The following is a 72,089-nucleotide window of genomic DNA, read 5'->3' as shown; positions in this document are numbered from 1 at the left end:
TGATGGTCGTGTAGTAACTGTTCCTGAACCTGGTGGTGTGAGTGAAGTTACCACACTGGTTCAGGAGCCTGATGGTTGTCGTGTAGTAACTGTTCCTGAACCTGGTGGTGTGAGTGAAGTTATCCACACCGGTTCAGGAGTCTGATGGTCGTGTAGTAACTGTTCCTGAACCTGGTGGTGTGGGTGAAGTTACCCACACCGGTTCAGGAGTCTGATGGTCGTGTAGTAACTGTTCCTGAACCTGGTGGTGTGAGTGAAGTTACCCACACCGGGTCAGGAGACTGATGGTCGTGTAGTAACTGTTCCTGAACCTGGTGGTGTGAGTGAAGTTACCCACACCGGTTCAGGAGACTGATGGTCGTGCAGTAACTGTTCCTGAACCTGGTGGTGTGAGTGAAGTTATCCACACCGGTTCGGGAGACTGATGGTCGTGTAGTAACTGTTCCTGAACCTGGTGGTGTTGGTGAAGTTACCCACACCGGTTCAGGAGTCTGATGGTTGTCGTGTAGTAACTGTTCCTGAACCTGGTGGTGTGGGTGAAGTTATCCACACCGGTTCAGGAGACTGATGGTTGTCGTGTAGTAACTGTTCCTGAACCTGGTGGTGTGAGTGAAGTTACCACACTGGTTCAGGAGCCTGATGGTTGTCGTGTAGTAACTGTTCCTGAACCTGGTGGTGTGAGTGAAGTTACCCACACCGGTTCAGGAGACTGATGGTTATCGTGTAGTAACTGTTCCTGAACCTGGTGGTGTGGGTGAAGTTATCCACACCGGTTCAGGAGTCTGATGGTCGTGTAGTAACTGTTCCTGAACCTGGTGGTGTGAGTGAAGTTATCCACACCGGTTCGGGAGACTGATGGTCGTGTAGTAACTGTTCCTGAACCTGGTGGTGTGGGTGAAGTTATCCACACCGGTTCAGGAGCCTGATGGTCGTGTAGTAACTGTTCCTGAACCTGGTGGTGTGAGTGAAGTTATCCACACCGGTTCAGGAGACTGATGGTCGTGTAGTAACTGTTCCTGAACCTGGTGGTGTGGGTGAAGTTATCCACACCGGTTCAGGAGCCTGATGGTCGTGTAGTAACTGTTCCTGAACCTGGTGGTGTGAGTGAAGTTATCCACACCGGTTCAGGAGACTGATGGTCGTGTAGTAACTGTTCCTGAACCTGGTGGTGTGAGTGAAGTTACCACACTGGTTCAGGAGCCTGATGGTTGTCGTGTAGTAACTGTTCCTGAACCTGGTGGTGTGAGTGAAGTTATCCACACCGGTTCAGGAGTCTGATGGTCGTGTAGTAACTGTTCCTGAACCTGGTGGTGTGGGTGAAGTTACCCACACCGGTTCAGGAGTCTGATGGTCGTGTAGTAACTGTTCCTGAACCTGGTGGTGTGAGTGAAGTTACCCACACCGGGTCAGGAGACTGATGGTCGTGTAGTAACTGTTCCTGAACCTGGTGGTGTGAGTGAAGTTACCCACACCGGTTCAGGAGACTGATGGTCGTGCAGTAACTGTTCCTGAACCTGGTGGTGTGAGTGAAGTTATCCACACCGGTTCGGGAGACTGATGGTCGTGTAGTAACTGTTCCTGAACCTGGTGGTGTTGGTGAAGTTACCCACACCGGTTCAGGAGTCTGATGGTTGTCGTGTAGTAACTGTTCCTGAACCTGGTGGTGTGGGTGAAGTTATCCACACCGGTTCAGGAGACTGATGGTCGTGTAGTAACTGTTCCTGAACCTGGTGGTGTGAGTGAAGTTATCCACACCGGTTCAGGAGACTGATGGTTGTCGTGTAGTAACTGTTCCTGAACCTGGTGGTGTGTGTGAAGTTATCCACACCGGTTCAGGAGACTGATGGTTGTCGTGTAGTAACTGTTCCTGAACCTGGTGGTGTGGGTGAAGTTACCCACACCGGTTCAGGAGACTGATGGTTGTGTAGTAACTGTTCCTGATCCTGGTGGTGTGGGTGAAGTTACCCACACCGGTTCAGGAGTCTGATGGTTGTCGTGTAGTAACTGTTCCTGAACCTGGTGGTGTGAGTGAAGTTATCCACACCGGTTCAGGAGTCTGATGGTCGTGTAGTAACTGTTCCTGAACCTGGTGGTGTGGGGCTAATTCTCCCGTACCTCCTGCGCGATGTCTGGATGATGGAGTTCCTTGATGATGACGCTGCTTTCCTCTGAGGTCGCTCAATGTCGGGAAGGGCTTTTGCCTGTGACAGACTGGGCTGAATCTAGCTCGTTTTGTGGGCTTTTCCATTCTAGGGCGTTGGTGTTTCCACTCTGGGCTGCGATGCAGCCAGTCAGGAGACTCTCCACCTTGCGTCGTCTGTAGATGGTCAAATTCAAGACGGCATGGTGGATCTGTGCAGACGTGTCTTTGACAAGGAAGGTCATCGCTTGGACCCTGTTGTTTGCACACAACCGGCACTTTGACCTATAAGCAACTTGTCCATCGAAATTTATATATTTTGTCCAGAGATACAGGCAGATCTGTCCCTCCTGACCCTTTTGTGCTGCTGTGCCCAGCAACCCCTGACGACCGTGTGAACTGTCAGAGGCTCCTTCCCAGGGCTGTAGTGGCCAGCACGAAAGGGCGCAGTTTTAAGGTGCTTGGAAGTAGGTACAGAGGAGATGTCAGGGGTAAGTTTTTTTATGCAGAGAGCGATGAGTGCGTGGAATGGGCTGCCGGTGACGGTGGTGCAGGCGGATACGATAGGGTCTTTTAAGAGACTCCTGGATAGGTACATGTAGCTCAGTAAAATACAGTGCTATGGGTAAATCTAGGTAATTTCTGAAGTAAGTACAATGTTCGGCACAGCATTGTGGGCCAAAGGGCCTGTATTGTGCTGTAGGTTTCTCCCAATCTGTCCAAGTCCACCTGCAGACACCCTGCTTCCTGATCACTACCTGCCCCTCAACCAATCGTTGTATCACCTGAGGATGTGGAATCCATAGAAAGGACGCAGAGGAGATTTACGAGGATGTTGCCTGGATTGGGGAGCATGCCTTATGAGAACAGGTTGAGTGAACTCGGCCTTTTCTCCTTGGAGCGAACGGTGGATGAGAGGTGACCTGACAGAGGTGTATCAGATGATAAGAGGCATTGATCGTGTGTGTTGTAGCGTGGATGAAATCACTGGAGAGACAGAGTTACTGGCAGATACAAAGCAGCTTCTTTATTCGAAACAACAATGTACAGCAGGCATCATACAGACGGAGATGCTTTCGGTAGAAAGGTCTGCTAGCCCAATGTGGGCTCGATATTTATATGCTAAACACAAAGGCAATCGCTATTTACAAAGTTACAGACAGTGTTTCCTTTTGAAACTGCATACAAAACATCACACCTTCTGACTTCATCCTTTCCTCCCGACGCCAACATGTCTGGGCTGGTATCCACAGCCTTTAGTTAAATCCACAATACATTTATTTGGTATTTTACGTGCTAACATAGAGGAAAATTCATATTTATAAAGTATAGATAATACTGTCTTTGAAACTACCTGTAAACTTGACACTTCCATCCGCAGCGTCTGGCTAGTATCCCGATATTCACAGCATTTAGGAAATGCATTGTTGTGAACTCAATCCACAGTACTTCGTCAAACAGAAGACTGGTGGCCAAAGTCATTTAAGTGTAAATGAATCATCTACCCAAAAACTCACCCTAACAGTGTGGATAGTCGGAGGCTTTTTCCCAGGGTTGAAATGGCTGGCGTGAGAGGGCACAGTTTTAAGGTGCTTGGAAGCAGGTACAGAGGGGATGTCAGGGGTAAGTTTTTTTACACAGAGAGTGGTGAGTGCGTGGAATGGGCGGCCGGCAACGATGGTGGAGGTGGATACGATAGGGTCTTTCAAGAGACTCTGGACAGGTACATGGAACTTAGAAAAATAGAAGACTTTGGGTGACCCTGAGTAATTTCTAAAGTACACGTTCAGCAGAGCTTTGTGGGCCAAAGGGCCTGTATTGTGCTGTAGAATTTCCATGTTTCTAACCCTGATTTAACCCCCTAACCACGGGACAGCTTACAATGACCAATTAACCCACCCGGTGGGTCTTTGGCCTCTGGGAGAAAACTGTATCACCCGGGGCAAACCCACACATCCCACGGGGAGGAGGTACAGAGATTCTTTACAGGGGAGGCCGGGATTGAGCTCTGAGTTCCAACGCCCCGGGCTGCAACAGCATCGCGCTAGCCCCTACGCTAAGAAATCAAGACCGTTCACCGACGAGCTATCGATTGAAAAGACCAGTTCACCATGACTCAACGGTCATTTGCCGCAGCTTGGCGGTCACTAAACGCATCGGGCTTCTGGAAGGTTCTTATCATCTTGAGCCAATGTAGGGTGTCGGGCCAGGAGGTGCCAGCATTTTGTCTTACAGGTCGTTCGTCACGGAGCTTCTCGCCAGTACAAAAATCCTTTCCTGACTCAGTATGTGCCGAGGATCCCGGAAAAAGCTGCAGAAACCTAGCGCGTCTGTACGCTGCTAACTACTTCATAGGCAATGTAAGGCAGTGTCGACGATAATCAATACATTCAAATATATGTTCCGAATTTGATGAAGTGAATTACTGAAAGGAACATGAGAGCTTTGGGTGTCAAGGTGGAGATACGTCTCTACCAAAGGAGGTGTGAGGTGCTCCTTCCCACGGCTGGCCTGCAGGTCACCCTTGGGCAATGTGTAGCACCTGATTAGCTTCCCCGATCAGGGTCACGTGAAGCCGTGGGAGCAGGTGGTGGATGGTCGTACGAGCAGATCAGAAGTCCTGGTTATTTGACCACTGACGATGCCAGGCAGGCAGTCTTTGAAGAGCATTGATAATGGGCTGGGGTCACCCCATCTTGTAAAGACACACTCTGCCCCGGACGAAAGCAACAGCACAAACCACTTCTGCAGAAAAATTTGCCAAGAACAATCATGGCCACGGAAAGACCGTGATCGCCCGTGTCATATGACATGGTGCACGATGATGACGTCACACGGCGCGGCGCATAATGATGACGACGCGAGTGGTGGGAGGAGGGGCGAAGGTGACGGGAGAGTTTATGAGAGTTTATGAGTTTATAAGGGGGGAATCTGCAGCACACACACTGTGTAGCCCAGATACAGTTTCGGTCTCAGCCTGAAACACCTCCGCTTTGAGATGGCGCAACATTATGGGCCACAGGGCCAGGGGCGTCAAAACTTTGAAACAACTTCTATAGGTGCGAGGTGGAGAGTGCATTGACTGGATGCATCAGGGCCTGCTGTGAAAAGCTTGAACAGAAACTCTCACCAGAAAAGTTGTGGCTGCGGCCCAGTCCATCAGGAACAAAGCCCTCTGCACTGCAGCACGACACAGGAACTAGTCTCCCCTCCATGGACTCTGTCTATACTTCTCACTGCCTTGGTAAAGCAGCAATTATAATCAAAGAAAAAGCCCAAAAGCACGTACCAACAGGCACAAGGACAGCTTCTAACCTACTGTTACCCACCTCCCATACGATAAAATAGAGTTCTTGCCCTCACAGTCTAGATTAAATTAGATTAGATTATGAGGACACGCAGTCCTCTTTTATTGTCATTTAGTAATGCATGCAATAAGAAATGATACAATATTCCTCTGGTGTGATATCACTGAAACACAGGACAGACCAAGACTAAAAACTAACAAAAACCACATAATTATAACGTATAGTTACAACAGTGCAACAATACCATAACTTGATGAAGAACAGGCCATGGGCATGGTAGAAAAAGTTCAAAGTCTCTCGAAAGTCCCACATCTCACGCAGACGGGAGAAGGAAGAAAACTCTCCCTGCCATGCCCGACCACAGTCCGACTCTGAGTCGTCTGAAAACTTCGAGCCTCCGACCAGCCCTCCGACACCGAGCACCGAGCACCATCTCTGCCGAGCGCTTCGACCCCAGCCTCGGTCGCCAGCAGCAGGCAAAGCCGAGGATTTTGGGGCCTTCCCTTCGGAGAGTCTCGATCGCACAGTAGCAGCGGCAGCGAACCGGGCATTTCAGAAATTTCTCCACATGTTCCTCCATGCTTCTCACGGCTGTCTCCATCAAATCAGAATTGTGCACAGCCCTTATCTTAACAAATAGCATATCATTTCACCGGAGAGGCTACGTGCGCTGCATTGTGCTGCCATCTTCTCCTGGCTCTAATCTTGCAACTTACCATTTCCTTACATTGTGCTTTTTCAGAAACGTTTACACTGCAGTCTGCACTGTTATTGTGCCAGCTCAGTGCACCGTGTAACACTCTGATCTTTATGAACAGTACACAAGGCCAGCTTTTTGTTGCACCTCAGTCGGTTACAACAGGTACACATAATGTCAGAGAATATACATCCTGAAGTTCTCTTTCTTCACAAGCATCCTTGAAACAGAGCAGTGCCCCAAAGAATTAATGACAGTTAAACGTAAGAATCTCAAAACTCCCACCAACTCCCCCTCCCACACATAAGCAGCAGAAAAGAAATGATTCCCCCCACACCCAACAGCAAAAAATCACGGGCACCCCCCCAGCGAGCATTCGAGCGTGCAGCAAAGCATCAATGAAGACACGGACTTGCAGTACCCCAAAGACTACTCGTTCACCCGGTATTCGACATACCACAGGCTCCCTCTCTCCCGAATAAGGGAGAAATCGGTATCCTTGTTTCACAGCGAGAGGGAGACACAACAAACAAGTTCCTGATTTACGATGTTAAAAGTCTGCTGCATTGATTTTTCTGAGCGCTGTGCCCAGGGAGATCAGACCTCTGGACACACAGCCCACGGCAGCAAAAGTGAAGCTCTTGATCTTTCGTGTCCTCCCGCGATGCCCCAGTGAGGGGAACCGGCCTTTAATCAGCCCGTATCCAGAGCTACAAAGATCTGGCAAGCTGAAGGCACACGCAGCATCCTGCACACGTCCTTGGGTTCTCGGTACGCTGGAAATAACAAAACCAATTCCTATACCAACGGTCCACCGAGCACCCGGAAGAATTTATGAACAGTACACAACAACAGCATTTTCCTGCATCAACTTCAAAAGAATGATTCATAAGGAGAGATGTGTCATTGGCTTCCTGTGATTACACTAGAGAGGGGCAGAGAGTTACTGATGGTCTGATTGATAAGAGATCAGACAGACTGAGGCTGGCTCCCTGTGATTACACTAGAGAGGGGCAGAGAGTTACTGATGGTCTGATTGATAAGGAAGAATCTGACAGACTGTCACTGGCTCCCTGAGATTACACTTAGAAAGGGACAGAGAGTTACCGACGGGCCTGATTGATAAGGAGAGATCTGACAGACTGAGACCGGTTTCCTGTGATTACACTAGAGAGGGACAGAGAGTTACTGATGGGTCTGATTGATAAGAGATCTGACAGACTGTCACTGGCTCCCTGTGATTACACTAGAGAGGGGCAGAGAGTTACTGACGGTCTGATTGATGAGAGACCTGACAGTCTATCACTGGCTCCCTGTGATTACACTAGAGAGGGGCAGAGAGTTACTGATGGGTCTGATTGATGAGAGATTGGACAGACTGTCCTGTGTCATGTTTGTTGTTGTGTGCTGGGGCAGCAGGCTGAGGGTAGCAGACACCAACAGAATCAACAAACTCATCCGTAAGGCCAGTGATGTTGTGGGGATGGAACTGGACTCTCTGACGCTGGTGTCTGAAAACAGGATGCTGTCCAAGTTGCATGCCATCTTGGACAATGTCTCCTATCCACTACATAATGTACTGGGTGGGCACAGGAGTACATTCAGCCAGAGATTCATTCCACCGAGATGCAGCACAGAGCGTCATAGGAAGTCATTTCTGCTTGTGGCCATCAAACTTTACAACTCCTCCCTTGGAGGGTCAGACACCCTGAGCCAATAGGCAGGTCCTGGACTTATTTCATAATTTACTGGCATAATTTACATATTACTATTTAACTATTTATGGTTCTATTACTATTTATTACTTATGGAGCAACTGTAATGAAAACCAATTTCCCCCGGGATTAATAAAGTATGACTATGACTATGACGATGTGATTAATCTAGAGAGGGAACAGAGAGTTACTGATGGTCTGATTGGTAAGGAGACATCGGACAGATTGAAATTGGCTCCCTGTGATTATACGAGAGAGGCTTCTCCGTGGATTGTCACCTTGTCGCGGTGGGGAGGCTTGTGTGGTCCTGAGATCCCGAGAGTGATGCTGTCTGGAGCTATGCTCCTGGTAGGGTCACCCATGGCGGTAAGGTCGAGGGTGAGGTCCCTGACAAAGAACAATCCAACCAAGACCTCAACGGTGGAACAGGTGGACAAAGTTACTTCGAACTCAACGGCTGTGAAGGCGGATGAAGGCTGCAACAAATCCATCAGCTCCAATCGTCGTGGTTTCCATGCTATTGGAATCAGTTGGTTGATTTGTGAAGTATCGTGTGCTTCTTGGAGTACGACATCAAGTACAGGTGTCCCCCCCCTTTTCGAACGTTCGCTTTACGAAACCTCACTGTTACGAAAGACCTACATTAGTTCCCTGTTTTCGCTTTCAGAAGGTGTTTTCACTGTTACAAAGAAAGGCAGCGTGCGATAAAAGGCAGCGTGAGCCCCGAGCAGCCGTTCTGCCCCAGATTCGGAACGACATTACTTAAACACGTTGCATTGAGCAGCCGTTAGCAAGATGAGTTCTAAGGTGTCGGAAAAGCCTGAAAGAGTAAGGGTGTTACACTTAGCGTAAAACTAGACATAATTAAGCATTTCAATCATGGTGAACGAAGCAAGGACAAAATGAGTTTGACTTGTGGAAGCTGACGAAGATGATGTTGAAGAGGTTTTGGCATCCCATGACCAAGAACTGATAGATGAAGAGCTGATGCAATCGGAAGAGGAAAGGATAACAATCAAAACCGAATGCAGAAAGTGAAGCAACTGCGTGAGATTTTCGTTGCAATGATAAAGTACGACTTTAATTTTGAAAGGGTACGTAGGTTTAGGGGATATTTGCAGGATGGTTTGAGTGCTTGCAAACAACTGTATGATAGAAAAATGCGCGAGGCTCAGCAGTCAAGCAAGCCTTCCGCATCAGCCACAGCAGACGACGAACCTCGACCTTCGACATCGGGGCGGGCAGTCATAGGAGAAGATGAGCTGCCTGTCCTGGTCAACGATGAAATGACACCCCCGTGTCCCATCACCCCAACCCCCAGGCCCCGGACAGATACTGTACTGATTCGCGAAGAACGCAGCGGTAGCCAGGAGGCACTCAGCACATCTTTAAGAAAAAAGCCAAAATAAACATGCTAATTAATTAGCTGCCACCTAGCACATAATTGTCGGCCCAGATCAGAGGCAATGCAATCGGCAATCGCCTTTGATCTGCACCAACATTTACGTGCCGGGTAGCACCTAATTAATTAGCATGTTTATTTCGGCTTTTTTCTTAAAGATGTGCTGGGTGCCTCCCAGCTACCGCTGCATTCTTCGTGGCAATGTATCGGGTCGGCGGCCTGGAGGGTGCGGGCCACTGTACCACCCAGCCTGCAACAACTCAGTCTAACACACCATCATCAGTGTGCTCGGCGCTGTTTTTCCAATTCCGGTAAGTGATACTACACTGTACATACATTATTTCTACTTTATATAGGCTGTGTATTTTTACGTGTTATTTGGTAGATTTGGCAGCTTCATAGTTTAAAGATTACTGGAGAGCGTGTTTATGCCAACAGTGCTTGCGTGAGATTTTCTGCCGAGAGCCCTTGCGTGAGATTTTCGCTACGGAGATCTGTGCAGGCAATCGTTGTAGAGAAGTATTTCTACTTTATATAGGCTGTGTATTTATCATATCATTCCTGCTTTTACTATATGTTACTGTTATTTTTGGTTTTATGTGTTATTTGGCATGATTTGGTAGGTTATTTTTGGGTCTGCGAACGCTCACAAAATTTTCCCATATAAATAAATGGTAATTGCTTCTTTGCTTTACGACATTTCGGCTTACGAACCATTTCATAGGAACCACTTCTTCAGAACGGAGACCATCATCCTCGACCTCGAGGGATAGTAACGATGACGAGAGAGGGACAGAGAGTTACTGACGGTCTGATTGATAAGAGATCTGACAGAGTGTCACTGGCTCCCTGTGATTACACTAGAGAGGGGCAGAGAGTTACTGACGGTCTGATTGATAAGAGATCTGGCATACTGACACTGGCTCCCTGTGATTACACTAGAGAGGGGCAGAGAGTTCCTGACGGTCTGATTGATAAGGAGAGATCGGACAGACTGAGACAGGCTCCGTGTGATTACACTAGAGAGGGGCAGAGAGTTACTGACAGTCTGATTGATAAAGAGAGATCAACAGACTGAGACTTGGCTTCCCAGGAGGTGAATAGGCTGCTGGGTGACATGTTTGAGGCTTTTTTCTTCATGAAGTGTAGAGACCTGGTGAGCTGTCACTGCCTTTTCCCCAGGCTGAAGACAGAAAGCAAAACCTCAGGTGAAATCGGAGAGATTGGAAGCAGACCTGAAAGATTCAGAGTTGTTTGCTTTGAGTTGTGGGTGTGTGGAATGAGCTGCCAGAGGTGCATCTTTTGAAAGACAATTGGATCAAAGTACAAACGTAGTTTAGGCCAGGGTTTCCCAAACTGGGGTCCATGGAGGTCTTACTTAATGGTATTGGTCCATGGCACGAAAAAGGTTGGGAGTCCCTCTTTCAAACACAGACAAATGGGTTTGGCTCAGGAAGACACCTTGATCTGCACGACAATGTTAGGCCGAAGGGCCTTTATCCACTTGGTATAACTCTGTCAGGTACAGAGTCAGAATCAGATTTGATATCACTGGCATCTGTCGTGAAATGTATTGTCTTGTGGCAGCAGTACACTGCGCTGATCATATAATGACATTATATATATCATTATGTATTTGTCGTATGACATCATTATGTGTTGTGTCATATGACATCATCGTTATGTATTGTGTCATATGACATCATCGTTATGCGTTGTCATATGACATCATCATTATGCGTTGTGTCATGACATCATCGTTATGCGTTGTGTCATATGACATCATCGTTATGCGTTGTGTCATATGACATCATCATGCGTTGTGTCATATGACATCATCGTTATGCGTTGTGCCACATGACTTTGTGGATCATGGTCTTTCCATGACCGTGATTGTTCCTGGCAATTTTTTTACAGAAGTGTTTGGCCATCGTCGTCGTCTGGGCAGTGTCTGTCTTTACAAGACGGGGTGATCCCCAGCCCATTATTAATCCCCTTCAGAGACTGTCTGACTGGAGTCAGTGGTCGCATCACCAGGACTTGTTGGTCTGCACCGGCTGCTCGTAGGACCATCCACCACCTGCTCCCACGGCTTCACCTGACCCAGATCAGGGGGGTAAGCAGGTGCTGCACCTTGCCCGAGGGTGACCTGCAGGCTGGTGGAGGGAAGGAGCACCCTACACCTCTTTGGTAGAGACGCATCTCCACCTTGACACCCAAACATTACGCTACTTAATAATAAAGACTATCAATCGCAAAAAGAAATAGAGAAATAAAATAAAATATTAATTATATTCCTCTATGACTCCTGTGATTCCCCAAAGTAAAGTTGAAAGATTAGCTTTATTCGTCACACGTACATCAAAAAATAATCATAATGCGCAATTTGCGTCAATTTGAGGCGTGCTGGGGGCCGCCACGTTTCCGCCGCCAGCACAGCATGCCCACAACTCGCTGACCCTAACCCGTACGTCTCTGGACCGTGGGAGCAGAGCGAAGCAGCCCCACGCAGTCACAGGGAGAACATAGAGGCTCCTTGCAGGCAGCGGTGAGGAATCGAACCCCCAGTTCGCGATCGCTCGCACGGTAAGGCGTTGTGCTCACCGCTACGCCACCGTGAGACGGCGAGGGCTCCAGCTTCCCTGAGCACGTCGGTGCGAGCCGGCACCAAGTGGCACCGCAAATTAAATCGCAAACCCCCACGGCAGTAATGGAATGCAGGCACATAAAAGACGTTTAAGTGTTCATGACAAGCACCATTGCTCTGTTTGAGCCACTGCTTTGACAAGTTAAATTAATTTCATCACGCTCCTATCAGCCAACGATCTCCATATTTTCAATTTGAGCAACAATTGTCCCATTTCTGGTTTACTGGGCATCAAAGGGAAGTTATCACCCCTCTTGTGGAATATATATTGGGTGAGTAATATCTTTACGCTTTGCACTCTAGTATATAAACAAGGATGTCATGTTTGTACAGGATTTGATGATTATATTTATTAAAAGAATTAATTATGTTCCTAACTTAGCCTTTCAGCAGCTTCTGTTTACCTCGTGAAATGAAACTGGCTTTACAGATTAAACAAGCTCTCTCTGAAAATTTAATGTGATTCTCCTATTTTTCACCACTGTTTTCAATTTTTAATTCTGTTTAACAAATCCTCTGAGAATGAAAAGCTCAGAGGTGTCAAATTTTCCGGATGATGTTAATGAAGGATCATACAAGGGCAAGGTATGGGCCAGGGGGCGGGGGGAGGTGCGTGGGGGGATTACTCAGCAGGTCAGGCAGCATCCGTGAAGAGAGAAACAGAGTTAGTATTCATCCATCCATCCTGATTAAAAGCAGGTCCAGTTTATAGTTTTGTAAAAGCGGGAGAGTCTTAAAGCAGAAGAGAGAGTTAGAGAGGAGGAGAAGTTTGGGAAGGGAATACCGTGTTTAAGGCCCAACATAGCCAGAGAGTACCACAGCATATTAACAGATCCTTTGGCCCATCTAGTCCGTGCTGGCCTTGTCTTCTGCCTAGTCCCATCTACCAGCATGCAGAGGGTCATAAAACGTAGAACACCCAACTTTTCAGCACAGTACGGGCCCTTCAGCCGACGATGTCATGCCAGACTTTAAACCAGCTCTAAGACCAACCTAACCCTTCCCTCCCACGTAGCTTTCCATTTTCCTGTCATCGCTGTGCCTCTCGAAGAGACCCTTCAATGCCTCTGATATAACTGACTCTACCATCACCAACCCTAACCTGGCAGCACGTTCCACATTCCATGTTGAAAAAAAGCCTCCCAAATCTCCCTTATACTTTCATCCAAACACCATAAAATTATGCATCCTGATGTTAGCCATTTCCACTCTTACCATTGCGCCCTATCACCTTGTACACCTGTTCTGCAGGGATCTGTTCTGGGAACTCTCCTCTTTGTGATTTTTATAAATGACCTGGATGAGGAAATGGAGGGATGGGTTAGTAAATTTGCTGATGACACGAAGGTTGGGGGTGTTGTGGACAGTGTGGAGGGCTGTCAGAGGTTTCAGCAGGACGTTGATAGGATGCAAAACTGGACTGAGAAGTGGCAGATGGAGTTCAACCCAGATAAGAGTAAGGTGGTTCATTTTGGTAGGTCAAATTTTTTTTTTAGATTATGAGGACACACAGTCCTCTTTTAATGTCATTTAGTAATGCATGTATTAAGAAATGATACGATGTTCCTCCAGTATGATATCACAGAAACACAAGACAGACCAAGGCTGAAAAACTGACAACAACCACATAATTATAACATATAGTTACAACAGTGCAAAGCAATGCCGTAATTTGATAAAGAACAGACCATGGGCACGGTAAAAAGAGTCTCAAAGTCTCTCAAAAGTCCCATCATCTCACGCAGATGGTTGAAGGAAGAGAAACTCTCTCCCTGCCATGAACCTCCAGCGCCGCAAACTTGCCGATGCAGCATCCTGGAAGCACCCGACCACAGTCCGACTCTGATTCCGTCCGAAAACTTCGAGCCTCCAACCAGCCCTCCTACACCGAGCCCCGAGCACCATCTCTGCCGAGCGCTTCGATCCCGACCCCGGCAACAGGCAACAGGCAAACCCGAGGATTTGGGGCCTTCCCCTCCAGAGATTCTCGATCGCACAGTAGCAGCGGCAGCGAAGCGGGCATTTCAGAAGTTTCACCAGATGTTCCTCCGTGCTTCTCTCATCTGTCTCCATCAAATCAGGATTATGCACGGCATACTACTTAACAAATACAGATATCATTCCGGAGCGGCCGCGCGCGCTGCGTCGCGCTGCCATCTTCTCCCCCCTCCCTTTGAAGACAGAATATAGTATTAATTGTAAGGCTCTTGGCAGTGTGGAGGACCAGAGGGATCTTGGGGTCTGTGTCCACAAGACACTTAAAAGCTGCTGGGCAGGTTGACTGTGCTGTTAAGAAGGAGTACGGTGTGTTGGCCTTCATCAATCGTGGGATTGATTTTCAGAGCCGAGAGGTAATGTTGCAGCTCTATATGACCCTGGTCAGACCCCACTTGGAGTACTGTGCTCAGTTCTGGTCACCTCACTACAGGAAGGATGTGGAAACTATAGAAAGGGTGCAGAGGAGATTTACAAGGATGCTGCCTGGATTGGAGGACATGCTTTGTGAGAATAGGTTTAGTGAACTCGGCCTTTTCTCCTTGGAGCGATGGAGAATGAGAGGTGACTCGATAGAGGCGTATAAGATAACGAGAGGCATTGACTGTGTGGCTAGCCCGAGGTTTTTTCCCCAGGCTGAAATGGCTAACACGAGGGGATGTAGTTTCAAGGTGCTCAGAAGTAGGTTCAGAGGGGATGCGTGGGGTAAGTTTTTCCCACAGAGAGTGGTGAGTGCGTGGAATGCACTGACAGCGACGGTCGTGGAGGTGGACAAATAGGTACGCAGAGCTTAGAAAAATAGAGGGCTATGTGCTAGGGAAATTCTAGGCGGTTTCTAGAGTAGGTTTACACGGTTGACACAACATTGTGGGCCGAAGGGCCTGTAATGTGCTGTAGAATTTCTGTGTTCCATAAAGTCCCCTCTCATCCTCCTTCTCTCCAAAGAGAAAAGCCCCAGCTCTCTCAGACTTGCCTCATAAGCTGTGTTCTCTTATCCAGGCAGCATCCAGGTAAATCTCCTCTGAAGTTTCCTCATTCTTCCTGTAATGGAGGCAACAAGAAATGAGCACGAGACTCCGAGCATGGTGCAGCCAGAGTTTTATCGAGCTGCTGTGCTTCCTCTCGGCTCTTGAACTCAAACTCACAAACACTGAAAAGCCAACACACCAAAATTCCTTCTTCACTGTCCCATCGGCTTGTGTGGCAACTACAAGGCATCTATAAATGTGGACCCCGAGACCCCTCTCTCCCTCCATGCTGTGAAGAATGCTGCGTCTCCTGCCTTCAAGTCAGACTTTCCAAAGTAATCCACTTCACACTTTTCTGAACTGAACTCCATCTGCCACTTCTCAGCCCAGCTCCGCATCCTATCAATGTCCCGTTGTAACCTACGGTGACCTGCTATGTTCCCCACGACACCACCAACCTTCCTGGCGTCTGCAAACCACTGACCCACCCTTCTTCTTCGTCATGCAAGGCATTTATAAAAATGACAACGAAACAGGTCATTTACGATTCGTCTACTACCATGCTCTGTCTTCTGTGGGCAAGCCAATTCTGGATCCCCACAGCTATGTTTCTCGAGAAAGTCAGGCCTTTCATCTACTGCTTTGCTTTGCCACTTCCTCAAAGAATTCAATCAGACTCGTGAGGCATGACCTGCCCCTCACAAAGCCACGTTGACTATCCATAAAACGCACAAAATGCAGCACTGATGGAAGTTCTCGGCCTGTAACCTGGGCAGTTTATTCATTTCCATAGATGCTGCCTGGTCTGCTGAGTTCCTCCACGATTTTCTGTGTGTGTGTGTGTGTGTGTGTGTGTATGTTGCTCTGGATTTCCAGCCTCTGCAGAATCTCTTAGAATCTCTTGTGTTTATTCATTTCCATAGATGCTGCCTGACCTGCTGAGTTCCTCCAGCATTTTGTTTGTGTGTGTGTGTGTGTGTTTGATTTGATCTGGATTTCCAGCACCTGCAGATTTTCTCTTGTTTGTGATTTGAGGATCCGTAATCAGTCAAGGCTTGCTCAAAAATACTTCCTCAAGGAATTCTCTCCAATAGTTTGTTCACCACTGACACAAGATTCTTCTTCATCAATAGCTCATCCCCCCGATTGAGGCGTAGGCAGCTGACAGCAGTTTGCCAGAGTCCTCTGTCCTGGGCGGGAGGTTGATCAGCCTTTTGGCTTCCATTTTCACCACACGACTTCATAGGTCTTCCAGGTGAAGATTCTTCATTGTAAAGCTACGGTAACACTGTCATTTCCTTTGGAAGGAATAAAGTATCTATGTGTCTATCTCTCCTCTTCTCCCAGGAACAAGGCCTTTGGAGCTTCTGTTGGTGTTTCAGTAGCGTCCTCTCTCGGGGATGGGGTCTTTGGAACTTCTATTGCCATCTCTGTAGCATTCTGTCCCAGGGATGAGGCCTTTGGAGCTTCTGTTGCCATTTCTGTGGCTTCTTCTCCCAGGGATGAGATCTCTGGATCTCCTGCTGGTGTCTCTGTAGCTTCTTCTCCTGGGGATGAGGTCCTTGAAGCTTCTATTGGTGTCTCGGTAGCTTTCTTCCCCAGGGATGAGACCTTTGGAGATTCTGTTGATGTCTCTGTAGCTTCTTCTCCCAGGGAGGAGAGCTCTGGATCTGCTGGTGGTGTTTTTGTAGCTCTGGTTTTTATTGGATCAGATTGCTAGCCCCATGGCCAGCCCTCCTCCTTTTGCAGCTGTGCCTGGGATTGTCCATGGTGGAGCTGGAGTAAGACACCCTGGTCTATAATTCCCATGTTTATTCCCATTGCCACACTCGGGACTAACAGATCATTGGGAATTCCCTTTGGAAATGCTGCGCACAGCTGGTTTACTTCCTTCTAACATTTGCCAGCATTGGTCATAGCGGAAGACCACAATCCGTGTAGATTGGTTATCTCATCTCCTCCTTGCTGACGATCAGCACTGTTCAACCTCAGGGGTGTGTGGCCCAGAGTGGAGAGAGTGATCAGCTTCAAGTTTCAGGGCGTCAAGATCTCCGCGGACTTAACCTGGTCCCAACATATCGATGCAGCTATAAGGAAGGCAAGACAATGCCTATACTTCATTAGGAGTTTGAAGAGATTTGGTCTGTCAACAAAAACACTCAAAAGCTTCTATAGTTGTACCATGGAGAGCATTCTGACAGGCTGCATCTCTGTCTGGTATGGAGGGGCTACTGCACAGGACCCAAAGAAGCTGCAGAAGGTTGTAAATCTAGTCAGCTCCATCTTGGGCACTAGCCTACAAAGTACCCAGGACATCTTCAAGGAGCAGCGTCTGAGAAAGGCAGCGTCCATTATTAAGGACCTCCAGCACCCAGGACATGCCCTTTTCTCACTGTTACCATCAGGTGGGAGATACAGAAGCCTGAAGGCACACACTCAGCAATTCAGGAACAGCTTCTTCCCCTCTGCCATCCGATTCCTAAATGGACATTGAATCCATGAACACCACCTTACTTTTTAACATATACTATTTCTGGCTTTGCAGAATTTTAATCCATTCAGTTGATGGATTCAGTAAGTGATTTACTTATTTATTATTATCGTTTTATTATATTTTTTCTTCTTCTAAAATTCGTATTGCATTGAACTGCTGCTGCTCAGTTAACATATTTAATGACACATGCCGGTGACAATAAACCTGATTCTCACCACTGATCTCTGCACACTCTGCACCATGGTGTCATAAAGGGGGCGCTGGGAGTGGACCCAAATGCAAGACACAGTCACTGAAGTACTAGGAACAGGACAAGGTGTGTCAAGCGACCAAGGGAAGTGGGGAAGAAACGACGCTGGACAAGACACAGGCCCTGGACGGGGCTAGGATACAGGGCCTGGGCTAAGACTAGACTAGGAAAGCGGTACCTGGATGAGGAACAAGGAACTTGGAACCTGAATAAGGACTCTGAGACAGAGACTGGACAGGGACCCGGAACCTGGGTCTTGGCTTGGACTCGGACCCCGGATCTAGGCGAGGACAAGATACGGCTACGGGACTGGAGGTGGAACTCCTGCACAAGATAAGAACACAAAGAGCCTAGGCTTGGACCGGACGAGGTACTTGGATGTAGCTTGGACTAGACGAGGTTCTTGGATGTGGCTTGGACTAGACGAGGTTCTTGGATGTGGCTTGGACTGGACGAGGTACTTGGACGTGGCTTGGACTGGACGAGGTACTTGGATGTAGCTTGGACTGGACGAGGTTCTTGGCTTAGACTGGACGAGGTACTTGGATGTGGCTTGGACTGGACGAGGTACTTGGACGTGGCTTGGACCGGACGAGGTACTTGGATGTAGCTTGGACTAGACGAGGTTCTTGGATGTGGCTTGGACTAGACGAGGTTCTTGGATGTGGCTTGGACTGGACGAGGTACTTGGACGTGGCTTGGACTGGACGAGGTACTTGGACGTGGCTTGGACTGGACGAGGTACTTGGATGTAGCTTGGACTGGACGAGGTTCTTGGCTTGGACTGGACGAGGTACTTGGATGTGGCTTGGACTGGAGGAGGATCTTGGATGTGGCTTGAACTAGATGAGGTTCTTGGACGTGGCTTGGACTGGACGAGGTACTTGGACGTGGCTTGGACTGGATGAGGTTCTTGGCTGTGGCTTGGACTGGATGAAATACTTGGACGTGGCTTGAACTAGATGAGGTTCTTGGACGTGACTTGGACTGGACGAGGTAGTTGGACATGGCTTGGACTAGTCGAGGTACTTGGACGTGGCTTGGACTGGATGAGGTACTCCTGGGCTGGGCAAGGCACAAGGACAGGACGAGACCCCAAAGCCTTGACTTGGTCTTGGGAGACAGGAACGCAGAACACAGAGCCTTTTTATATCAAATACAAAAAAGTGTTGCAGGTACGAGGGTGGGTAATGGAAACGGAAGAGAGGAAACTGTGTGGACTGGGTTAAGGCTGGGGCATTGTGCATTAAACAAAACATTGAAAATGATAGGGAAACACCAGACAGGATTGTGTGAGGAATGTCAGGAAGAGGAGTCAGTAGAACATGTAGTTCTGAGTTGCAGGAAGTATGGGATACAGAGAGAGATGATGAGAAATAAATTAAGGGAGTTGGGGATGCAGGAATTCACATTAAAAGGGTTGCTGGGCATGGGTGAGAGAGCACAAGTCCGGGTATTTTTAGCGTTTTTAAGGGGTACAGGGGTTTTTTATAGGATATGACGGATAAACAGGAATAGGATACTAGGATGGTCAAAGATGGGAGGGTAAAGTGCAGGTGAGTGTGAGTGTGTGTGTGTGTGTGTGTGTGTGTGTGTGTGTGTGTGTGTGGGTGGGTGTGGATGGGTGTGTGCGCGCGCGAGCGAGATTGGGTGAAGGGATTTAGATTGTATGTCTAGTGCACATTCTGGAGCAGAGGGTGGCGGTAATGCACCATTAAGCTGGATGCCAACCGCCGTAAAACAAGACACAGACAGAGCCTTGGTCTTGGGAGACAGGAACGCAGAACACAGAGCCGGGACCCTTCCTTGGGAACAGGACGGAGGGCCGGGACTCATACACAGAATGCTGAACACAACGAGACGGTTCCCAACACAAGGTAGCGACAAATGGCCAGACCTACCTAGCGAAGGCGTGGACACAGAGACAGATCCAAACAGTGAAAGACAGTTCCTTATCTAGACACAGCAAGGCTCCAGTCTTGCTCTGGTGGTCGAACTTGATGGCAAGAATAGGCGAGGATGCAAGCGAGGCTTCAGGCGAGAGGTAGCAAGTGAGGCTTCAGGTGAGGGCTACAGAAGGAAGGGAAGGAAACAGTCCAGCAACTGCAGCTGAACCCAGGAGCTGTTTATGTAGCCAGCCCAAAGTGAGAATCATGTGCCTCGATTAAGGCACCAATAGAACAAGGGAAAACCGGAAAACCTGGAATAAGGATCGATGGACTGGTCCGTGAACCGGAATGTGGACTTCACGGACCAGACCATGACACATGGTTATAAAAAATAATTCCACTTCCACTCAACAGAAATGCATCACAACTGCTTTCTTGTTAATATCTTCAGAATTTAACATTATTGCTAAATACGCCTGACATTTAAAAACATTCCAATTGTCGAGAGCATGATTATTTTGAAAATGTAATCTTGTTATGGACCACTAATCCCAAAGGCTTCATCTTGAGCATGTTATGGAAGTAATCCTTTTCATTTGTAATAATATGATCATTTGTGAATGCCTCCCAGTGGAATGTGCTGTCAAAATGCAATCTCATATCGCGATTCCTCGTCTATATATCTATATTAGTTACCCCACTACATAATGACGCTCAGACCTTAAATCAACTTGGATGAAGTCAATCAGAATTATTCTAAGTTGATGAACTAGACCCTACTCCTGCCATATTATCGAACATTCCCTCTAATAATTTACAGCTGAGTGGACCAACCATTGCTCTGGTCCAACCATTTGCTCGGCCTGAAAACTCCGCTTTACTTTAAATGTTTTTTTCTGTGAGATACCCATTGAGCAAACACAAGCCACAACTCACAACACAAGTAAAGAATGTGAGACAGTCAAAACAACCGATAGAGTCTCGGTGAAATTTTACCCTTTAGATTTACTACTAAATCTCTCCCCTCTCAACCACTCCCACCTGTTCCATAAACTGACCATCGTCTGGGTGAAATGTTACCCTGTAGATTCCTATTAAGTCTCTCCCCTCTCAACCTCACTCACTCCAACTCATTCCATAAACTGACCCACATCTGGGTGAAATGTCACGCTTTATATTCTAATTAAATCTCTCCCCTCCCAACCACTCCTACTTGTTCCATAAACTGACCCACGTCTGGCTAAAATGTTACCCAAAAGATTCCTGTTAAATCTCTCCCCTCTCAACTACTCCCACTCATTCCATAAATGACCCACATCTGGGTGTAATGTGACCCTTTAGATTCCTATCAAATCTCTCCCCTCTCAAACACTCCTTCTCTCACTCGTTCTAAAAATGATGAACGTCTGGGTGATTTGTTACCCTTTAGATTCCTATTAAATCTCTCCTGTCTCAAACACTCCTTTTCCCACTTGTTCCATAAATGACACACATCTGTGAGAAATGTTACCGTTTAGATTCCTATTAAATCTCGCCCCTCTCAACCACTCCCACTCGTTCCATAAACCGACCAACATCTGGGTAAAATGTCACCTATTAGATTCCTATTAAATCTCTCCTCTCTCAACCATTCCCACTCGTTCCATAAACTGACCCCCGTCTGGGTGAAATGTCACCCATTAAATTCCTGTTAAATCTCTCCCCTGTCTACCACTCCCACTCGTTCCATAAACTGACCCACGTCCGGATGAAATGTCACCCATTAGATTCCTATTAAATCTCGCCCCTCTCAACCACTCCCACTCGTTCCATAAACCGACCAACATCTGGGTAAAATGTCACCTATTAGATTCCTATTAAATCTCGCCCCTCTCAACCACTCCCACTCGTTCCATAAACTGACCCACGTCTGGGTGAAACGTTGCCCTTCAGATTCCTAATAGACAACCGGGTGACCTGTTGGGGCACCCTTTGGGAGAAAGGTCTGATGTGATGTGCTTTGGAAATTAAAGAAGAAAAACTCAGTTTATTAAAGAAGAAAGACGCGTAGCAAGACAAGTATAGCTCCTCCTCATTTAATGAAGGACACTTTTGATGACAACATTTCTGATTGATCTGCCACCCTTCAAGAATACTCTAACATTTTCATTTCTTTTTCCCTGGTTTAAAGCCACATACAGCTGACCATGCTGGAATACCAGTTTCTCCAAATAAATCAACACATTCTCCATGGTTTGGCCTTGCGCCTTACGTATAATCATAGCAAAGTATGACGGTATCGGGAACTGGCTCCGCTGAAGAGGGACATCTTCCCCTTCTGATAAATGAGAGTAATTCCTGGGATCATGACAATGTCATTTTTGAACTCACCAATGTTTATCTTTGCTACGATGAGATTGTCGTGCAGTTCTTCCACCATTATTCGGGTCCCATTGCAAAGCCTTGGTGGATCCAAGTTCCTCATTGAAATGATGGGAGATCCCCTCTTCAATTCCAGTTTATGTGGTGGCAATCCAGAGGGTTCGACTGAATCAAGGAATTCTGTCGGAAAATGAGTGGCGTTAGCTCCTTCGCTTACGGCATTGCAGGAACAGTATTCCTTCACGTTCCAGGGAAGCGTCTAATGCATGTGAAGTTTATTTTTCACATCATTTCATTGAGAGGAACCAAGATAGAGCTCCTCGAGAACAGTTCTGCAAGATTGTCGAATGTCGGGTAGATGAAATCAATGTATTCTTCCATAGTTTTTGCTGGCAGAATCATATCTTCAGGTAATTTGATTTCATCATTTTCATTTTTCTCAATCTTGTCTTCTCCAACATCCAATAAGAACTCAGAATATCGTCCTTCCCCCTCACTCAATCACATGTTTCTCTTCAATTGAAACTTGATGAAGCTTCTCCATAAGTAGGATTTTTTATGCATGAATTCTCCACATCAGCATCATTTCTGCATTTCACAACTGCTAGAAGCTGACGGAAATCGCCACAGCAAATGGTTAAAATACCCCCGAAAGCCTCATTCTTGCTGCATACATCACGAAGAAACCGGTCCATGGCTTCGAAGCTTTCCCTCCTAATCATGGGGAATTCATCCCAGACAATCAGCCTCGCATTTTGGAGTACGTTTGCAGTATCGGCATTTTTATCAATGTTACAAAGGGCATCTTCATTGACTTTGAGGGGTATCTTGAAACTTGAATGCACTATCCTACCACCAGGCATCAATGTTGCTGCAGTACCAGATGATGCTACAGCAATAGCAACACCACCATCTCCCCTAACTTTAGCAAGGATCAAGTTGATGATAAATGTCTTGCCTGTTCTTCTTGGTGCATCAATGAAAATCATTGACGAGAGATTCCTTTCCAAGCAGTCGCACACATATTCATACACTTCTCTTTGCTCATTATTCAATAGGGTACTCTTTGCTGCATATTCTCGAGTTGATCTTTCCTTTTCTCCTCTGTCTCTTCCTTTCTCCTCCTTCTCTGCCTGTTTTTGTCATTCTGGAGACGCGCAGCCTTTTCCTTCTTCTTCTCTTTATCTCTCCTACCATTTGTTCTTCCTCTCTGATCCTGGAGTCGTGCGGCCCTGGCCTGATCCGATTCTTGTTCTCTCCTCCTCCTGTTCCTATTGTTGTCATTTTGGGGATGTGAATGCCTCTCCTCCTCTGTCTCTTCTTCTCTCATCTTTTTTGTCCTGACTCTTTGATCCTGGAGTCGTGCGGCCCTGGCCTCATCCGATTGTTGTTCTCTCCCTCTCCTTGCCGCTTCTCGACGACGTTTGGCGTCATCTCCTGACCATAATGTCCCCCTTCCCTTTCCATGTGACATAATTAGGCTTTCCATATTTTTTAACCCTAATGCTTGATAGAAGATATGAAGCAGCAGCACCAAAACCTCCAGGATGCTGATTTTTCTTGATGATGTGTTTGGCGCTCTCCTAAGTGGACGTGATAGCCCTGCCCTTTTGTTGCTGTTGGTGTCGCTGCTGTGAGCATCATGAAGCGCAGCTGAGGCTGGCCATGCGCATGTGTCGTGGTGTCACGCCGCCGTTTCCATGGAAGCTGGGATCGGCTTGGGTTGTGGAAAGCAGGGCCTGATGACTGACAACTGAGCAATTTTGTACGAATATATAATGCTGAACTTTGCATGCATTCTGTAAGTTAGCGCGTTTTAAGTCAATTTAGTCAAAAAAAAAGTGCTGCTTTAATGCACCGTTTGGGCTAACTGGAGGTCACAAACAGATAAACGGAGCATGAGGATTTTAGTAGTATATAGATTAAATCTCTCCCATTCTCTTTGAACCTGGACTGATTGTCTCATTGTCGATTCTTCAACCCTGGGAAAACAACGAAATCCTTTAGGTGTCAAAAGTGTAATCAAGGTAAAATGACAAATCATGATTCCATTTATTGGTGGTCCTAGAATAATGGTGGGGTTACTGGTGTGATTTCAATGGCAACATTCTCTGGTATCTCCTCTACCTTTTAAACTGGAGACTCAATTTATGTTCATGTTCTTCTGCTGTTGCAGCCCGTCCACTTCAAGGTTCGATGTGTTGTGCATTCAGAGATGCTCTTCTGCACACCACTGTTGTAACGTGTGGTTATTTGAGTTTCCGTCACCTTCCTGTCAGCTTGAACCAGTCCGGCCATTCTCCTCTGACCTCTCTCATTAACAAGGTGTTTTCGCCCACAGAACTGCTGCTCACTGCAAGTTTTTTGTTTCTCAAACCGCTGTCTGTAAAGTCTAGAGGCTGTTGATCATGAAAGCCCCAGGAGATTAGCAGTTTCTGTGATACTCAAACCACCCCATCTGGCAGCAACAGTCAAAATCATTTCAATCATATTTCTTCCCCCGTTCTGAGGTTTGGTCTGAACGACAACTGAACCTCTTGTCCATGTCTACATGTTTTTATGCATAGAATTGCTGCAACATGATTGGCTGATTGGATATTTGCATTAAAGAGCAGGTGTACAAGTGCAGAGGTGTGTCTGATAAGGTAGTCACTGAGTCTGTTTATATTTGCATTAACGAGCAGGTGTACAGGTGTACATGATAAAGTGGTCACTGAGTCTGATTAGATATTTGCATTAACGAGCAGGTGTACAGGTGTGTCTGATAAAGCGGTCACTGAGACTACGTCCACACCAGACCAGATAATTTTGCAAACACCGGCTTCGCGTAAAAACGATAGACATCCACACCAGGTGTTTTTGAAAATACCTCCGTCCACGTTAAAACAGGTATTTGGGCGAATCTCCTCCTACTGGGCATGTGCAGGACACATCTACAGAAAACAAGCGAAGAGGAAGCTGTATACTTGATGCGGGTTTGTCCAGTTACAGACCAGAAAAACTTAAAAGGAAGTTGCCAAACGAAAGACTTGGTGCGTGTTTGTCCAGAAACATTTCCTACAGCCATAGTCTCTTCATCAATGAAAGGGACGACATATACAACTAAATGCAATAAGGCTTGTTACCGGGCAAAAGTGAAATTTGCTGTTACCTCATTTGTTTGGAGGTGTTGCATTGCTTGTCAGAGAAAATATTACAGCAGTGCTCTGGCAGGATAGATTAGAGGGCTCGTCTAGGGAGGCTATTTGGGTGGAATTGAGGAATGGGAAAGGTATAGTAACACTTATGGGGATGTATTATAGACCACCAAATGGGGAGCGAGAATTGGAGGAGCAAATTTGTAAGGAGATAGCAGATATTTGTAGTATGCACAAGGCTGTGATTGTGGGAGATTTTAATTTTCCACGCATAGACTGGGAAACCCATACTGTAAAAGGGCTGGATGGTTTGGAGTTTGTAATGTAGCCCCCCAGCAAACCTCAGGGTCGCTCAGCTCGCTGTCGTCTAGGGAAACAGCCCTCGGCCCCGCCAAACTGGGTAATCAGCTTGTGTGGATGCTGTGTGATGTACCCCACCCCGCCCAAATAACAGACAATATACCAGATACAATGAAATGAATTACAGTTTATAGATATTACTGGAACTATATAATTAATAGAGAATAGAATGTAAAAGGAAAATAAAAGGCGCCACACTTATCAAAGTTCAATCTCTTTGTGCACAAGCAGTTGGAGCTCAGGACCCTCCTTCTTCACCCTGCGATCCCCTCGGACCACCTCGTCCTGCCGACTGGCACCAACAACGGTGGTCGACCAGACACTCCACATGAGCCTGTCTCCGTCTCCTCTCCTCACTGAACATCCTGGACCTCAGACTCCTGATCGGGGTCCAACCCCTTTAATGGACTCACAGCACCTTATCCATCCTCTGTCTCTCTCTCTCTCCCACCTTCTGCCCAAAAACCAGCGCATACAATAACTTACAGACACACATAACGAAAAATATCTATCCCAATTGGTTCATAACACCCTCTTATCAATAACATAATCCAAACAAACTGCTAGCGGGAGGACTTTCTCAGCAGTTAACATAACAAAGAAGCCATTTCAATTATAACATAACAAAGAAGCCATTTTAACGTCTCTATTTCCTGAGGAGACTGAGGTCCTTTGACATCTGCCGGACGATGCTGAAGATGTCCTACAAGTCTGTGGTGGCCAGTGCTATCATGTTTGCTGTTGTGTGCTGGGGCAGCAGACTGAGGGTAGCAGACACCAACAGAATCAACAAACTCATTCGTAAGGCCAGTGATGTTGTGGGGATGGAACTGGACTCTCTGACGGTGGTGTCTGAAAAGAGGATGCTGTCTAAGTTGCATGCCATCTTGGACAATATCTCCCATCCACTACATAACGTACTGGGTGGGCACAGGAGTACATTCAGCCAGAGACTCATTCCACCGAGATGCAGCACAGAGCGTCATAGGAAGTCATTCCTGCCTGTGGCCATCAAACTTTACAACTCCTCCCTTGGAGGGTCAGACACCCTGAGCCAACAGGCTGGTCCTGGACTTATTTCATAATTTACTGGCATAATTTACATATTACTATTTAACTATTTATGGTTCTATTACTATTTATTATTTATGGAGCAACTGTAAGGAAAACCAATTTCCCCCGGGATCAATAAAGCACGACTATGACTATGACTATGACTACGACCAATTAGCCTATGCAGTAACATAAAAGAAGAAACCCCTTACAGTAAAATGTGTGCAAGATAGTTTTTTGCAGCAATACATAGAGGTACCAACTAGAGAAGGGACAGTGTTGGATCTCCTGTTAGGGAATGTGATAGGTCAGGTGACAGAGTTTTGTGTTGGGGAGCACTTCGGGTCCAGTGATCACAATGCTATTAGTTTCAATATAATTATGGAGAAGGATAGGACTAGACCCAGGGTTGAGATTTTTGATTGGAGAAAGGCTAACTTTGAGGAGGTATGAAAGGATTTAGAAGGAGTAGATTGGGACAATTTGTTTTATGGGAAGGATGTAATAGAGAAATGGAGGTCATTTAAAGGTGAAATTTTAAGGGTACAAAGTCTTTATGTTCCTGTTAGGTTGAAAGAAAAGGTTAAAAGTTTGAGAGCGCCATGGTTTTCAAGGGATATTGGAAACTTGGTTCGGAAAAATAGAGATATCTACAATAAATATAGGAAGCATGGAGTAAATGAGGTGCTCGAGGAATAGTCATAGTCATAGTCATACTTTATTGATCCCGGGGGAAATTGGTTTTCGATACAGTTGCACCATAAATAATAAATAGTCATAGAACCATAAATAGTTAAATAGTAATATGTAAATATGTAAATTTTGCCAGGAAATAAGTCCAGGACCAGCCTATTGGCTCAGGGTGTCTGACCCTCCAAGGGAGGGGTTGTAAAGTTTAATGGCCACAGGCAGGAATGACTTCCTGTGACGCTCTGTGCTGCATCTCGGTGGAATGAGTCTCTGGCTGAATGTACTCCTGTGCCCAACCAGTACATTATGTAGTGGATGGAAGACATTGTCCAAGATGGCATGCAACTTGGACAGCATCCTCTGTTCAGACACCACCGTGAGAGAGTATAAGGAATGTAAAAAGAATCTTAAGAAAGAAATTAGAAAAGCTAAAAGAAGATATGAGTTTGCTTTAGCAAGTGAGGTGACAATAGATCCCAAGGGTTTCTGCAGTTATATTAATAGCAAAATGTTAGTAAGGGATAAAATTGGTCCCTTAGAGAATCAGAGTGGACAGCTATGTGTGGAGTCAAAAGAGATGAGGGAGATTCTGAACAATTTCTTTTCTTCGGTATTCACTAAGGGGAAGGATATTGAATTGTGTAAGATAAGGGAAACAGGTAGGGAAGTTATGGAAACTATGATGATTAAAGAAGAGGAAGTACTGGCGCTTTTAAGGAATATAAAAGTGGATAAGTCTCCGGGTCCTGACAGGATGCTCCCTAGGACCTTGAGGGAAGTTAGTGTGGAAATAGCAGGGGCTCTGACAGAAATATTTCAAATGTCATTCAAAACGGGGATGGTGCTGGAGGATTGGTGTATTGCTCATGTTGTTCCATGTTTAAAAAGGATTCTAAGAGTAAACCTAGCAATTATCGGCCTGTGAGTTTGACGTCAGTGGTGGGTAAATTGATGGAAAGTATTCTTAGAGATGGCATATATAATTACCTGGATAGACAGGGCCTGAGTAGGAACAATCATCATGGATTTATGCATGGAAGGTCATGTTTGACAAATCTTATTGAATTTTTTGAAGAGATTACCAGGAAAGTTGACCGGGGTAAAGCGGTGGATGTTGTCTATATGGACTTCAGTAAGGCCTTTGACAAGGTTCCACATGGAAGGTTAGTTAGGAAGGTTCAATCATTAGGTATTAATATTGAAGTAGTAAAATGGATTCAGCAGTGACTGGATGGGAGACACCAGAGAGTAGTGGTGGATAACTGTGTGTCAGATTGGAGGCTGGTGCCAGCGGTGTGCCTCAGGGATCTGTACTGGGTCCAATGTTGTTTGTCATATACATTAATGATCTGGATGATGGGGTGGTAAATTGGATTAGTAAGTATGCAGATGATACAAAGATAGGTGGAGTTGTGGATAATGAAGTAGGTTTTCAAAGCTTGCAGAAAGATTTAGGGCAGTTGGAAGAGTGGGCTGAAAAATGGCAGATGAAGTTTAATGTTGATAAATGTGAGGTGCTATATTTTGGTAGGACTAATCAAAATAGGACATAGATGGTAAATGGTAGGGAATTGAAGAATGCTTTAGCACAGAGGGGTCTAGGAATAATGGACCATAGTTCCCTGAAGGTGGAATCTCATGTGGATAGGGTGGTGAAGAAAGCTTTTGGTATGCTGGCCTTTATTAATCAGAGCATTGAGTATAGGAGTTGGGATGTAATGTTAAAATTGTATAAGGCATTGGTGAGGCCAAATTTGGAATATTGTGTACAGTTCTGGTCACCGAATTATAGGAAAGATGACAACAAAATTGAGAGAGTACAGAGGAGATTTACTAGAATGTTACCTGGGTTTCATTACCTAAGTTACAGAGAAAGGTTGAACAAGTTGGGTCTTTATTCTTTGGAGCGTAGAAGGTTGAGGGGGGACTTGACAGAGGTATTTAAAATTATGAGGGGGATTGATAGAGTTGACATGGATAGGCTTTTTCCGCTGAGAATGGGGGAGATTCAAACAAGAGGACATGAGTTGAGAGTTAAAGGGCAAAAGTTTAGGGGTAACATGAGGGGGAACTTCTTTACTCAGAGAGTGGTAGCTGTGTGGAATGAGCTTCATGTAGAAGTGGTTGAGGCAGGTTCGATGTTGTCGTTTAAAGTTAAATTGGATAGATATGTGGACAGGAAAGGAATGGAGGGTTATGGGCTGAGTGCAGGTCGGTGGGACTAGGTGAGGGTAAGAGTTCGGCACGGACTAGAAGGGCCGAGATGGCCTGTTTCCCTGCTGTAATTGTTATATGGTTATATGGTTTGCCTTTCCTTTTGCCATGTTTTTGTGTATTATTTTGCTGTATTTAACGTGCAATAAAACGAGTTACTGGCCAAAAGTGACAATTGCATCTATTGAATGTTTGCACAAGCACATTAATAAAGCAACTTATTAAATGTATTAAACATGTCTACATCAGTGTTATCTTGTATTTCCACACAATGTTACATGAGGCTGTTACACATCTATTGTCAGATATTGTTGTGGTGTTGGAGGTTGTGTTCAAGAAAACAATGAAATATCGCTCTGCTGCCACCATTTGTTCCGGCACGTCATGACAGCGGTTTTAAAAATAGCTGGTTACACCGTACACACTACGGGGATATTAGGCGTTTTTAGATTCATTCACTCTGGAGAGTGTTTCTGAAAATCTCCGTTTTCAGGGGAGAAATACGCCATTTCAGTGTGGACGAAGGTTCAAAACGAAGAGAAAAAGCTTTGGTTACGGATTTATCCGGTCTAGTGTGGACATAGCCTCAGTCTGATTAGGTATTTGCATTAACAGGCAAGTGTACAGGTCTATAGGTGTGTCTGATAAATTGGTCACTGAGTCTGGTTATATATTTGCATTAATGAACAGGTGTACAGGTGTACAGGTGTGTCTGATAAAGTGCTCACTGAGTCTGATTAAATATTTGCATTAATGAGCAGGTGTACAAGTGTAAAGGTGTGTCTGATAAAGTAATCATTACGTCTGACTAGATATTTGCATTAACGAGCAGGTGTACAGCTGTACAGGTGTACCTGATAAATTGGTCACTGAGTCTGAGTAGATATTTGCATTAACGAGCAGGTGTACAGGAATGTCTGATAAATTGGTCACTGAGTCTCAGTAGATATTTGTGTTAATGAGCAGGTGTACAGGAATGTCTGATAAAGTGGTCACTGAGTCTGATTAAATATTTGCGTTAATGAGCAGATGTACAAGTGTACAAGTGTGTCTGACAAAGTGGTCACTGAGTCTGATTAGATATTTGCATTAATGAGCAAGTGTACAGGTGCACAGGTGTGTCTGATAAAGTGATCACTGAGTCTGATTAGATATTTGCATTAATGAGCAGGTGTACAGGTATACAGGTGTGTCTGATAAAGTGATCACTGAGTCTGATTAGATATTTGTATTAACGAGCAGGTGTACAGGTATACAGGTGTGTCTGATAAAGCAGTCACTGACTGTAGATTATTTGCAGATGATGTCAGAATGATTAACAGTGTTTACAATGTACAATGTCCACACACTGTATGAGTGGAGTTACAGTGGAATTATCCTTGCCTGATATTTATTGCATTAGATTTCGATTTCCTAGAGACATGGATTTTTGCGCTGCATTTTGAATACCGTAAACCAAATGTTCACCTTAGCTCTCCCCTGATTTATGAAGAAAGCAAAAAGGGATGAGGAACGTGTGTTCAAATCCTGGAACAATTCCATTGCACCCATGTATTAGCCGATTGTTAGTGAGATTTCCAAAAGTAACAATGCCCTCTGTTCCCACGAGTTTTCAAGCAAGTAGTCTGAGATTCATCAGTGGCTGAGAACAGGACCCTTGACAGCCTTGGCTTCCCATCACTGATTATATTAGACTTTACTGATTCATTTATTAGTTATTTAGAGATACAATGCCCTCCTGTGTCATAAGGTGGGCACTGAAAGGTGGACCCAAATGCAAGGCACAGACACTGAAGTACTAGGAGCAGGACAAGATGTGTCAAGAAAGCAAGGGAAGTGGAGAAGAATCGATGCTGGACAAGACACAGGCCCTGGGCAAGACTAGGATACAGGGCCTGGGCTAGGACTAGACTAGGACAGCGGGACCTGGACAAGCAACAAGGAACTTGGAACCTGGACAAGGACTCCGAGCCAAAGACTGGACAGGGACCCGGAACCTGGGTCTTGACTCAGGCTTGGACTCCGGATCTAGGCGAGGACAAGACATGGCAAGGCAACAGGACTGGACGTGGCGGCAGGACGAGGGACCAGAACTGGATGAAGACACGATGCTAAGACTTGGTCTTGGGAGACAGGAACACAGAACACGGAGCCTTGGTCTTGGGAGACAGGAACGCAGAACACAGAGCCTTGGTCTTGGGAAATAGGAACACAGAACATGGAGCCTTGGTCTTGGGAAATAGGAACACAGAACACGGAGCCTTGGTCTTGGGAAATAGGAACACAGAACATGGAGCCTTGGTCTTGGGAAATAGGAACACAGAACATGGAGCCTTGGTCTTGGGAAATAGGAACACAGAACATGGAGCCTTGGTCTTGGGAGACAGGAAAGCAGAACATGGAGCCTTGGTCTTGGGAGACAGAAACATGGAACACAGAGCTGGGACGCCTCCTTGGGAACAGGACGTAGGGCTGGGACTCATGCACAGAATGCTGAACACGACAAGACAGTTCTCAACACAAGGTAGCGGCAAACAGCCGAACCTACCTAGTGCAGATGTGGACACAGAGATGGTTCTCAACACAAGGTAGCGGCAAATGGCCGGACCTACCTAGTGAAGGCGAGGACACAAAGAGACAGTTCCAAACAATGAAAGACAGTTCCTTATCTAGACATAACAAGGCTCCGGTCTTGCTCCGGCGGTAGAACTTGACAGCGTTACAGGTGAGGACGCAGGTGAGGGTGCAGGCAAAGGCTTCAGGCAAAGGAAGAGGAGGAAGGTGAAGGGAAGGGAAGGGAACAGTCCAGCAATTGAAGCTGAACCCAGGAGCTGTTTATGTAGCAGTCCAAAATGAGAATCATGTGTCTCAATTAAGGCACACAACAGGACAAGGGAAAACCAGAAAACCTGGAATAAGGGTCCATGGACCGGCCCATGAACTGGAATGTGAACCTCACAGCCCGGACCGTGACATCCTGTCCCTGCAAATGACACCATCCAGCAATTCCCCCAGCCACCCCAATTTAACTCCAACTTGATCACGGGACAATTTACGACCTACCTGGCCCGGGGAAGATCCACACTCCACACGGGGGTGGGGGAGGTACAGAAGAGGCTGGGATTGAGCACCAAACTCCGACAGCCCCCAGCTGTAATGGTGACGCGCAAAGTGTTACTCCGCCATGGTATGATCCATGCTTCTGAAAAGGGGCTAATCGAAACAACAGACGTGCCACATGCCTAACCGCGCTCAATGAATAATGAGACGGCAACAATCCAAGGCTTGAAATCCCCGTCAAGCAAACCACATCAATCTACACTAACGAGGCTCGCTCCAAGTTTCCCATTAACTGCCCGCAGTGCTGTTATCAAAACCAGACCAATCTCAGCCAGCCCAATGCTGGAAAATATTCAACAACATCTTCCTTGGAATTAAAATGCCTGCCACCGGTTCGAGGTTTCATCAATTTTGTCAAAAATCTGGGAGAGCAGTAGTGCAGCGAATCGCTATGAATGGGGAGCATTTACTCCAAATAAAGTCCAAGAAGGTGTGCGAATATGTGCCACAGAGACATCACAGTCTCAAGGGGCTGAATGATCTCCTATCGTTAGGGTTGCCAACTGTCCCGTATTAGCCAGGACATCCCGTATATTGAGCTAAATTAGTTTGTCCCATACGGGACCGCCCTTGTCCCGTATTTCCCCCACTAATGTAGAGCGTTCCTATGAAACCGTTCGTAAGCCGAAAAGCAATTACCATTAATTTATGTGAACACAAAGAATTCTGCAGATGCTGGAAATTCAAGCAACAGACATCAAAGTTGCTGGTGAACGCAGCAGGCCAGGCAGCATCTCTAGGAAGAGGTACAGTCGACGTTTTGGGCCGAGACCCTTCGTCAGGACTAACTGAAGGAAGAGCTAGTAAGAGATTTGAAAGTGAGACGGGGAGGGGGAGATCCGAAATGTTAGGAGAAGACAGGAGGGGAAGGGATGGAGCCAAGAGCTGGACAGGTGATTGGCAAAAGGGATATGAGAGGATCATGGGACAGGAGGCCCAGGGAGAAAGAAAAGGGGGAGGGGGGGAAACCCCAGAGGATGGACAAGGGGTATAGTCAGAGGAACAGAGAGAGAAAGACTGTGTGTATATAAATAAATAACGGATGGGGTACGAGGGAGAGGTGGAGCATTAGCAGAAGTTAGAGAAGCCAATGTTCATGCCACCAGGTTGGAGGCTACCCAGACGGAATATAAGGTGTTGTTCCTCCAACCTGAATGTGGCTTCATCTCCCATTCTGACATGTCTATCCATGGCCTCCTCTACTGTAAAGATGAAGCCACACTCAGGTTGGAGGAACAACACCTTATATTCCGTCTGGGTAGCCTCCAACCTGACGGCAACCTAACCTCACAGTGGCCCACTTTCCATTTCCCAGAGAGAAGGTCGAGAGGGAGCCAGTAAGTTAAACACAGGCTGGGTCCACGGAAAACAAGTCACCACTAAGCTCAAAGTGACAGTGTGGAGTAACACCTGAATCTCCAGTAAACGCCTGTTAATTTAACCCATGCGACCCCACGCACATACATGCAAAAGAAAGACCAGTGTAAATTTAAAGTTGGGAAGCTGAATCTTACTTTGAGATTAAGCTTCAGAAATAGGCCTGAGAACACTCTACTCCCCAAATGGTCAAAACAAAGCCAGGTAACGAGGTCCAATTTCCACATTCAATTATCATCCCAGGAACTCCCTTTCTTCTTCATGAACAGACAACGAACTATCCTGAGCATCTGCAGAATCTCTTGTGTTTATTCCTCTCCATAGATGCTGCCTGACCTGCTGAGTTCCTCCAGCATTGTGTGTGTGTGTGTGTGTGTGTGTGCGTGTGTGTGTGTGTGTGTGTGTGTGTCTGTGTGTTACTCTGGATTTCCAGCATCTACAGAAACTCTTGTGTTTGTTCCTCTCCATAGATGTGCCTGACCTGCTGAGTTCCTCCAGCATTTTGTGTGTGTGTGTGTGTGTGTGTGTGTGTGTGTGTTGCTCTGGATTTCCAGCATCTGCAGATTCTCTCTTGTTTGTGACGAGCGAGTGGTGTCTCTGTCTCCCAGATGAAAACAGCAGCAGTAACAGTGAGATCACTGGAGTTGAGGGTGACGCTCTCCTCAGGGGTTGTCTGCAGCAGCCAATCTGGGACCCCCGCGCTCTCTGGTGCAGTGTGGGCACATGGGAGTGGTGGCTCTGGCTGGTGGTTTGGGTCTTCTGGATGTTCAGGACTCTCCTACCTGTCACCACTGCCTGTAAACAAACCTTTTCATCAAGGCTCCTGCACGCTTGATGGGACCCCCCCCCCACCCCCTGGGGGCAAATTTCTCTGGGCGATGCACTCACTTTTCCCGACGGAATTATCTCCGCGGGGAGAGTCGATCTCAGTGAATGATTTCTGGGACTTCGTGGGGTGGGTGTCATTCGCTGTCTGGAGATTGTGGTTTCTCGCTCTGAGCAGGGCGATATTACCCATCCAGAATCGCTCCATAATCAAGGTAATGGCACCGTTGTTAATTCCTGCCTTCAGTAAATGCTATTCAGCTGCAGAAAAGCTACTCACTCAAATCACAGAGGCAAGTGGATAAGTAAATAAATGATGCCTCATGGGAACTGAGTGAGATCGATGGGGAACGTCAGGGTAATGGTTCCTTCTTTTCAAATCTTTATATTGTTATATTATACAGGAAAAATAACATGAGTACATAGAAGTAACAACACTTACAATGCCTCAAAAAAATATTATCTTAAAGATTGAAAAAAATTTTTGTGATAACAGAAAAAAACCTACTAAGCAGAAAAGTGAGAGAGAAAGAAAGAACCCATTCAGTGTACAACACCGGAGTCATGTGTCATACAAAAAGCTTCTAAAAATAAACATCAAACTGCCAGCAAGAAAAGAAAATATACTAAAAAAATTTACAATTAGATCATGGAAAAATTATATCAATTAACTCAAATGATAATAACGAACAAATGAGCCCCATCTTTTCTCAAAATCAAATAAAGGTTCAAAGGTTCAACTTCTAATTTTCTCCAAACTAAGACATAGCATCACTTGAGAGAACCATTGTGACAAAGTGGGAGCTGATGTATCCTTCCACTTCAACAAAATGGCCCTCCTAGCTATCAAATGCAATAACATGTTGGTCAGACACAGAAATACCATGAATATTTTGAGGAATTATTTCAAAAAGCACAGTTAATTTATTAGGTTGTAAATTAATTTCAAGTGCTTTAGAAATTGTTGAAAAAAACGACTTCCAGAACTGTTCCAATATAGAACAAGACCAAAACATATGTGTCAGTGTAGCTGTCTCAGTTTTACATCTATCACAATGACTATCAACATTAGAAAAGATTTTAGAAAGTCTCTCCTTTGTCAAATGATAACGATGTACAATTTTAAATTGAATCAATGAATGCCCAGCACAAATTGAAGAAGAGTTAACCAACTTCAAAATCCGCATCCAATCCTCCATCATAAAAGTCAAATTAAGTTCCTTTTCCCAATCCTGTTTAATCTTAGATAAAGGACGCTTATCCCATTGTAATAATAAAGGGTAATGGTTATTAACCTTGTTTCCTGATATATAAAAAAAATATTTTTTCATGCGGATTCGATGTTGCTTCCCAGCAGAGAGTGCAGTGAGAAATTGTGATCTGTCACCTGACTCGGGTCTATCAGCCGGGTGCCACAGATCCAGGCAGCTCGGCATCAGTAACAATGATTGAGGAGGCAGAAAGCTAATCGGGAAGTGGCTGCCTTAACTATGATGTCTGGCAATGTTCTGCTGGGCTGCGCCTTGGGGCGCCCTGCAACGGCGATGGAGGAGGTACTGAAGACGAGGCAAAACACACGTGCCACAACATCGCGATGTCTATCAGGGAAAAGGAGAACGGAGTGGGTCACCTTACTGTTGAAGATAAATGGCCTTTTCTAAACACAAGAGATTCTGTAGATCAACACAGAAAACAAAAACGTTCAAGAACTTCTACGGATGTACCATGGAGAGCATTCTGACAGGCTGCATCACTGTCTGGTATGGAGGGGCTACTGCACAGGACCGAAAGAAGCTGCAGAGGGTTGTAAATTTAGTCAGCTCCATCTTGGGTACTAGCCTACAAAGTACCCAGGACATCTTCAGGGAGCGGTGTCTCAGAAAGGCAGCGTCCATTATTAAGGACCTCCAGCACCCAGGGCATGTCCTTTTCTCACTGTTACCATCAGGTAGGAGGTACAGAAGCCTGAAGGCACACACTCAGCGATTCAGGAACAGCTTCTTCCCCTCTGCCATCCGATTCCCAAATGGACATTGAACCCAGGAATACTACCTCACTTTCTTAATATATATTATAATTGCTTTTGCAAGATTTTGAATCTATTCAATATACGTACACAGTAATTGATTTACTTATTTATTTATCTTATTTTTCTTTCTTCTTTATCGTGTATTGCATGGAATTGCTGCTGCTAATTCAACAAATTTTACGACAAATGCCAGTGGTAATAAAACTGATTCTTACTCTGCTTCTGATATGCTGGAGGAACTCAGCAGGTCATGCAGTGTCTGTGGAGAGGAATAAACACAAGAGATTCTGCAGATGCTGGAAATCCAGAGCAACACACACACACACACACACACACACACACACACACACACACACACACACACACACACACACACACATACACACACACACACACACACACACACACACACACACACACACACACACAAAATGCAGGAGGAACTCAGCAGGTCAGGCAGCGTCTATGGAGAGGAATAAACAATCAATGTTTCGAGGTGACACAATTCATTAGGACTCAAACAGGTCCTGTTGAAGGTTCCTGATGAAATGGCCCTAGTGAAAGGTCTCGGACAGAAATGTTCCCTGTTTAGTCATTTCCAGAGTTCCTGGTTTCATCCCATAACTGTTGTGTGTGTGACTTTCTGTTCTTCCTCTCTGTTTACCTGTCCATCTCCTTTCTGAATCTCACCAAACGCCAGACACATGGAAATGTCAACATGTCCATCTCTGTTCTGCTTCTTGCCAAACACCAGAAACATGGATCTGTCAACTGTCCACCTCCTTTCTACTTCTCACCAAACACAAGAGACATGGATCTTTCAACCTCTCTATCTCCTTTCTGCATCTCACCAAACACCAGAGACATGGATCAGTTAACATGTCAATCTCCTTTCTGCTTTTCACCAAACACCAGAGACATGGATCTGTGAACCTGTCCATCTCCTTTCTGCTTCTCACAAAACACTGGAGACATGCACATGTCCATCTATCCATCTCCTTTCTGCTTCGCTGCAAACACCAGTGACATGTAACTGTCAACCTGTCCATCTCCTTTCTGCATTACACCAAACACCAGAGACGTGGATCTGTCAAACTCTCCATCTCCTTTCAGTATCTAACCAAGCACCAGAGACATCTATCAGCCAACCTCTCCATCTACTTTCTGCATCTCACCAAACACCACAGCCATAGATCTGTCAACCTTTGCATCTCCTTTCTGCATCTCACCAAACACCACAGACATGGATCTGTCAACCCGTCCATCTCCTTTCTGCATCTCACCAATCACCAGAGACGTGGATCTGTCAACCTGTCCATCTACTTTCTGCTTTGTAACCAAACAACAGAGACATGGATCTGACAACCTCACCATCTCTTTTCTGAATCTCACCAAACACCAGAGACATGGATCTGTCAATGATCCATCTGCTTTCTGTTTCTCACCAAACACTGGAGACATGGATCTGTCAACCTGTCCATCTCCTTTCTGCATTACACCAAACACCAGAGACATCTATCAGCCAACCTCTCCATCTACTTTCTGCATCTCACCAAACACCAGAGACATGGATCTGACAACCTGTCCATCTACTTTCTGCTTTGTAACCAAACAACAGAGACATGGATCTGACAACCTCACCATCTCTCTTCTGCTTTTCAGCAAACACCAGAGACATAGGTCTGTCAAACTCTCCATCTCTTTTCTGCATCTCACCAAACACCAGAGACATGGATCTGTCAACATGTCCACCTCCTTTCTGCTTCTCACAAAACACCAGAGACATGGATCTGTCAACCTGTCCATCTCCTTTCTGCATCCCAACAAACACCAGAAACATGGATCTGTCAAACTGTCCACCTCCTTTCTGCTTCTCACAAAGCACCTGTGACATGGATTTGTCAACCGCTCCATCTCCTTTCTGAATCTCACCAAACACCAGAGACATGAATCTATCAACGATCCATCTGCTTTCTGTTTCTCACCAAACACTGGAGACATGCACATATCCATCTATCCATCTCCTTTCTGCTTCACTGCAAACACCAGTGACATGTAACTGTCAACTTGTCCATCTCCTTTCTGCATCTCACGAAACATAAGAGAAGTGAATCTGTCAACCTGTCCATCTCCTTTCTGCCCATCACAAAATACCAGAGACATTGATCTGCCCACCTGTCTATCTCCTTTCTGCTTCCCAGCAAACACCAGAGACATCTATCAGCCAACCTCTCCATCTACTTTCTGCATCTCACCAAACACCACAGCCATGGATCTGTCAACCTGTCCATCTCCTTTTTGCTTTGTAACCAAACAACAGAGACATTGATCTGTCAGCCTCTCCATCTACTTTGAGCATCTCACTGAACACCAGAGACATCCATCTGTCAGCTTCTCCGTCTCCTTTGTGGATCTCAACCAGCACCAGAGACATGGATCTGTCAAAATGTCCATCTTCTTTTTGCTTTGTCACCAAACACCAGAGACATGGATCTCTCAACCTCTCCGTCTCCTTTCTGCATCTCACCAATCACAGGACCCATTGATCTGACAACTTGTCCATCTCCTTTTCTGCATCACTCCTTGCACCAGAGACGTGGATCTGTCAAGCTGTCCATTTCGTTTCTGCTTTGTAACCAAACACCAGAGACATAGATCCATCAATCTCACCATCTCTTTTCTGCTTCTCAGCAAACACCAGAGACATGGATCTGTCAACCTGTCCATCTCCTTCCTGCATCGCACCAAGCACCAGAGACATCTATCAGCCAACCTCTCCATCTACGTTCTGCATCTCACCAAACACCAGAGACATGGATCTGACAACCTGTCCATCTACTTTCTGCTTTGTAACCAAACAACAGAGACATGGATCTGACAACCTCACCATCTCTCTTCTGCTTTTCAGCAAGCACCAGAAACATGGATCTGTCAAACTCTCCATCTCCTTTCTGAATCCCACCAAACACCAGAGACATGGATCTGTCAATGATCCATCTGCTTTCTGTTTCTCACCAAACACTGGAGACATGGATCTGTCAACCTGTCCATCTACTTTCTGCATCTCACGAAACACAAGAGAAATGAATCTGTCAACCTGTTCATCTCCTTTCTGTATTACACCAAACACCAGAGACGTGGATCTGTCAAGCTGTCCATCTCTTTTCTGCTTTTCACCAAAAACCAGAGACATTTATCTGTCAAGCTCTCCAACTCCTCTCTGCATCTCAACAAACACCAGAGACATGGATCTGTCCATCTGTACATTTCCTTTCTGCATCTCACCAAACACCAGAGACATGGATCTGTCCATCTGTACATCTCCTTTCTGCATCTCACCAAACACCAGAGACATGGATCTGTCAACCGGTCCATCTCCTTTCTGCATCTCAACAAACACCAGAAACATGGATCTGTCAAACTGTCCACCTCCTTTCTGCTTCTCACAAAGCACCTGTGACATGGATTTGTCAACCGCTCTATCTCCTTTCTGAATCTCACCAAACACAAGAGACATGAATCTGTCAATGATCCATCTGCTTTCTGTTTCTCACCAAACACTGGAGACATGCACATGTCCATCTGTCCATCTCCTTTCTGCTTCACTGCAAACACCAGTGACATGTAACTGTCAACTTGTCCATCTCCATTCTGCATCTCACGAAACACAAGAGAAGTGAATCTGTCAACCTGTCCATCTCCTTTCTGCATCTCACCAAACACCAGAGACATGGATCTGTCAACCTGTACATCTCCTTTCTGCTTTGTAACCAAACAACAGAGACATGGATCTGTCCACCTGTCTATCTTCTTTCTGCTTCTCACCAAACACCAGAGACATGGATCTGTCAACCTGTCCATCTCCTTTCTGGCCATCACAAAACACCAGAGACATTGATCTGCCCACCTGTCTATCTCCTTTCTGCTTCCCAGAAAACACCAGAGACATCTATCAGCCAACCTCTCCATCTACTTTCTGCATCTCACCAAACACCAGAGACATGGATCTGTCCACCTGTCTATCTCCTTTCTGCATCTCACCAAACACCAGAGACATGGATCTGTCCACCTGTCTATCTCCTTTCTGCTTCTCACCAAGCACCAGAGACATGGATCTTTCCAGAGAGGGTATAGTGCAAGTGCCCACAATCCAGCACCTGCAGTCTTTCTCAATTCTCAAGTGCTAGGCGATAAGTGAACCATGTACTGAGCAATGTAGAAACCATAGAGTTTGAAGATGCCGTGTGGTCTGATTCTGGCTGCAGATGGTCTTGTCAGACGTTGTAGCAGGGGCGCTGCTCACCATATTGTCTCTTACGCTCCGTGTGGTCTGATTCTGGCTGCAGATGGTCTTGTCAGACGTTGTAGCAGGGGCGCTGCTCACCATATTGTCCCTTGTGGTCGGCAGAAAGGCTCAACATTCCCACATAAATGACCAAGGGTGTCCAATCAGACATAAGACGGGGTTTGTCCAGTGGACGGGGGAAATATGTTCACTACTGTGTCAAAGTCTCAGGCACACATAAAAATCTTCGGTTATGCGAAGACACTTTCAAAATTAATGAAATGAAAAATTTTGAAATACCATAGAACATTACTATTGAGAGCAGTAAACAGTAAGAAACTACATCACATCCATATATGGTGTGACTCCCCACCTTTGTTTTTAAAACTGCACCAATTCTCTGAGGGACACCATCGAGCAGTTTGATAAGAAAATTGTCTGGCAGGTTGTTCCAAGCATCCTGGAGAACTTGCCCGGAGTTCCTCTGCAGACTTTGGTTGTTTCACTTGCTTCTGTCTCTCCAGGTTATCCCAGACAGCCTCGAAGATGGTGAGAGCAGAGCTCCGTGGAGCCCACACCATCTGAAACCATACAAAATCCAGGGTGCCTAAGACTCCTGCAGAGTCCCATATTCCTTCTTATTGCTCCAATCTTAATTTTGGCTTTAAATAAAATTACTTTCATTTTGTGGGAAGTAGCATTAAAACATGGGAACTGGAAAACAATTGTATTCTGCAGGAGCTCCAGTCAGACTTACTGAAGTAAAATATAACTTGTTGACAATTGAACTTCAATGCCACAGACATTAACAGTGACGCGCATTGGGGACGGCAGCTGTGTCTGCCTCCTTTGCTTTGCGAATAGCTGTTACTCCACTGGTTTTTGGGCCAGCAATGAAGGACGTCCAGCTCTGGTGGTGTTCAGAGCTTCCCTCATTGCGCCAGTAGCTTCCCCTTGGCATCCACTACGGTCAGTCGTGCAAGCCTGGGTGGAGACTCAGGAACACCATCGTACAGAGATGCAGAAGGAACCTTCAATGCCGTTTTCAGATTAGTAATACCATCACCCACAGATGTAGAAGGATGCCTCATCGCTGTTTCCATAACAGTTTTGTTTGGCCAGTCAGGCTCGTTAGTTCTGAGCTGAACCCCTGAACCTGGAGGACCGGTGGACCACTGTCAGTCTGGCTTCTACCCTTTGACCTGTTGGACATGGGTGACCCGACCAAGAGCCAAAGCACAAAGCCTTGACTCCAGCCAACACAGCCCTCCGGGTCACTGAGGCACGCACGCCTCCAATCCCTACGACAAGGTTGTGGATCTCCTGGAATTAGACCATAAGACATAGGAGCAGAATTAGGCCACCTGGCCCATCGAGTCTGCTCCGCCGTTCCATCATGGCGGCTCCGTTTTTCTTTCTCCGACTCAACCCCAGTTCCCAGCCTTCTCCCCATAACCTTTGATGCCGTGTCCAATCAAGAACCTCTCAATCTCTGCCTTAAGTACACTCAACGATCTGGGCTCCACACCCGCATGTGGCAACAAATTCCACAAATTCACCACCTTTTGGCGAAAGAAATTTCTCTGCATCTCTGTTTTGAAAGGGCAGCCCCTCTATCCTGAGGCTGTGCCCTCTTGTCCTAGACTCCCCCACCATGGGAAACATCCTTTCCTCATCTACTCTGTCCAGACCTTTCAACATTCGACAGGTTTCAATGACATTCCCAGAATCCAAATGTGCATTTAACCCTGAGTTCATTTAAAAGAAAATATTATTTAATATGTTGTTAAACTCTAGTTTCTATGCAGCCTCAGGGGGGTAGGTCACCACTGACATAAAATCCATCCTCTGTCTGTGTATGGATCACAACAAGGAAGGTTTGGATTCTCATTTCAAGGCAGAAATCTCCAAGCGATGCTTGCAATCTCTGTCCTCGTGCGAAAGGGGAAGACACCTTGTCCCTCTCCGTTGAAGAAGTTGGCAGGTGATGTCTCCTGCCCTCTACATCAGTGCTCTGTACAGGCGCAAGGAACTGTAACAGGGTGGAAGATGTTACAGGGCCGAAGGTTGAAGGTCAGCTGGTCTCACCTCTCACCTGTCAGCTTATACTCCTCCTCCTCTCCCCACCCACCTTCCCCCTCACCTGGTCTCACCTCTCACCTGTCAGCTTATACTCCTCACCCTCTCCCCACCCACCTTCCCCCTCACCTGGTCTCACCTCTCACCTGTCAGCATGTACTCCGTCCCCTTTCTCCACCCACCTTTCCCCCTCACCTGGTCTCACCACTCACCTGTCAGCTTAGAAAGATAGAAACATAGAAAACCTACAGCACAATACAGGCCCTTCCGCCCACAAAGCTGTGCCGAACACGTCCCTACCTGAGAAATTACCAAGGGTTACCCATAGCCCTCTATTTTTCTGAGCTCCATGTACCTATCTAAAGGTCTCTTAAAAGACCCTATCATATCTGCCTCCACCACTGTCACCGGCAGCCCATTCCACACACTCACCACTCTCTGCGTGAAAAAAAACCCTGTGCCTCCTTCCAAGCACCTTAGAACTGTGCTCTCTCGTTTTAACTATTTCAGCCCTGGGAAAAAGCCTCTGACTATCCACACAATCAATGTCTCTCATTATATTGTACACCTCTATCAGGTCACATCTCATCGTCCATCGCTCCAAGGAGAAAAGGACAAGTTCGCTCATCCTAATCTTATAAGGCATGCTCCCCAATGCAGGAAACATCCTTGTAAATCTCCTCTGCACCCTGTCCATGGTTTCCACATCCTTCCTACAGTGAGGCGACCGGAAGTGAGCACAGTACTTACTCCAAGTGGGGTCTGACCAGGGTCCTAAGGAGCTGCAACATTACCTCTCGGCTCTTAAACTCAATCCCACGATTGATGAAGGCCAACGCATTGCAGGCCTTCTCGACCTGTGTAGCAGTTTTGAGTGTCCTGTGGACTCGGACCCCAAGACCCCTCTGACCCTCCACACCGCCAGGGCAGGGGTAGGAGTACAACCTGACAGGTGACAGGTGAGACCAGGTGAGGTGAGGCTTTCCCTGTCCTATCCACCCGCCCTCATTTCAATGGGCTGAATGGTCTCCCCAGCCATCAGGATATATGGGAAATGGCTGCCATGGTAACGTAGCGATTGGCATGGCGCCATTGCAGCGCGGGACGTCGGAGTTCCGGGTGCAACCCCGGCCTCCTCTGTCAGCAGGTTTGGGCGTTCCTGCCCGTGATGGTGTGGGTTCCCTCCAGGAGCTCCGGTTTCAGGTTGGAAGGTTAACTGGTCATTGGAGATTGTCCTCTGATTTGGCTGGGCTGCATTTGGTGGCCTCCAAGAAGGCCAGAACTCAGTTGTAGGGTCGGGAGGCTCTCCTGCCTCAGTGACCCGGAGAGCTGTGCTGGCTGGGGTCTGGGCCTTGTGCCTTGGCTCTTGGTCGGGTCACCGGTGCCCAACAGGTCAAAGGGTGGAGGTTGGACTGAGAGTGGTCCACCGGTCCTCCAGGTTCGGGGGTTCAGCTCAGGGCAGCGAACCCCAACCGGTTCCATTCATAAATGGGAAGTTACGTTCTGCACCCTGGTTCCATTCATAAATGGGAAGTTACATTCTGCACCCTGGTTCCATTCATAAATGGGAAGTTACGTTCTGCACCCTGGTTCCATTCATAAATGGGAAGTTACGTTCTGCATCCTGGTTCCATTCATAAATGGGAAGTTACGTTCTGCACCCTGGTTCCATTCATAAATGGGAAGTTACGTTCTGTACCCTGGTTCCATTCATAAATTGGAAGTTACGTTCTGCACCCTGGTTCCATTCATATTTGGAAGTTACATTCTGCACCCTGGTTCCATTCATAAATGGGAAGTTACATTCTGCACCCTGGTTCCATTCATAAATGGGAAGTTACGTTCTGCACCCTGGTTCCATTCATAAATGGGAAGTTACGTTCTGCATCCTGGTTCCATTCATAAATGGGAAGTTACGTTCTGCACCCTGGTTCCATTCATAAATGGGAAGTTACGTTCTGTACCCTGGTTCCATTCATAAATTGGAAGTTACGTTCTGCACCCTGGTTCCATTCATATTTGGAAGTTACATTCTGCACCCTGGTTCCATTCATAAATGGGAAGTTACATTCTGCACCCTGGTTCCATTCATAAATGGGAAGTTACGTTCTGCACCCTGGTTCCATTCATAAATGGGAAGTTACGTTCTGCATCCTGGTTCCATTCATAAATGGGAAGTTACGTTCTGCACCCTGGTTCCATTCATAAATGGGAAGTTACATTCTGCACCCTGGTTCCATTCATAAATTGGAAGTTACGTTCTGTACCCTGGTTCCATTCATATTTGGAAGTGATACAGTATTCTGCACCCCAGTTCCATTAATAAACGGAGAATGAAAATAAAGTGTGTAATGCTTAGACTTTATAAACTACTGGTGAGGCCTCACTTGGAATATTGTGAGTAGTTTTGGGGACCTTACCTAGGAAAGGATGTGGTGAAACTGAACATTGTTTAAAGGTGATCACAAAATTGATTCCAGGTTTTTAACAGTCTGTCATGTGAAGAGCGTTTCATGGCTCCGGGCCTGTATTTGCTGGAGTTCAGAAGAAAGAAGGGTGACCTCATTGAAACCTTTCAATAGTGAAAGGCTTTGGCAGAGTGGATGTGGAAAGGATGTCTCTTCTGGTAGGAGAGGACACAGCCTCGGAATGGAGGGGTGTAGAATGGAGATGAGGAGGAATTTCTTCAGCTGGGCGGTTGTGAATCTGTGGAACTTGTTGCCGCAGGCTACGTCACTGTGTGTATTTAAGACAGAGTTTGATAGATTCTTGATTGATCGAGGCATGACAGGATATGTGGAGAAGGCAGGATATTGTGTCTGGGACGGAAAATGGATCAGCCATGATGAAATGGCGGAGGAGACTCGATGGGCCAAATGGCTTAATTTTGCTCCTATATCTTATGAACTTATAAAACCCATTGCAATTATAACATTTGTCTTTTGTTCACTGAAAAATTGTTTCAGTTCAACTGGTGTCTGTCTCCACATATTCACTCCCTCTGTCACTGGTGAACTCTGAGAGCGGGGCCCACCACAGGAGGCAGGGTAGTGTAGCGATCGGAAGCTCAGGATTCAACATCTGACGCTGGCTGTATGTTCTCCCCCGTGACCAGGTGGATTTCACCCCGGTCCCCCGGGTACTCCGGTTTCCCCTGTGACGAAAAACCCAAGTTATCAGAAGATTGATGCTAATGAGAGAGATAAAGGACACAAATGGAGAAACGTTCAAAATGTTAATGAGAGAGGAGAGAGATTAACGAAAAGAGGCATAATTCAGAATATTGACAGACCGGTTGCTTTGAACCTGAGCTGTTTGAAGTTTGATGGACAGGCGATACCCCAGCAGGGGGATAAAAAGAACAGGTTCGCTAAGGCACGACCCACACCACGAGATCACGAGATAACGAGACCCTGGAAGAGCGGTGTGCCCCCACAAGTTATGGGAGTTTGGAGGTCTGGTCGCGGGAACTGACCAGAGACTCACAGGGTGACAAGGTACGATCGGTGGGAACCTGGTGTGTGTGTCCGCCCTTGCCTGGGTGCCGGGTTCACTGTGGAAGAACGGTCGTATCCGGAACGGAGGGGTCACAGTTGGTGACCACAGCGGGATAAAAGACATAAAAGGGTCCACCCAAAACCAACTGCGAAGAACATCAAAGGTCTGCTTGAATCAAACTTGCATCTCTCTCTCTCTCCCCCCAACAGCACAACAGCGATTACTGCGAACTGTACTAAGCTGAACTGAACTCTGCGTCACTTAAGACTGATCATTTTACCCCTAGACTGCGATAGAGCTTGGTTGATTCCTATTATCCTAGTTCTGTGTACATGTGTATTTTATCATTGCTAACCTGTTGCATTTATATCCTTACGATTAGAGTACTGTGTTACTTATTTCTTTAATAAAACTTTATTAGTTTCCAGTAATCCAGACTCCAACTAGTGATCCATTTCTGCTGGTTTGACAACCCAGTTACGGGGTACGTAACACCCCTCACCTTCCAAAGACGGTTTAGGGTTCGTCAGATGCACGGATGCGATGTTGCTTTCGGAAAATAGAGCGACATTTGCAGGCTTCCCACAGCACACCTCGGACCGTAGCTGTTGGTTTTTACATATAGGTCTACCTCTGACAAAACTAGTGGTCTGTGCCTGGCACACCTCGGACTGTGGTCGGTCGCTGACACAGTTTGCTGTCGGTCTCTACGTATCAGTCTACCTCTGACAGCACTAGTGGTCTGTGCCTGGTACACCTCGGACTCTGTTGGTCGCTGGAGATTTCTATGTATCAGTGAACAAGTGACAATGGAGGAGGAGAAGATGGCAGCACGACGCAGCGCGCGCCGCCTCTCCGGTGATGAATATCTGGAATCTGTCAAGTAGGAGGCCGTGCACAATTATGATTTGATGGAGAGGAACATCTGGCGAAACTTCTGAAATGCCTGCTTCGCTGTTGCTGCTACTGTGCGATCGAGAGTCTCCCCTCCTACCCCTCCTCACAGTCCCCCACCCTGCTCTCATGATTATACCCCTTCCCCACACGAAACCACCACGATGGGCTTCACAGATGAACGGGTGAGAAGACAGCTGAAACGTCTCAACCCAAGCAAGGCTGCAGGACTGGATGGTGTCAGTACCAGGGTGCTCAAAGCCTGTGCCCCTCAGCTATGTGGAGTACTTTGCCATGTCTTCAACCTGAGCCTGAGTCTCCAGAGGGTTCCTGTACTGTGGAAGACATCCTGCCTCGTCCCTGTGCTGAAGACGCCGCGCCCCAGCGGCCTCAATGACTACAGACCGTTGGCATTGACCTCCCACATCATGAAGACCCTGGAGAGACTTGTTCTGGAGCTGCTCCGGCCTATGGTCAGGTCACACTTAGATCCCCTCCAGTTTGCCTACCAGCCCCGACTAGGAGTTGAGGATGCCATCGTCAACCTGCTGAACCGTGTCTACACCCACCTGGACAAGCCAGCGAGCACTGTGAGGGTCATGTTTTTCGACTTCTCCAGTGCGTTCAACACCATCCGCCCTGCTCTGCTGGGGGAGAAGCTGACAGCGATGCAGGTGGATGCTTTCCTGGTGTCATGGATTCTTGAGTATCTGACTGGCAGACCACAGTACGTGTGCTTGCAACACTGTGTGTCTGACAGAGTGATCAGCAGCACTGGGGCTCCACAGGGCACTGTCTTGTCTCCCTTTCTCTTCACCATTTACACCTCGGACTTCAACTACTGCACAGAGTCTTGTCATCTTCAGAAGTTTTCTGATGACTCTGCCATAGTTGGATGCATCAGCAAGGGAGATGAGGCTGAGTACAGGGCTACTGTAGGAAACTTTGTCACATGGTGTGAGCAGAATTATCTGCAGCTTAATGTGAAAAAGACTAAGGAGCTGGTGGTAGACCTGAGGAGAGCTAAGGTACCGGTGACCCCTGTTTCCATCCAGGGGGTCAGTGTGGACATGGTGGAGGATTACAAATACCTGGGGATACGAATTGACAATAAACTGGACTGGTCAAAGAACACTGAGGCTGTCTACAAGAAGGGTCAGAGCCATCTCTATTTCCTGAGGAGACTGAGGTCCTTTAACATCTGCTGGATGATGCTGAGGATGTTCTACGAGTCTGTGGTGGCCAGTGCTATCATGTTTGCTGTTGTGTGCTGGGGCAGCAGGCTGAGGGTAGCAGACACCAACAGAATCAACAAACTCATTCGTAAGGCCGGTGATGTTGTGGGGATGGAACTGGACTCTCTGACGGTGGTGTCTGAAAAGAGGATGCTGTCTAAGTTGCATGCCATCTTGGTCAAAGTCTCCCATCCACTACATAATGTACTGGTTGGGCACAGGAGTACATTCAGCCAGAGACTCATTCCACCGAGATGCAACACAGAGCGTCATAGGAAGTCATTCCTGCCTGTGGCCATCAAACTTTACAACTCCTTCCTTGGAGGGTCAGACACCCTGAGCCAATAGGCTGGTCCTGGACTTATTTCATAATTTACTGGCATAATTTACATATTACTATTTACCTATTTATGGTTCTATTACTATTTATTATTTATGGTGCAACTGTAATGAAAACCAATTTCCCCCGGATCAATAAAGTATGACTATGACTATGACTATCTAGAATCTCCGGAGGGGAATGCCCCGAGTCCTCAGCTTTGCTCGTTGCTCGGCGGCCAGGGCGGGGTCGAAGCGCTCGGCAGAGATGGTGCTTGGTGCTCGGTGTCGGAGAGCTGGTCGGAGGCTCGAAGTTTTCGGACGGACTCAGAGTCGTACTGTGGTCGGGTGCTTCCAGGGTGCTGCATCGGTAAGTTTGCGGAGCTGGAAGCTCATGGCAGGGAGAGTTTCTCCCTTCAACCGTCTGCATGAGATGTTGGGGCTATTGGGAATTTGAGACCTTTTTTTTAACCGTGCCCATGGTCTGCTCTTTATCAAATTACGGTATTGCTTTGCACTGTTGTAACTATATGTTATAGTTATGTGGCTTTTGTCAGTTTTAGTCTTGGTCTGTCTTGCGTTTCTGTGATATCATACCGGACGAACATTGTATCATTTTTAATGCATGCATTACTAAATGACTATAAACGAGAACTGAGTGTCCTCATAATCTAATCTAACCTAATTAAAACTCGTCTTTAATCTTTATGTTTTATCTACAGCTGCTCTCCACAGACTCATGCAAGATCATCCCTCAGTTAGCTGACTTCCTCCAGTAGGAAGACCGAGGAAACCAGGCCTACCACACCCAACCCCACTCCAAACCACACACCATCCTGGTTTCAAACTATATTCAAGCATCTTGACAACGGGAACTGTATATCCAACACTTGGGAGAGTTTTGGATAGGTACGTGGATGGGAGGGTGTGGAGAACTCTGCTCTCGGTGCAGGTCAATGGGACAAGGCAGATTAATAGTCTCGCACAGACTGGACAGGCTGAAGGACCTGTTTCTGTGCTGATGTGTTCTACGAGCGTTGGCTTATTAACCTCCACATGATCATCTTCCAGAAATTTTTTCCCAGCTCTGGCAAGGACGGTGCCAAGCCCAGCTCTGAAAGGAGCAGGGTTGGACGCGAGGAGAACAAACACATCATTGTAAACCCACTGTGGACAGTCCTGAGCCCGGAGTGTGAAAGGGGGAGAGTTGGACATGAGGAGAGTAAACACATCATTATAACGTCACTGTGGACACTCCTGAAACCAAAGTGTGAAAGGGGAAGAGTCGGACACGAGGAGAGTAAACGCATCATTATAACTCCACTGTGGACAGTCCCGGGCCCGGAGTGTGAAAGGGGGAGAGTTGGACACGAGGAGAGTAAACACACCATTATAACTCCACTGTGGACAGTCCCGGGCCCGGAGTGTGAAAGGAGGAGAGTCGGACACGAGGAGAGTAAACACATCTCATAAAAACCCAGAGCTGCAGAAACTCCAGCCGAAGCTCCCTAGACCTCATCCCTGGGAGAGGAAGATTACACCAAGAAAATGGTCTACACTTGGGGACAACGTAACAGACCACACCTTCTCAGAGGTCTTTTGGCATATTGGCGTTCAGAGATTTCTGTATTGAGTACGGAAGATGAAATGTTATGCTGAAGTTGCAGAAGAATTTGGTGAGGATTGATTTGGAGTATTGTGTGCAGTTTTGGTCAACCCACCTACAGAAAAGTTGAAAACAAGGTTGAAAGAGCACAGAAAACATTTACAAGGTTGTTGCGGTTCTGGTGGATCTAAGTTATCAGGAAAGGTTGAAGAAGTTGGGACTTTATTCCTGGGACTGTAGAAGATTGAGGGGAGATTTGATAGCGGTATACAAAGTTATGAGGGGTACGGATAGGGTGAACGCAAGCAGGTTTTTTCACTGAGGTTGTGTGGAATTACAACCAGAGGTCATGGTTTAAGGGTGAAAGGCGAGAAGTTTAAGGGGAACACGAGGGGAAGCGTCTTCACTCGGAGGGTGGTGAGAGTGTGGAACAAGCTGCCAGCGCAGGGGAGCACGCGAGCTCGATTTCAGACGTTTAAGAGAAGTTTGGTCAGGTTCATGGATGGTAGGGGTGTGGAGGGCCATGGTCCCTGTACAGCTTACATGGTTCTCAGCATGGACTGGACGGGCCAAAGAGCCTGGTTCTCAGTGACTCTGGTCAGCTGCTGTCACCTTTCTAGGTGCCAGTAGGGGTGAGGAGGCTTACGAAGAAGAATATTTACAACCATTTCTTCCCCCCACCCCCAACAACAACCCTTCACCCCACCAGCCGTCTTTGTACACCAACCCCATTCCATCCCTTCCAGTGCCATCAACTCTGCCCAGATCCTTCCACACAGGGGGCGAGGGAGTGGCTAACCGGCCCAGCCACGAGTCTGGGGGTTAAAAGAGGAACCAATTGCAGCCATAAGGGAGAGCAGGCAAAACCGGCGCCCCGAACTACCTAATGCCACCCATTGCAAACTGCTCCAACAAACGGGAAAAACTGATGGAAGAAAATCTCGCGGTTGACAGCGCGTGACATCGAAGGAAGGACTGGCAAAAGCCTTGAAGAACTTATTAGAACTCCTCAGATTAAAGGTAGATGGAAGGCAGTGATCAACCATGTCATAACGATGATGCCATACACCGCGGCACATAATAATGATGTCATACAAGTTACATTATGATGATGTCATACAAAATGACATAATAATGATGTCATACACCTCCTCACCCCTACTGGCATGTAGGGAGGTGACAGCAGCTCACCAGAGTCACTGAGAAACAGGCTCTGGCCCATCCAGTCCATTCTGAGAACCATGTCATACAACGACGATGACAATGATGTGGAGTAATCCTGGCATATAATGACGATGACAATGATGTGGAGTAATCCCTAAAAATCTGAGACCAATCTAGAAACATTCCCTCCCTGACGCTGAACACGATTTGAACTATAATTGTATCCGCACCATCGATAACAGGTAGCATTAGGGTCTGATTGTGTGGCGTCACTTCCAACCTGCCTCGGCACACTCCTTAGCTGCCACTGGTTGTTAACGCAGATGCCGAATTTCACCGTGCGTTTCACTCTGCAAGTGATAATTAACTCCAGTCTGAAATTGGGCATCCTCTGACGAGGGGCGAGCTCTGTGTGAACTTCTGACTGCAGGTTTATCTCTGGGTACTGGTCTGATGCTCAGTTGCTAAGCCCAAAGGTGACAATGATGATTATGATTATGAAGACACGCAGTCCTCTTTTATTGTCATTTAGTAATGCATGCATTAAGAAACGATACAATATTTCCTCCGGTGTGATATCACAGAAACACAGGACAGACCAAGACTGAAAAAACTGACAAAACCACATAATTATAACATATAGTTACAAACAGTGCAACAATACCATAACTTGATGAAGAAGTCCGTGAGCACAGTAAAAGTTCAAAGTCACTCAAATGTCCCACATCTCATGCAGACAGAGAGAAGGAAGAAAAACTCTCCCTGCCATACCCGACAACGGTCCGACTCTGAGTCATCCGAAAACCTCAAGCCTCCGATCAGCTCTCCGACACCGAGTGCTGAGCACCATCTCTATCCGAGCGATTCGACCTCCATTTCGGTCGCCAACAGCAGGCAAAGCCGAGGATTTTGACGCCCTCCCTCCGAAAGATTCCCGACCGCGCAGCAGCGAGCGAGCGTTTCAGAAATTTTTCCAGATGTTCCTCTGTGTTTTCACGTCCCTTCTCCAGTCAGGTAAACCAGTCACAAGATTCACCAGAAGTTTAAGATCAGAATTAGAGTCAGAATCACTGTTCTACAGTCTTCGGTGAAATCTGTTGTTCTGCGGCAGCAGTACATTGCAACACATAATAATAATTATTATAAATTACAATAAGAAATGTATGTACCATACTGTGCAGCAGTCATATCTGTGTAGCTGGGGTGCCTAAGACTTTTGCACAGTACAGTAGTAATTTTATGTATTGCACTGTACTGCTGCCACAAAAAAAACAAATTTCAGGACATACGTGAGTGATGATAAACCTGATTCTTATATGGGTCTCAGTCCACAAGAGAGTGGGGAGAGCAGTAGGGAGAGGGGATTCATGGATGGGAAAAGGGGAAGGGAGAGGGGAATCATGGTTGGGAAAAGGGGAAGGGAGAGGGGAATCATGGTTGTGAAAAGGGGAAGGGAGAGGGGAATCATGCTTGGGAAAGGGGAAGGGAGGGGGGAATCCTGGTTGGGAAAAGGGGAAGGGAGAGGGGGAATCATGGTTGGGAAAAGGGGAAGGGAGAGGGGAATCATGGTTGGGAAAGGGGAAGGGAGAGGGGGAATCATGGTTGTGAAAAGGGGAAGGGAGAGGGGAATCATGGTTGGGAAAAGGGGAAGTGAGAGGGGGAATCATGGTTGTGAAAAGGGGAAGGGAGAGGGGAATCATGGTTGGGAAAAGGGGAAGTGAGAGGGGGAATCATGGTTGGGAAAAGGGGAAGGGAGAGAGGAATCATGGTTGGGGAAAGGGGAAGGGAGGGGGGAATCATGGTTGGGAAAGGGGAAGGGAGAGGGGGAATCATGGTTGTGAAAAGGGGAAGGGAGAGGGGAATCATGCTTGGGAAAGGGGAAGGGAGGGGGGAATCATGGTTGGGAAAAGGGGAAGGGAGAGGGGAATCATGGTTGGGAAAAGGGGAGGGAGCGAGAAGCACCAGAGAGACATTCTGTAATGATCAATAAACCAATTGCTTGGAATCAAGTTACCTTCCCTGGTGTCTCAGGACTGGGTGTGCCCACACAAATGCCAACACCCCCCTCCCCGTACCTGGCACTGCTTCTCTGCCACCTGTCCCACACCCCTCCCGCAGTGCTCCACCCTCGCCCTTCCCAACATTCTTTTACAAACCTGCTCTCCGCTCACGCTGACAAATACAGTACTGTGAAAAAACTTAGGCACCCGAGCTAGATACATGTGCATCAGACTTTTGCCCAGCGGCGTATATAACAAAATCAGATTAAACTAGTCATGAAAAAAGGGAGCAAAAAAAAAGAGGAAATGAAAGTGAGGTAGTGTATATGGGTTCATTGTCCGTTCAGAAATCTGATGGTGGTGAGGAGAAGCTGTTTCTGAAATGTATAACGCTTTTCAATTGTGTCAGACAGATAGATATATCGGACGGAATATCTACAGGACAGGAATACAGATCACATTTGTTCTGGAATCTGATGGCAGTGGGGAGAAACTGTTCCTGAAATGTATAACGCTCTTCGATTGTGTGAGACAGATAGATATATCGGACAGGATATCTACAGGACAGGAATACAGATCACATTTGTTCTGGAATCTGATGGCAGTGGGGAGAAACTGTTCCTGAAATGTATAACGCTTTTCAATTGTGTCAGACAGATAGATATATCGGACAGAATATCTACAGGACAGGAATACAGATCACATTTGTTCTGGAATCTGATGGTGGTGAGGAGAAGCTGTTTCTGAAATGTATAACGCTCTTCGATTGTGTGAGACAGATAGGTATATCGGACAGGATATCTACAGGACAGGAATACAGATCACATTTGTTCTGGAATCTGATGGTGGTGAGGAGAAGCTGTTTCTGAAATGTATAACGCTCTTCGATTGTGTCAGACAGATAGGTATATCGGACAGGATATCCACCAGACAGGAATACAGATCACATTTAATCAGAAATCTGATGGCAGTGGGGAGAAGCTTTCCTGAAATGTATAATTCTCTTTGATTGCGTGAGACGGATGATATATCAGACAGAATATCTACTGGACAGGAATACAGATCACATGTGTGCAATTCTTGGAGACTGAGGGATATGTACACTTGGCGTATTTATTGAAGAACTGCAGACATCGATTAGATGGAGGAGCTGGTCGGCTCTTCTGTGCGAATTACTCAGGAGGCAGCTTAGGATCTGCAGGCGAAGCGCGCCAAAGCCAGGGCGTAAAGCACCTGGCAGCTGGGCTGAGCAGGAGACACAAAGCAGAGCCAAAACACAGAAAAAAGAAAATCAGGTTAATTAAAAGAAAAAGAGTTCTAGAGATGTACAACTTGGAAACAGGCCATTCAGGCCACCGAAACCGAACTGGCCTTTGCTCGTCTACGCAGATCCCATTCATAACATTCTTCTCTGCTTTGCACACTCACGTACCTGACAAACTTAGAGTTAGGAAGTTGTGGGTGTGCCATGCTGGTCTCAGAAACTTAACGTCAATTGTGGGCTGCCCCGGCCCATCCTCGGACTGCGTCGGTCGTTGACACAAACGATGCTTTTCACCGCGAGTTTCAATGTCTCGATGTGCCTTAACTGAAAGAAATGAAGCTAATATTGAATCTTCAGTCAGGGTCCGGGGTGATCATTGATTAAAAGTACACACGGACGGGGTACAGATGAAAAACCAAACCTAGTCCTGGAGAAAGAGAGGACTGTCAACCAAGAACTCTGACCGATTATCAATGAGAACCAACGATCTGGTTTCTGGACTGGATTGTAAACTTCAACTCTTTCTCTAGTGATTCAGAAAGGTGAAAACAACGCCTTAAAATTGTGTTCAGAGATGCTTAAAACACTGCCTTCAGCCCAGAGGGATCTCATTGAATCGTCTGGACTGCTTGTTGAAAGAATACACTTTAAATGAGACCAACCAGGGGACAAGGAACGAATCCAACCAGGAGCAAGAAATATAACTGACCAGGGGCGGCAAGAATGTAACCAACTTGGTTGTTCCTGAACCTATGAAATGAAGAGGTTGAGACAGCGTTGGATGATAGACAGAGAAAGAGTGAAAATTCAACATCAAACCATCCAAAAAATAAATCAGTGAAGGGAAAGAAAGACGATGACAGGACAAGAAGGTAAGAAATGACTTGTATTTAACACTTCATATTTGCAACCCCACAGAATGTTGTAAGTTGAGACAGAACCATCATGGAGAGTAGCATCACAGGACATCCTCAAAGGCCAGTGTCTATCATTCAGGACCCCCATCGCCCAGGACATGTCCTTTTCTCATTGTGACCATCAGGGAAGAGGTAATGGAGATACATCCATCATTACTGACCCCCATCACCCAGGACATGTCCTTTTCTCATTGTGACCATCAGGGAGGAGGTACAGGAGATACATCCATCATTACTGACCCCCATCGCCCAGGACATGTCCTTTTCTCATTGTGACCATCAGGGAGGAGGTACAGGAGATACATCCATCATTACTGATCCCCATCACCCAGGACATGTCCTCTTCTCATTGTGACCATCAGGGAGGGGGTACAGGAGATACATCCATCATTACTGATCCCCATCACCCAGGACATGTCCTCTTCTCATTGTGACCATCAGGGAGGAGGTACAGGAGATACATCCATCATTACTGACCCCCATCGCCCACGACATGTCCTTTTCTCATTGTGACCATCAGGGAGGGGGTACAGGAGATACATCCATCATTACTGACCCCCATGGCCCACGACATGTCCTTTTCTCATTGTGACCATCAGGGAGGAGGTACAGGAGATACATCCATCAGTACTGTCCCCCATCACCCAGGACATGCCCTCTTCTCACTGTTACCATCAGAGAGGAGGTACAGGAGATACATCCATCATTACTGACCCCCATCACCCAGGACATGCCCTCTTCTCATTGTGACCATCAGGGAGGAGATACAGGAGATACATCCATCATTACTGACCCCCATCACCCAGGACATGTCCTCTTCTCATTGTGACCATCAGGAAGGAGGTACAGGAGATACATCCATCATTACTGACCCCCATCACCCAGGACATGCCCTCTTCTCATTGTGACCATCAGGGAGGAGATACAGGAGATACATCCACCATTACTGACCCCCATCACCCAGGACATGCCCTCTTCCCATTGTGACCATCAGGGAGGGATACAGGAGCCTGAAGACACACACTCAATCATTCAGGAACAATTGTTTCCCCTCCACCATTACACTCCCCAACATGGACCCTCACTGTCCAGTAGGAGATGGACACAGCACCCCCAACCTGGACCCTCACTGTCCAGTAGGAGACGGGCACTACACCCCGCAACATCCACTCTCACTGTCCAGTAGGAGACGGACACTACACTCCCCAACATGGACCCTCACTGTCCAGTAGGAGACGGACACTACACTCCCCAACATGGACCCTCACTGTCCAGTAGGAGACGGACACTACACTCCCCAACATGGACCCTCAATGTCCAGTAGGAGACGGACGCTACACTCCCCAACATGGACCCTCACTGTCCAGTAAGAGACGGACACTACACTCCCCAACATGGACCCTCACTGTCCAGTAGGAGACGGAAACTACACTCACCCAACATGGACCCTCACTGTACAGGAGGGGAACAGCATCCTGTGGTCTGGCCACATTTATCCGTCAGTGCCATTTGGTCTCTCTGATAAACTCCGTCCCTTCACCACGCCAAAGGCGACATTTCCTGCGCACAGCTCACTGTTCCCTCCGCTGGAGAGCTGTCGCTGGGGAACAATCACACTCCTCTCTGCCGTTGTCCACATCCGGACTGTCTGATCTGAGAATGCATTGAAGCCCAGCTTGCTGAGTAGCAGGTTGTAATGAAAGGTCGCTGACCCGAGACTCCAGCTCTGTTGTTCTTTCCAATTAGATGTCGCACTGACTTATTCGTTTGGAATGTGATTGCCGAGGTCAATTGGAGTCTCCTGGCACTCTGACAAAGCTCACTGCACACCTCGCACTGCAGCAAGACAGAAGTTGCTGCCATTTGCCGATAATTAGGAATCTTTCCTTTTGAATAATGCATTTGAAAGTTTCTGACGAAAGGGAATGTGTTTCTGGAGCTGCTCGGAGTCAGAGCTGGCAGTGTTTGTCTTTACCAGGGCCGTTCGCTCAAAGGAAAGCGTAATTTATGCCCAGTAGCCACTTTGCTGTCTACATCCCGACCCTAATCAAGTGGTTGTAGCGGGAGTTAATAGCGTTGTTTGCTCTACCACTCACCTGCACAATCTCTGGTGTGTTTGCGACATCGGTAACAGTGTCTCTTCAGTCTAAGGCTCTGCAGATCGCTTGGTGACTGGGCAGACGAGATACCAATTAAATCCCAGCATTGTAATCAAGCAGGCAAACACTCTCGTCAGGGAAATCTTTGACCGGGACAAGATCAATTGTGAAAACTTTACACCGGATGACCACCACTTTCTCACAAAGCAATTTGGGAGCACTGAGCCAGAGGGAGATTTCATTAAAACTATTACAGATCTGAGAAAGTACGGTCTGACAAATATCAGTCCCATTTGCCCATTGTACCAATACTGATAAACTCACCATCAGGCCGCGCAACATCAACAAACCACGCATTCCAGAATCAATGGACACGGTCCCATTTCCCATCGTACCAACACTGATCTCACCGTCAGTCCCCGCAACATCAACAAACCACACATTCCAGTATCAATGGACACGGTCCCATTTCCCATTGCACCAACGCTGCTAAACTCACCGTCAGTCTCCACAACATCGACAAACCACACATTCCAGTATCAATGGACACGGTACCATTTCCCATCGTACCAACACTGATAAACTCACCATCAGTCCCCACAACATCGACCAACCACACATTCCAGTATCAATGGACACAGTCCAACTTCCCATCGTACCAACACTGATCTCACCGTCAGTCCCCGCAACATCAACAAACCACGCATTCCAGAATCAATGGACACAGTCCCATTTCCCATCGTACCAACACTGATCTCACCATCAGTCCCCGCAACATCAACAAACCACGCATTCCAGTATCAATGGACACAGTCCCATTTCCCATCGTACCAACACTGATCTCACCATCAGTCCCCACAACATCAACAAACCACACATTCTAGTATCAATGGACACAGTCCCATTTCCCATCGTACCAACACTGATCTCACCGTCAGTCCCCACAACATCAACAAACCACACATTCTAGTATCAATGGACACGGTCCCATTTCCCATCGTACCAACACTGATCTCACCATCAGTCCCCACAACATCAACAAACCACACATTCCAGAATCAATGGACACAGTCCCATTTCCCATCGTACCAACACTGATCTCACCATCAGTCCCCACAACATCAACAAACCACACATTCCAGAATCAATGGACACAGTCCCATTTCCCATCGTACCAACACTGATCTCACCATCAGTCCCCACAACATCAACAAACCACACATTCCAGAATCAATGGACACAGTCCCATTTCCCATCGTACCAACACTGATCTCACCGTCAGTCCCCGCAACATCAACAAACCATGCATTCCAGTATCAATGGACACAGTCCCATTTCCCATCGTACCAACACTGATCTCACCATCAGTCCCCACAACATCAACAAACCACACATTCTAGTATCAATGGACACGGTCTCATTTCCCATCGTACCAACACTGATAAACTCACCATCAGTCCCCACAACATCAACAAACCACACATTCCAGAATCAATGGATCAGTTCTATTTCCCACCGCACCAACGCTGATTCATTCAGGGAACGTGGAACAGGAAGAGTACAGGCCCTTCGGCCCACAATGTTGCACTGACTCTGTTCCAATAGAGGTCACTGACAGGGAACGCGGAACAGGAGCTTTCAGGCCCTTTGGCCCACAATGCTGTGCTGACCTTGTTCTCATAAAGGTTGCTTCCACAGGAAACTGGAAAATGCATGGTCATTCACTTTGGTAGTATAAATAAATGTGCAGACAATTTTCCAAATGTGGTGAAAATCCAAAAATCTGTGATGCGGAGGTGCTTGGGAGTCCTTGTACAGAACACCCTGAAGGTTAACTTGGAGGTTGACTCGGTGCTGAGGAAGGCAAATGCCATGTTAGCATTTCAAGGGGTCTAGAATACAAGAGCAGGGATGTGATGCTGGGGCTTTATAAGGCATTGGTGAGGCCTCATCTTGAGTACTGTGAACAGTTTTGGGCCCCTCGTCTTCGAAGAGATGTGCCAGCATTGGAGAGGTTCCAGAGGAGGTTCACAAGGATGATTCCAGGAATAAAAGGGTTATCATACCGGGAACGTTTCATAGCTCTGTGTCTGTACTCGCTGGAATTTAGAAAGATGGGGGGGTGGGGGGGCGGTGCGGGATCTCATTGAAACCTTTCGAATGTTGAAAGGCCGAGGCAAAGCAGATGTGGAAAGGATGTTTCCCATGGTGGGGGAGTCTAGGACAAGAGGGCACAGCCTCAGGATAGAGGGGATGTGGAGAAATTCCTTCAGCCAGAGGGTGGTGAATTTGAGGAATTTGTTGCCACGTGCAGCTGGAAGGCCGGGGGTCGTTGGGTGTATTTAAGGCAGAGATTGACGGTTCCTGATTACGGCATCAAAGGTTGCGGGGAGAAGGCTGGGAACTGGGGTTGAGGAGGAGCTAGAAAAATGGATCAGCCATGATTGAATGGTGGAGCAGACTCGATGGGCCAGATGGCCTAATTATGCTCTTTTGTCTTAAGGTCTTATGGACAGAACACTGGGAAGTGCTGGGAGCACTCAGCTATTCAGGCAGCATCTTTGGAAAAACAAGACAAGGTGACCCTCTGTTAGAGCGGAGCAGAATTATCTTATGGCACCAACAAAGTCATTTCTACACCGTTTATGTAGATTGTTACCTACGTTTAGAAAACAGAGCCCTCGTGCACAAGGATGAGATGATTGTTGTTCCACCGAAAGTCCCCTCTTACCAGGCAATAGACAGAAAAAGACACAGTTGCAATATTGCAAATTATCAAATTAATCAGACAGAATTCAGAATAAAAACATCCATTAAACCAGTTGCTCCTTGGTTCAATCACTGCCAATGGGAGGGCCACTGGCCACACTGCCAAACATTTTCCTTCCCATCCCCGCTTCTTCTCTTTCCTACTTTGGCTTCTTACCTCTTCTCCTCATCTGCCTACCTCCACCCCCTGGTGTCCCTCCTCCTTCCCTTTCTCCCACGGTCCACTCTCCTCTCCCATCAGATTCCTTCCTCTCCAGCACTTTACCTTTCCCACCCATCACCTCCCCCCGGTGTCCCTCCTCCTTCCCTTTCTCCCACGGTCCACTCTCCACTCCGATCAGATTCCTTCCTCTCCAGCCCGTTACCTTCCCCACCCATCACCTCCCCCTGGTGTCCCTCCTCCTTCCCTTTCTCCCACGGTCCACTCTCCTCTCCTATCAGATTCCTTCCTCTCCAGCCCTTTACCTTTCCCACCCATCACCTCCCCCTGGTGTCCCTCCTCCTTCCCTTTCTCCCACGGTCCACTCTCCTCTCCGATCAGATTCCTTCCTCTCCAGCCCGTTACCTCTCCCACCCATCACCTCCCTCTGGTGTCCGTCCTACTTCCCTTTCTCCCACGGTCCACTCTCCTCTCCGATCAGATTCCTTCCTCTCCAGCCCTTTACCCTTCCCACCCATCACCTCCCCCTGGTGTCCCTCCTCCTTCCCTTTCTCCCACGGTCCACTCTCCTCTCCGATCAGATTCCTTCCTCTCCAGCCCTTTACCTTTCTCACCCGTCACCTCCCCCTGGTGTCCCTCCTCCTTCCCTTTCTCCCACGGTCCACTCTCCTCTCCGATCAGATTCCTTCCTCTCCAGCCCTTTACCTTTCTCACCCGTCACCTCCCCCTGGTGTCCCTCCTCCTTCCCTTTCTCCCACGGTCCACTCTCCTCTCTGATCAGATTCCTTCCTCTCCAGCCCTTTACCTTTCCCACCCGTCACCTCCCCCTGGTGTCCCTCCTCCTTCCCTTTCCCCCATGGTCCACTCTCCTCTCCGATCAGATTCCTTCCTCTCCAGCCCGTTACCTCTCCCACCCATCACCTCCCTCTGGTGTCCGTCCTACTTCCCTTTCTCCCACGGTCCACTCTCCTCTCCTATCAGATTCCTTCCTCTCCAGCTCTTTACCTTTCCCACCCATCACCTCCCCCTGGTGTCCCTCCTCCTTCCCTTTCTCCCACGGTCCACTCTCCTCTCTGATCAGATTCCTTCCTCTCCAGCCCTTTACCTTTCCCACCCATCACCTCCCCCTGGTGTCCCTCCTCCTTCCCTTTCTCCCACGGTCCTCTCTCCTCTCCGATCAGATTCCTTCCTCTCCAGCCCTTTACCTTTCCCACCCATCACCTCCCCCTGGTGTCCCTCCTCCTTCCCTTTCTCCCACGGTCCTCTCTCCTCTCCGATCAGATTCCTTCCTCTCCAGCCCTTTACCTTTCCCACCCATCACCTTCCCCTGGTGTCCCTCCTCCTTCCCTTTCTCCCACGGTCCACTCTCCTCTCCGATCAGATTCCTTCCGCTCCAGCCCTTTACCTTTCCCACCCATGTGGCTTCATCCATTGCCTTTCAGGTCTCCTCCTTTCCCTCCCCCACCTTTCTATACTGGCATCTTTCCCCTTCCTTTCCAGTCCCTGTGAAGGGTCTCAGCCCAAACTGTTGGTTCACTTACATAGATGGAGCCCGGTCTTGCTGAGTTCCTCCAGCATTTTGCGTGGGTGTTTCAGTGGTGGGCATGTTACCTTGGCACGAGATGTGTGGTGACCCTTGGGTGTGTGTGTTTCAGTGATGGGCATGTTACCTTGGCACGAGATGTGTGGCGACCCTTGGGTGTGTGTGTTTCAGTGACGGGCATGTTACCTTGGCACGAGATGTGTGGCGACCCTTGGGTGTGTGTGTTTCAATGGTGGGCACGTTACCTTGGCACGAGATGTGTGGTGACCCTTGGGTGTGTGTGTTTCAATGACGGGCATATTACCTTGGCACGAGATGTGTGGCGACGCTTGGGCGTCTGTGTTTCAGTGACGGGCATGTTACCTTGGCACGAGATGTGTGGTCACCCTTGGGTGTGTGTGTTTCAGTGGTGGGCACGTTACCTTGGCACGAGATGTGTGGCGACCCTTGGGTGTGTGTGTTTCAGCAGTGGGCATGTTACATTGGCACGAGATGTGTGGTGACCCTTGGGTGTGTGTGTTTCAGTGACGGGCATGTTACCTTGGCACGAGATGTGTGGTGACCCTTGGGTGTGTGTGTTTCAGCAGTGGGCATGTTACATTGGCACGAGATGTGTGGTGACCCTTGGGTGTGTGTGTTTCAGTGACGGGCATGTTACCTTGGCACGAGATGTGTGGTGACCCTTGGGTGTGTGTGTTTCAGCAGTGGGCACATTACCTTGGCACGAGATGTCTGGCGACCCTTGGGTGTGTGTGTTTCAGTGGTGGGCATGTTACCTTGGCACGAGATGTGTGGCGACCCTTGGGTGTGTGTGTTTCAGTGGTGGGCATGTTACATTGGCACGAGATGTGTGGTGACCCTTGGGTGCGTGTGTTTCAATGATGGGCATGTTACCTTGGCACGAGATGTGTGGCGACCCTTGGGTGTGTGTGTTTCAGTGATGGGCATGTTACATTGGCACGAGATGTGTGGCGACCCTTGGGTGTGTGTGTTTCAGTGGTGGGCATGTTACCTTGGCACGAGATGTGTGGCGACCCTTGGGTGTGTGTGTTTCAATGACGGGCATGTTACCTTGGCACGAGATGTGTGGCGACCCTTCGGTGTGTGTGTTTCAATGACGGGCATGTTACCTTGGCACGAGATGTGTGGCGACCCTTGGGTGTGTGTGTTTCAGTGGTGGGCATGTTACATTGGCACGAGATGTGTGCTGACCCTTGGGTGTGTGTGTTTCAGTGATGGGCATGTTACCTTGGCACGAGATGTGTGGCGACTCTTGGGTGTGTGTGTTTCAGTGATGGGCATGTTACATTGGCACGAGATGTGTGGCGACCCTTGGGTGTGTGTGTTTCAGTGGTGGGCATGTTACCTTGGCACGAGATGTGTGGCGACCCTTGTGTGTGTGTGTTTCAATGACGGGCATGTTACCTTGGCACGAGATGTGTGGTGACCCTTGGGTGTGTGTGTTTCAGTGATGGGCATGTTACCTTGGCACGAGATGTGTGGCGACCCTTGGGTGTGTGTGTTTCAGTGGTGGGCATGTTACCTTGGCACGAGATGTGTGGCGACCCTTGGGTGTGTGTGTTTCAATGATGGGCATGTTACCTTGGCACGAGATGCGTGGCGACCCTTGGGTGTGTGTGTTTCAGTGATGGGCATGTTACATTGGCACGAGATGTGTGGTGACCCTTGGGTGTGTGTGTTTCAATGACGGGCATGTTACCTTGACACGAGATGTGTGGTGACCCTTGGGTGTGTGTGTTTCAATGACGGGCATGTTACCTTGACACGAGATGTGTGGTGACCCTTGGGTGTGTGTGTTTCAATGACGGGCATGTTACCTTGGCACGAGATGTGTGGTGACCCTTGGGTGTGTGTGTTTCAATGATGGGCATGTTACCTTGGCACGAGATGTGTGGCGACCCTTGGGTGTGTGTGTTTCAATGCTGGGCATGTTACCTTGGCATGAGATGTGTGGCGACCCTTGGGTGTGTGTGTTTCAGTGACGGGCATGTTACCTTGGCACGAGATGTGTGGTGACCCTTGGGTGTGTGTGTTTCAATGATGGGCATGTTACCTTGGCACGAGATGTGTGGCGACCCTTGGGTGTGTGTGTTTCAATGCTGGGCATGTTACCTTGGCATGAGATGTGTGGCGACCCTTGGGTGTGTGTGTTTCAGTGACGGGCATGTTACCTTGGCATGAGATGTGTGGCGACCCTTGGGTGTGTGTATTTCAGTGATGGGCATGTTACATTGGCACGAGATGTGTGGTGACCTTTGGGTGTGTGTGTTTCAGTGGTGGGCATGTTACCTTGGCACGAGATGTGTGGTGACCCTTGGGTGTGTGTGTTTCAGCAGTGGGCATGTTACCTTGGCACGAGATGTGTGGTGACCCTTGGGTGTGTGTGTTTCAATGACGGGCATGTTACCTTGGCACGAGATGTGCCGTGACCCTTGGGTGTGTGTATTTCAATGATGGGCATGTTACCTTGGCACGAGATGTGTGGCGACCCTTGGGTGTGTGTGTTTCAGTGATGGGCATGTTACATTGACATGAGATGTGTGGTGACCCTTGGGTGTGTGTGTTTCAGTGACGGGCATGTTACCTTGGCATGAGATGTGTGGTGACCCTTGGGTGTGTGTGTTTCAATGGTGGGCACGTTACCTTGGCACGAGATGTGTGGCGACCCTTGGGTGTGTGTGTTTCAGTGATGGGCATGTAACATTGGCACGAGATGTGTGGCGACCCTTGGGTGTGTGTGTTTCAATGATGGGCATGTTACCTTGGCACGAGGTGTGTGGCGACCCTTGGGTGTGTGTGTTTCAATGACGGGCATGTTACCTTGGCACGAGATGTGTGGCGACCCTTGGGTGTGTGTGTTTCAATGATGGGCATGTTACCTTGGCACGAGATGTGTGGTGACCCTTGGGTGTGTGTGTTTCAATGACGGGCATGTTACCTTGACACGAGATGTGTGGTGACCCTTGGGTGTGTGTGTTTCAATGACGGGCATGTTACCTTGACACGAGATGTGTGGTGACCCTTCGGTGTGTGTGTTTCAATGACGGGCATGTTACCTTGGCACGAGATGTGTGGTGACCCTTGGGTGTGTGTGTTTCAGTGGTGGGCATGTTACATTGGCACGAGATGTGTGCTGACCCTTGGGTGTGTGTGTTTCAGTGATGGGCATGTTACCTTGGCACGAGATGTGTGGCGACTCTTGGGTGTGTGTGTTTCAGTGATGGGCATGTTACCTTGGCACGAGATGTGTGGTGACCCTTGGGTGTGTGTGTTTCAGTGATGGGCATGTTACCTTGGCACGAGATGTGTGGCGACCCTTGGGTGTGTGTGTTTCAGTGGTGGGCATGTTACCTTGGCACGAGATGTGTGGCGACCCTTGGGTGTGTGTGTTTCAATGATGGGCATGTTACCTTGGCACGAGATGTGTGGCGACCTTTGGGTGTGTGTGTTTCAGTGGTGGGCATGTTACCTTGGCACGAGATGTGTGGCGACCCTTCGGTGTGTGTGTTTCAATGACGGGCATGTTCCCTTGGCACGAGATGTGTGGCGACCCTTGGGTGTGTGTGTTTCAGTGGTGGGCATGTTACATTGGCACGAGATGTGTGCTGACCCTTGGGTGTGTGTGTTTCAGTGATGGGCATGTTACCTTGGCACGAGATGTGTGGCGACTCTTGGGTGTGTGTGTTTCAGTGATGGGCATGTTACCTTGGCACGAGATGTGTGGTGACCCTTGGGTGTGTGTGTTTCAGTGATGGGCATGTTACCTTGGCACGAGATGTGTGGCGACCCTTGGGTGTGTGTGTTTCAGTGGTGGGCATGTTACCTTGGCACGAGATGTGTGGTGACCTTTGGGTGTGTGTGTTTCAGTGGTGGGCATGTTACCTTGGCACGAGATGTGTGGCGACCCTTCGGTGTGTGTATTTCAATGACGGGCATGTTACCTTGGCACGAGATGTGTGGCGACCCTTGGGTGTGTGTGTTTCAGTGGTGGGCATGTTACATTGGCACGAGATGTGTGCTGACCCTTGGGTGTGTGTGTTTCAGTGATGGGCATGTTACCTTGGCACGAGATGTGTGGCGACTCTTGGGTGTGTGTGTTTCAGTGATGGGCATGTTACCTTGGCACGAGATGTGTGGTGACCCTTGGGTGTGTGTGTTTCAGTGATGGGCATGTTACCTTGGCACGAGATGTGTGGCGACCCTTGGGTGTGTGTGTTTCAGTGGTGGGCATGTTACCTTGGCACGAGATGTGTGGCGACCCTTGGGTGTGTGTGTTTCAATGATGGGCATGTTACCTTGGCACGAGATGTGTGGTGACCCTTGGGTGTGTGTGTTTCAGTGATGGGCATGTTACCTTGGCACGAGATGTGTGGCGACCCTTGGGTGTGTGTGTTTCAGTGGTGGGCATGTTACCTTGGCACGAGATGTGTGGCGACCCTTGGGTGTGTGTGTTTCAATGATGGGCATGTTACCTTGGCACGAGATGTGTGGTGACCCTTGGGTGTGTGTGTTTCAGTGATGGGCATGTTACATTGGCACGAGATGTGTGGTGACCCTTGGGTGTGTGTGTTTCAATGACGGGCATGTTACCTTGGCACGAGATGTGTGGTGACCCTTGGGTGTGTGTGTTTCAATGACGGGCATGTTACCTTGACACGAGATGTGTGGTGACCCTTGGGTGTGTGTGTTTCAATGACGGGCATGTTACCTTGGCACGAGATGTGTGGTGACCCTTGGGTGTGTGTGTTTCAATGATGGGCATGTTACCTTGGCACGAGATGTGTGGCGACCCTTGGGTGTGTGTGTTTCAATGCTGGGCATGTTACCTTGGCATGAGATGTGTGGCGACCCTTGGGTGTGTGTGTTTCAGTGACGGGCATGTTACCTTGGCATGAGATGTGTGGCGACCCTTGGGTGTGTGTGTTTCAGTGATGGGCATGTTACATTGGCACGAGATGTGTGGTGACCTTTGGGTGTGTGTGTTTCAGTGGTGGGCATGTTACCTTGGCACGAGATGTGTGGTGACCCTTGGGTGTGTGTGTTTCAGCAGTGGGCATGTTACCTTGGCACGAGATGTGTGGTGACCCTTGGGTGTGTGTGTTTCAATGACGGGCATGTTACCTTGGCACGAGATGTGCCGTGACCCTTGGGTGTGTGTATTTCAATGATGGGCATGTTACCTTGGCACGAGATGTGTGGCGACCCTTGGGTGTGTGTGTTCCAGTGATGGGCATGTTACATTGACACGAGATGTGTGGTGACCCTTGGGTGTGTGTGTTTCAGTGACGGGCATGTTACCTTGGCATGAGATGTGTGGTGACCCTTGGGTGTGTGTGTTTCAATGGTGGGCATGTTACCTTGGCACGAGATGTGTGGCGACCCTTGGGTGTGTGTGTTTCAGTGGTGGGCATGTTACCTTGGCACGAGATGTGTGGCGACCCTTGGGTGTGTGTGTTTCAATGATGGGCATGTTACCTTGGCACGAGATGTGTGGTGACCCTTGGGTGTGTGTGTTTCAGTGATGGGCATGTTACCTTGGCACGAGATGTGTGGCGACCCTTGGGTGTGTGTGTTTCAGTGGTGGGCATGTTACCTTGGCACGAGATGTGTGGCGACCCTTGGGTGTGTGTGTTTCAATGATGGGCATGTTACCTTGGCACGAGATGTGTGGTGACCCTTGGGTGTGTGTGTTTCAGTGATGGGCATGTTACATTGGTACGAGATGTGTGGTGACCCTTGGGTGTGTGTGTTTCAATGACGGGCATGTTACCTTGGCACGAGATGTGTGGCGACTCTTGGGTGTGTGTGTTTCAATGACGGGCATGTTACCTTGGCACGAGATGTGTGGTGACCCTTGGGTGTGTGTGTTTCAATGATGGGCATGTTACCTTGGCACGAGATGTGTGGCGACCCTTGGGTGTGTGTGTTTCAATGCTGGGCATGTTACCTTGGCATGAGATGTGTGGCGACCCTTGGGTGTGTGTGTTTCAGTGACGGGCATGTTACCTTGGCATGAGATGTGTGGCGACCCTTGGGTGTGTGTGTTTCAGTGATGGGCATGTTACATTGGCACGAGATGTGTGGTGACCTTTGGGTGTGTGTGTTTCAGTGGTGGGCATGTTACCTTGGCACGAGATGTGTGGTGACCCTTGGGTGTGTGTGTTTCAGCAGTGGGCATGTTACCTTGGCACGAGATGTGTGGTGACCCTTGGGTGTGTGTGTTTCAATGACGGGCATGTTACCTTGGCACGAGATGTGCCGTGACCCTTGGGTGTGTGTATTTCAATGATGGGCATGTTACCTTGGCACGAGATGTGTGGCGACCCTTGGGTGTGTGTGTTTCAGTGATGGGCATGTTACATTGACACGAGATGTGTGGTGACCCTTGGGTGTGTGTGTTTCAGTGACGGGCATGTTACCTTGGCATGAGATGTGTGGTGACCCTTGGGTGTGTGTGTTTCAATGGTGGGCACGTTACCTTGGCACGAGATGTGTGGCGACCCTTGGGTGTGTGTGTTTCAGTGATGGGCATGTAACATTGGCACGAGATGTGTGGCGACCCTTGGTTGTGTGTGTTTCAATGATGGGCATGTTACCTTGGCACGAGATGTGTGGCGACCCTTGGGTGTGTGTGTTTCAGTGATGGGCATGTAACATTGGCACGAGATGTGTGGCGACCCTTGGTTGTGTGTGTTTCAATGATGGGCATGTTACCTTGGCACGAGATGAGTGGCGACCCTTGGGTGTGTGTGTTTCAATGACGGGCATGTTACCTTGGCACGAGATGTGTGGCGACCCTTGGGTGTGTGTGTTTCAATGATGGGCATGTTACCTTGGCACGAGATGTGTGGCGACCCTTGGGTGTGTGTGTTTCAATGGTGGGCATGTTACCTTGGCATGAGATGTGTGGCGACCCTTGGGTGTGTGTGTTTCAATGACGGGCATGTTACCTTGGCACGAGATGTGTGGCGACCCTTTGGTGTGTGTGTTTCAATGATGGGCATGTTACCTTGGCACGAGATGTGTGGCGACCCTTGGGTGTGTGTGTTTCAATGGTGGGCATGTTACCTTGGCATGAGATGTGTGACGACCCTTGGGTGTGTGTGTTTCAGTGGTGGGCACGTTACCTTGGCACGAGATGTGTGGCGACCCTTGGGTGTGTGTGTTTCAATGACGGGCATGTTACCTTGGCACGAGATGTGTGGCGACCCTTGGGTGTGTGTGTTTCAGTGGTGGGCATGTTACCTTGGCACGAGATGTGTGGCGACCCTTGGGTGTGTGTGTTTCAATGATGGGCATGTTACCTTCGCATGAGATGTGTGGCGACCCTTGGGTGTGTGTGTTTCAATGGTGGGCAAGTTACCTTGGCATGAGATGTGTGGCGACCCTTGGGTGTGTGTGTTTCATTGGTGGGCATGTTACCTTGGCACGAGATGTGTGGCGACCCTTCAGGGCTGACCCATCTGCAGCCACCTGCGGCAATGAATTTGACCGTTTCTCCGCCCTCAAGCTGAAGAAATTCCTCCTCAAATCCACCACTTCCTCTGGCAACTTGTGTCCATCATCCTTTGTGTTTAAAAGTTGCCCCTCAGGACCATTTTAAAACTTTCCTGTCTCACATTCAAGCCATGACGTCCATTTTTAAACTCCCTTACCTGAGGAAAAAGACTTTCTTTCAGGCAAGACTGATGTAAGTGTGAAACACTAGCGACAGCAGGAGACAGACTGGACAACGGCGACCCGCGTGCACAGCGAGAGAAACACGGTAACTCTGTAACTTGTGAGAAAGAGTCACGTGTGTGTATGTGTGTGTTACCGTATGTGTGACTGAGTGTGTCTCTGTGTGTCTGAGTGTGTGTGAATGTGTGTGTGTGTCTGTGTGTTTGAGTGAGTGAGGGTGTGTGTGTGTGTCTGTGTGTGTGTGTGTGTGTGTGTGTGTGTGTCTGTGTGAGTGTGTGTGTGTGTGTTTGAGTGAGTGAGAGTGTGTGTGTTTGAGTGAGTGAGAGTGTGTGTGTATGTGTGTGAGTGTAAGTGTGAGTGTGTGTGAGTGTGTCTGTGTGTTTGAGTGAGTGAGAGTGTGTGTGTTTGTGTGTGTGTGAGTGTAAGTGTGTGTGTGTCTGTGTGTGTGTGTCTGTGTGTGTGTTTGAGTGAGTGAGAGTGTGTGTGTTTGTGTGTGTGTGTGTGTTTGAGTGAGTGAGAGTGTGTGTGTGTGTCTGTGTGAGTGTGTGTGTGTGTGTGTGTGTTTGAGTGAGTGAGAGTGTGTGTGTGTGTGTGTGAGTGTGAGTGTGTGTGTGAGTCTGTCTCTGAGTGTGTGTGTGTGTGTCTCTGTGTGTCTGTGAGTGTGTGTCTGTCTGTCTGTTGGTGATATTGGTGAGCGTGAGGTGGGAGGGATGAAGAAGCGAATGTTTGTCACCCTTTGCCTTTAATGTTTGCCAAGTGACACAAAGACCAAATGTTTCTAGATTGCTCGGAATCAAAGGCATTCAAACAATGAAACAATTACAATAAAATACTGATAAAAACTTTAAAAAGGTCAAGTTTAAAAAATGCCTAAAATCCAAACAAAAAGAAGTTAATTTAAAATGCATTGTCCCTGGTGATTACTGCCAATTAACACGGCCATCAAAAAGGGATTACTTATTTCTTCAATGAGCAATTTCCTGTGAATATTCTTTAAAATCACTCCACAGCGCTGGTTAATAATTAATCTTTCAAAGATTATAGTTCTGAATTGGTAGAATGAAATTTGAAGGTGGATTTCTTTATTTTCAGGTTCATGAATCGTCCGTAAGCTGTCCGGTCGTGATGAAGAGACGCAGACCAAAACATGGGCTGTTTATCCCTCGCCGTAGTTCAAAGTGCACAGTAAATTTATTATCAGAGTACATGTACGTCACTATATACAACCCAGAGATTCAGTAAATCTAATAACAGAAAAGATTCCTTTGCTTGCATCTTTGGAAACAGCTCTATTTTCATCTTCAATATCTCAATTTCTCCCTTTCAGACCCTGACCTGCAGTTACACGCTGACTTCAGTTCTTTGCAGGAATGGGACCCGCTCTCGGGGTTTCACTACTGGACATTATCCAACATGCCAAGGGTTCAGCTCGCCTTCGGAGGTCCGAGATTCCGTGGCTCTGGAGACGAGGGGAATTGGAGGTCGATGTCTGGGCAGGAGATCGGTGTGGCGTGGGAGATGGAAGATCTAAGCCTGTGTGCCCAGAGACCCAAGATCTTATGTCTCCCCTCTCACTGTGAAATGGAGACACTACTTTTCCCTTATTAGGGAGAGAGAGAGCCTGTGGTATGTCCAATTACCGGGTGAATGAGTAGTCTTTGGGGTACTGCAAGTCTGTGTCTTTGCTGTTGCTTTGCTGCACGCTTCAGTGCTTGGTGGAGGGTGGCGATGCTTTTTTTTTGCCAGTGGGGGGAGGTTGTATCATTGCTTGCTGCCACTTTCATGCGGGAGGGAGGGGAGCTGGGGGAGGGACTTTGGGGTTCTAACATTTAACTGTCATTCACTCTTTGGGGGCACTCCTCTGTTTTCGTGGATGGTTTTGAAGA

The 72,089-nt window shown here is 47.6% G+C and overlaps 1 long non-coding RNA gene across 1 annotated transcript; it reads right to left on the bottom strand.

The window, feature by feature from the left end:
* Positions 1-45,765: 45,765 nt before the first annotated feature.
* LOC140212704 (uncharacterized) lies at positions 45,766-58,116 on the bottom strand. The gene is made up of 3 exons (XR_011889787.1): positions 58,028-58,116; positions 55,183-55,338; positions 45,766-46,189 (listed from the first exon to the last, which is right to left on the bottom strand). It is a non-coding gene; the product is annotated as an uncharacterized lncRNA (long non-coding RNA).
* Between the last annotated feature and the right edge of the window lie 13,973 nt (positions 58,117-72,089).

The sequence above is a fragment of the Mobula birostris genome, chromosome 20 (assembly GCF_030028105.1).
Source record: "Mobula birostris isolate sMobBir1 chromosome 20, sMobBir1.hap1, whole genome shotgun sequence".
In the NCBI taxonomy this organism is placed as follows: domain Eukaryota; kingdom Metazoa; phylum Chordata; class Chondrichthyes; order Myliobatiformes; family Myliobatidae; genus Mobula; species Mobula birostris.
This window is presented reverse-complemented; position numbering and strand designations above follow the sequence as displayed.